The 70552-nt window shown below is 38.5% G+C and overlaps 7 protein-coding genes, 4 long non-coding RNA genes and 1 pseudogene across 13 annotated transcripts; 5 read left to right on the plus strand and 7 right to left on the minus strand.

The window, feature by feature from the left end:
• Positions 1-457: 457 nt before the first annotated feature.
• On the minus strand, positions 458-4839 carry LOC149041195 (uncharacterized). Its single transcript, XM_089214577.1, has 2 exons — positions 3008-4839; positions 458-1526 (listed from the first exon to the last, which is right to left on the minus strand). Exons 1-2 carry the CDS (start codon positions 3058-3060, stop codon positions 899-901), a joined length of 681 nt encoding a protein of 226 aa, XP_089070703.1. The 5' UTR covers positions 3061-4839; the 3' UTR covers positions 458-898.
• A 7695-nt stretch (positions 4840-12534) lies between these two features.
• Positions 12535-16045, plus strand: LOC149041196 (uncharacterized). Its single transcript, XR_016179478.1, has 3 exons — positions 12535-12946; positions 13360-13437; positions 13664-16045. It is a non-coding gene; the product is annotated as an uncharacterized LOC149041196 (long non-coding RNA).
• A 1448-nt stretch (positions 16046-17493) lies between these two features.
• LOC149041197 (uncharacterized) lies at positions 17494-18341 on the plus strand (annotated as a pseudogene).
• Positions 18342-23136: 4795 nt separating this feature from the next.
• On the minus strand, positions 23137-30937 carry LOC113680207 (histidine N-acetyltransferase). The gene is made up of 2 exons (XM_089181269.1): positions 28259-30937; positions 23137-24186 (listed from the first exon to the last, which is right to left on the minus strand). Exons 1-2 carry the CDS (start codon positions 28939-28941, stop codon positions 23814-23816), a joined length of 1056 nt encoding a protein of 351 aa, XP_089037395.1. The 5' UTR covers positions 28942-30937; the 3' UTR covers positions 23137-23813.
• Positions 30938-32117: 1180 nt separating this feature from the next.
• On the plus strand, positions 32118-42278 carry LOC149041198 (uncharacterized). Its single transcript, XR_016179375.1, has 3 exons — positions 32118-32318; positions 34229-34244; positions 37944-42278. It is a non-coding gene; the product is annotated as an uncharacterized LOC149041198 (long non-coding RNA).
• LOC149041199 (uncharacterized) lies at positions 32525-40600 on the minus strand. Its single transcript, XM_089181020.1, has 4 exons — positions 40460-40600; positions 37954-38011; positions 33713-34020; positions 32525-33439 (listed from the first exon to the last, which is right to left on the minus strand). Exons 1-4 carry the CDS (start codon positions 40502-40504, stop codon positions 33416-33418), a joined length of 435 nt encoding a protein of 144 aa, XP_089037146.1. The 5' UTR covers positions 40505-40600; the 3' UTR covers positions 32525-33415.
• On the minus strand, positions 34236-37539 carry LOC149041200 (uncharacterized). Its single transcript, XM_089181019.1, has 2 exons — positions 36682-37539; positions 34236-36007 (listed from the first exon to the last, which is right to left on the minus strand). Exons 1-2 carry the CDS (start codon positions 37495-37497, stop codon positions 34406-34408), a joined length of 2418 nt encoding a protein of 805 aa, XP_089037145.1. The 5' UTR covers positions 37498-37539; the 3' UTR covers positions 34236-34405.
• LOC149041201 (uncharacterized) lies at positions 41196-44960 on the minus strand. Of its 3 annotated transcripts, XR_016179373.1 has the most exons (4): positions 44327-44960; positions 42755-42894; positions 41463-41588; positions 41196-41315 (listed from the first exon to the last, which is right to left on the minus strand). It is a non-coding gene; the product is annotated as an uncharacterized LOC149041201 (long non-coding RNA). The 3 variants fall into 3 exon arrangements; XR_016179372.1 differs by lacking the exons at positions 42755-42894; positions 44327-44960 and having other exon boundaries at positions 41463-41594; XR_016179374.1 differs by lacking the exons at positions 41196-41315; positions 42755-42894 and having other exon boundaries at positions 41440-41588.
• Positions 44961-45369: 409 nt separating this feature from the next.
• LOC149041202 (histidine N-acetyltransferase-like) lies at positions 45370-48583 on the minus strand. Its single transcript, XM_089214585.1, has one exon. It carries the CDS (start codon positions 47099-47101, stop codon positions 46046-46048), a length of 1056 nt encoding a protein of 351 aa, XP_089070711.1. The 5' UTR covers positions 47102-48583; the 3' UTR covers positions 45370-46045.
• A 10600-nt stretch (positions 48584-59183) lies between these two features.
• Positions 59184-66932, minus strand: LOC113680208 (histidine N-acetyltransferase-like). The gene is made up of 2 exons (XM_027197225.2): positions 66831-66932; positions 59184-63789 (listed from the first exon to the last, which is right to left on the minus strand). The coding sequence occupies exon 2, from the start codon at positions 60912-60914 to the stop codon at positions 59868-59870; it is 1047 nt and encodes a 348-aa protein (XP_027053026.2). The 5' UTR covers positions 60915-63789; positions 66831-66932; the 3' UTR covers positions 59184-59867.
• Positions 63363-65600, plus strand: LOC149041203 (uncharacterized). Its single transcript, XR_016179376.1, has 3 exons — positions 63363-64192; positions 64373-64606; positions 65331-65600. It is a non-coding gene; the product is annotated as an uncharacterized LOC149041203 (long non-coding RNA).
• LOC113680206 (octopamine receptor 1) lies at positions 65885-69505 on the plus strand. The gene has a single exon (XM_027197221.2). The coding sequence runs from the start codon at positions 67322-67324 to the stop codon at positions 69317-69319; it is 1998 nt and encodes a 665-aa protein (XP_027053022.2). The 5' UTR covers positions 65885-67321; the 3' UTR covers positions 69320-69505.
• Positions 69506-70552: the final 1047 nt, after the last annotated feature.

Genomic DNA, 70552 nt, shown 5'->3' on the forward strand with positions numbered 1-70552 from the left:
CGAGATTTGTCTAATCTGAAATAGCAAACTTTTTCCTATCTGAATTGTCCTCACGTCACACATGCAAGCTTAGAGAGATTGGACGGTATCTTTCTAAAGTTTTCGCTTTATTTGAAGAAATAAGTAACGCCGTTTTCTAATGCTGTGCGATCATGGTTGACCGATGAGGTCCTCGTGCCTAAATCGGATGCTATACTGAGAAATTTTTCAAGCAACAACAAGTTGGTTGGGTCGGAAAAGCTGAGATGACTAAACTTCTGATCGTAGCAGAGGTAGAATAAAATCAAAATTTAGTTTTTTGCAACCATTTCCTTGAGGTGCTAACAGAAATTACAGGTTAAAGAGAAGAAGCATGTTTCCATTGAGAGGCAATTACCACAACAGAATATCGGAACAAAAGGATTTTGTCTTTCAATGTGATCTAAGGGGTGATCAAAATGTTTTGTTCTCCTAACTTGTTAAAGTAATTTATTTTTCATCAACGTTTACTTAAAAACACGCTGTTAAACACTGAAAACACCCGAATGTCCAATATTAGGAATTTTTGTTCAGACCTTTGCAGATGCGCGAGAACTAATCGAACCGCTTCTGAACTGACTACTGTAGGTTAAGTATTCCTTCCACTCGGTAAATATTCTATTCCACTGCTTTTACCTTGTAATTATCCTAATTGGATCTTGATGATAATATTATCATATGGGAATCATCATGGTGTTCAGGGTTAAATGAGATGATGGAAAACTTCTGAAATCTCAGCATATGTAACCAGCTTACCATGGCCATGTGCACCTGCTTATCGAAACTTTTTTCGTGCATAGCCTTATGGAAAACATGTCATACATTCTGAATGAGCAACTTTTTTGCATTTTTTAGATTCCGCAAAGAAATCACTTTCACTTCACATTGTGAAATGCCGCTTCCTCGTAAAAGAAGGCGACCTTTCAGAGCTTTTTGTCAAAGGAACCAGACAGGATATAAGTTTTTGGAATCTCGGATCCTTTCCAATTTTTGCGTCTCTTTCTTTATTTTTTCTGCGATAAATTTTGGGTAATATTCCACGACGTTCCTTAATTGGATCTACAGTTTCTGTGCTGGTTTCAACTTTGACATCGCAGCTAAATCTCTTGAGCGGTGGCAGTATGGTTCGTTGGCCTGTAGGTTTGCAAATAATGCCGGGCGAGCCGTATGCTGCCTTTTCCGAATCCCTCAACTTTGCGCTGCATTGTACTTTCCTTAGTCTGTCCTCTCTGGCCATATTGTCTTTTCTAAACTTTAAATACGATCGAAGAGTATCATGTTGTGGCGAGTCGAATAGCTGTGGCCGGCGTGCTAGCAATGCCTTCGTAAAGTCCTCTGTAGTATTCTGTGTATCTGACCCTTCTTTGCGGTCATCGATGGTCTGTTTTTGATCAAGATCACCAAACCCTGCCGCAGTTTGTGAGGCTTGCTTATCTCCGGTGTTGTTTTCTTCTTTACCTCTGTTTACGTTTAACAACTGCTGACTACTCTGTCTCTTTTTCAGATGCCTAGGAAGAAAGATATCGTCGTGGTCATCGGAGTCTTTATGTTGAGTGAAGTCAACAGCGTGAGAATCAAACACTTCAACTTTCTTTTGCTGTTGCCATTCGAAAGCAAATTTAGCTGCAAGTTGGTGCGACTCTGGCTCGCTTATTTTCCGGGATAGATTTCTTCCTGCATTGGAAAGTTTGTGCTTTCTTTCCAATATTTCCTGATTTTTCTGCTTGTGTTTTTCATCAATGGTTGGCTGGGGAACATGTTTTTCAGTGGTTGTACTGCATTTGGGGCATTTCACATGTTTATCGCTGTCGCAATTTGAGTCTGCCACTCCAACAGAACCTTCCATGGCGCAAACTAAGTCTTTTTAAAAAAGCAATTGGTTCCTAAGCAATAGTAAATGTTAAGTGGTCTTTTCAATGAAACATTATCTAGGTCGGCTCACATAAGCTCAGAAATCTTCATAATAATTGGTTGGGCATTCTGGAAAACGCCGCCTTTTTGGAAATCGGTATTGCAATTTACGTTTCATTTAACATAACAAAAGGTACGGCTTCCTTTGTTTGTGTGTACAAATTAGTGCTTTTGCCGCCAAGCAACTCAGACTACCACATGAAAACAAAGCTAAGAGTGTTTGGCTTGTTTACGATTACTTCATTTCATTTCTTATTTGCTTATGACCCGTTGAAAGTAAATATTCCGTGCACATCGTTGGTCGTTAGACGCCTCTCGAACACGACCCACGAGAAGGGTCCATTGTTTAAATCAAAACTCAAGTCTCGGTAATTCTTTTTTGCGAATGCACACTGCTCTTGGGGTAAATGATAAAAGTCAAATAATATTCAGCCAAGTGCTCACAGTTAACGCTTAAATCTTGTTCATCGACAGAGTTCTTTGCCGGGTGGATCAAATTTTCACGCTCTCGTTTTTTCGATGTAATTTAATGGCCTTTTCATGCGCAAACGGATTATGGATTTTTCAACTGATTTCCTGTAATACATTCCTCCAACAAAAAAATTTTTATTAGCCAATAAAAACTTACGCTTGCCATGAAATTATTTCTTTTAACTTTGATTGATATGTGAAGTTCTGTTATCAAATTACCCCCTAGTTCTGTGGCATGAATATCAAATAGGATATTTGGATTTTTTTCTTCACGATTCATGTTTTAAAATTCCTGTGTCGCGTCGTTCAAAGTACGATTATCAAACCGGAGGTTAGCCCTAGCAACAATTTTTAATTAGTTTTGTAGCTTCGTAGACATTTTAATTGTTTTATTTTTTTTCCTCCAGTTTCCTTGACGCTTAGATAAAACCTCTCAAAACGTAACCCCAATAAACGCTTTATTTCAAGAGAAATCATGAACAACTTAAACTTTTAATCCAGGATTATTGCTAACCGCCTTTCAAACAACCGAGCCCTCCAAACAAAAATCGAAAAACCCTGACCTAGACCTCAATCAATAAGATAATCTTTTTGTCTGTAAACTGACCTCAATCCGAGCCAACAAGAAATGTTGGTTTCCATTGGATAATGTCGCTGCATTAGTTAAAATATTCTTCACTGCTTGGTGCTCCAGTTTCATTTAGTTCGCTGTCATTAGTTGAGTTCTGTGCTGCAATGGTCACACACAAATAACTAAGAGCAAACTCTTGAATTTCATAGCCTAGTTGAAGCTTGTCTTGATAATTCGACCCTCTTTAGTATTTTTTGTCACTGAACTTGGTCAAAATCTTTTGCTTCGGCTAAAATATTTCACAGTGTTTTACTCATGCATACAGCACTCTTTTTCCTCAGTAAACGGTTGTGGTGATCTTTTTAATTGTTATTCTGGTACAAAATCATGGGTTCTACATTTGCATCCAATAATCAACTCAGCTTTTCAAGGATTCGATGGCTCTTGATTGGCTGACCTAGCCCGAGTGATTACAAGCTGCGCCTGCGTAAGCGAGTACTCTCGCGAGGAAAAATGACAGGCGACCGCTCTCCTCCTGCGTCGTCGTGACGAGGAGCGGCATTGCAAGTTGTTCCTTAGTTCTCTGTTACGGGCCAGTCTCTCGAAAAGGTTGTTATAGAAATTTTAAACATAAATATGGAAACTAAGATACTATAGGGATACATTTTCGCAGAGTCAAGAATTTCGATTACAGACATGATTTTTCATAATAGCATTTTTAATATTGCTAACAGAAAAATTATATTTCATCGACGTAGCCTGCTTAGGCTTTGGGGGTAAACATAAGCTAATTCAACAAAAGTTCCTGCCCCATTAAGAATTAACAGTTGGATAATGTTTAGTCACACTCGGACCCCTTACATGTATTCCTCGAGCTCAGTAGACGTAAAAAAATTAGTTAAATTTCGCGAGTTCTTTTCCCTTATGTCATGGACGCCATAGCCAAGACACAAAGATTTCGCACCTCGGGCGATAAATCACGTATGTACCTAACATTTGGAGTTGGAGGAGGAGCAATACCAACATCATACACCTTTTTATTTTTCTGGCGAGTAGTTGTCTTTTTCTGTGGAGTAATTTTGATCACATCTGGAAGAATAAATGATGGCGAACGAGTATATATCGGTTCGTTAAATTCCACTAAAGACTGAGCTTTCTTGAATCGTTGAAAAGGAGTAAAACTTGTTGCATTTTTATATGTCTGTTGATATTCTCTGTTTTTCCACGGACTGCTGGTCGTTAATTGCTCACGCACGTCTTCTTTATGGTCTTCATCGCCTGTAATGGCTGGAAAAGCTCTTCTTTTGAGCTTTATTCTGTTAAAAGAAATTGTCTTCTCGTGACGGCCATCCAGCGCCTTGTTGCAGGAGTAGCAAAGAGATGGTAATTTGTCCTGTGAAGACAATTTAGCTCTAAGTAGATCATGGGAGACGCAATTCCTGAAATAAGGCGACAGCTTACTCAGCAGATGATCATTGTGTTGCTTTCTGTAGGGTGATACTAACGCAGCTTTTCTGTGTTCCTTTTGATCGAAGGCTGTCTGCAATTCAGTACCTTTAAAATTACACGGGATCAAAATTCTTAGGAGATTTTTTGATTTTGTCTCCAAGATATTGTGTGGATTTTGTTCGAACCTTAAATTTACTTGAGCGATGGACGACCTTTTCGCTTTCAACATCTGTGCGCGAAGAGACGTAAGTCTGTCGTTAAGCAAGGTACTAGGTTCTTCAGATAACTTTCATTAGCAATTTACCCTTATGACACGATTTCACGTATGCAGAATAGGAAATTTCAATAATTTTTTAAAACCTCTGTTTACATAAAGCCTTTAGCCAATCGCATACTTCACAGAAACCTACTGGGACTAATTTAAAATAGACTTGAACCGCTCTAGTTAATTATTTTGTTTATCAATGATTTTAGTGACAAAGCGCAAACAAGAGAATTTGTGGGCAGCTGTCCCTTTGCAATCAATGTATTAAATTCCGGCCATTGATGATATCTTTGGGTTCAAGTCTAGTAGCGTTCATACGCGTGATTTTTATGTTTCAGTTGTGGGTCAGGCAGTTGTCTTATCAAATGTTCTCGCTTTTGCACAGACCTTTCCATATCGGCGCATTTAAAAAGATACATGCTGATGTATGCGTGGTCTTCTGAGCGGACAGCAATGTCACCCACACGATTATGTAAAGGAAAAATGGCTCCTTTTTTCTACTAACCTGACAAGTGAACGAGCAAAATCTTAAGATTGATTTTCAATTGAAGTGTTATGACAAATCTATACATGTAACTATGAGAATCGATGGTCAAAGAAAATGACCATTTTCTGCAGCCACGAAGGGGGTAAGTTTTCAAAAAAACTGTGGAGCTGCGTCAGTAGAGGGTATCACAGGATAATTTGTTCATATCAACTGAGTTGATAAAGTAAATTGCCACCAAAAGATTTTTCAAAGCCGACGTTTCGAGCTTTAGCCCTTCGTTAGAGCGAATGTCAAAGCTTTATGGTGGCCAATTTACTTTATCAGCAGGTAGTATGCAGTTGATAAGGTTTAACAGACCGTAACTGACTGAACTTCTTGATATTTTTCCCAGATGAGGACGAGGCCACCTACAACGACCTGACCAGTTTTCTATAGATTCTTTCACATTATCACATTGACTACCTGTATAATACAAAAGCGTAATATCGCGTATTGTTATATTTTATATGGTGCAAAAGTGAACGTGCAAGACTGATGTGATCCATGACCATTAAAATAGGAATCGGTATAGGCGTGTTCACCTGTCTGTGAAAGTGAAACAGCCCGATAAAGAGCTAAGCCGTTAACCGAGTATAATTATCTTGTTGCTAATAACTGCTCAAGGTCAAATTCTGAAAGCGTATCTTTTGATTATGATGGAGTTCATATAAATATATCTCATAAGAGGTTTTGGTGTGAAGTATCGCTGAATATTTGTGTGAGTTGTGCCGTATTTTGATGAGCCCGTAGGGCTCATCAAAATACAAACAACGAGTAAAAAACACCAAGCGATACCCCACAACAAAACGTCTACTAAATTATTTATTATCCAATTGCTTTATTGTACGAGCATTTTTTTATAAGGAGGGAAAAACGAAGCAGACGGAGTAGTGTAGCACGTGCAGCTGACTGGTGACACAGGTTTTTATACAGAACAAAATAACCAACTGTCTATATATCGCGTGATACTCGAATTGACAGGAAGGAAGGAATGCCTTAAATTATCGCTGCGAACATTGAAGATTTTACGAGGTAAATCCAAGAAGATGTGATTAGGATCAAAACTTGCATTGTGTAGTGTTAATTTATTAAGGTATTACTTATTTATTTATTTATTTCCATTTAGCATTTAGTTAAGATTTGTATTCCAAGTCCGAGGTTTTTTGGGTTTTATCTATCGCTTTGAGTTCTCCGTTTGAGACAATTTAGTCGAGTTTCCAATACTGAATGTGCTTAATTTGTCTTGTGAACATATTAGCGGAGCTCCAGCGTAGCCCCATAACTAAACGAAATGGTAGTAACCCATCAAGCCGGAAAAATTTTTAACCCATCAAGCCGAAAAAAATTGGTTGTACGACCGTACGACCGTGCGACCGTACGACCGTGCGACCGTACGACCGTGCGACCGTACGACCGTGCGACCGTACGACCGTACGACCGTCTGTGGCCACTATCTTAGCCATTACGTAATGGAAGGGCGAGGGAGAAGGTAATGCGCAGGCACGATTGCGTGCGTAACTTGGATACCCCATTAGTGTGCGCCAAGAGACATAGCCAGATGACGATAAAGTGCGCATACTCGAACGTCGAGCTACAGTGTAGTGTAATGCGGGCACACGGTTAGGCATTGCACGAGGGCTTCACGTGAGCTAGTAGATGAAATTTGCCACCTGCTTTTAGAGCGGGAAATCAAACCGGTCAGGATATAGTTGAACAGTAATTCTTAGTACTGTGCAATTTCTAAACAACTCGTAAGACAACGATACCGGCAGAGTTTAAGCTTTGTCAACCGGAGGAAATTGTTATCATTCAAGTTCGTGGAGAGAGGGTTTTAGTTGAAAATAGGCTGGATATAAAGAGACAGAGCGACCAAAGAAAGGAACAACTAAACGGCGTAAAGCGAGTCCAGAAAATCGCGCAAGAAAGTTAGAAAGGATGCCAAAATAGGCAGAATACGGCGAGAGGAACGCGAAAGAGAACAATGAAGGGCATAAGTAAAAAGGCGAGTTTCTAGCGAAGAGCAAAGCGAGAAGGAAATACAAAGTCGCTCCTGAAAACAGATTGAAAAGAGGTCATCAACAAAGAGAAGCGAACTACAAAGGATCCGCGAAAGAAGAGGAGGTAAGTCGTGTCCTATCTGGGTTTTCTCTTACGCTAAAACCCAGAAAAAGTTCAACCTTTTTTTTTTTTACCAATCGTCGTTTGATACTAGCTTCAGTTTTTAATTCAACTGATCACGTTACGGTTAAACATTGACTCTGGCATTCATCGCCTAAAAACTCTTACGCCAGTTCATCGCTCGAATAATATTGCATAGTGTTCGTATTCTTCAAGTTATTTCTTGTCCTTTCGTTTGAAAGTTTAATACAGTCGTAGTGTTATGGGAAAAGAAGTTATCTTACGTATTTTGTTTTGCTTAGAAAGTTTTCAAATGATGTCGAACGGCGAGCGCAAGTTTCTACTTTTTTTTCTCTTCAGTTAATTATCGCAGGATTTACTCTATTCATTCGAAATAGATGTGAAGATGTGCTGTTTTACCCTAAGAACGAAGTAATGGCCTTTCCCAAAATTAAAATAAAATGGGATTGAGTCAGCGATGTTTATGTTTACATCTGAGAATCAAATTACGGACCGCAACTGTGTGTGGTGCAAACAAACTCACGGGTAAAACGGAGATGGTTCTACAGCGGAATGAGTAAATTTAACCTTTTGGTTGTCGTAGTTTTCAGCGCTATGTTTTCATGCTTTCTACTCGATTCTTTCGTGTTACAATATGCACGTGATTACATGCACCATCAATGTTTAACTAGACTGAGATCGAGTTACATCTGGATTGTCTTACAACGCTGTATGCTACGGAATGGTTGATTAAACGGATCTTGAAACATGGTGGCAGCGAAATAGGATAACGAATCTTCTGCCTACCACTTACGGAGTCGAAATCATCTTGGTGTAGTGATGTCCGACTCAGAAACAGCGCCAGACAGTAGCACACCTGGGAGTTGTGCAACACCCGCCTTTTGGCGCGATGGCCGGGATAATGCCTCCTGGAAAACTAGTTCTGACTAGGTATGTGGCGGACAACTGGAAAGTATGAAAACGAATGTGGGGCAACCACATGGTCATTGCTCAACTCGAGCTGAAACCGCCGGCGTACAAAGTCCCATTGTTTCTCCACTGTATCGGTGTTGATGCGTTAAAGATTTTTAACAGCTTCCAATATTCGACAATCCAGACGATAGACATGACCTAGCAAAGATAATACAAAAGTTCGACGAATTCACCATCGGCGAACTGAACGAAATCTTTGAAAGGTACACTTTCAACTCCAGAAATCAACAGGAAAACGAAAGCATTGATGCTTATGTCACCACCCTTCGCACACTAGCGAAAACATGTAATTTTTGTGACTGCATGCGTGATTCGATCATTCGCGACAGGGTCGTCCTGGGCATTTAAGATCACCGCACTCGCAAACGGCTTCTACAAGAACGGAGTCTCACCCTGGCGAAGTGTATCGATCTTTGCAAGAGTCCTGAGGCAACAAATTTGCAATTGAAAACGATCTCGGGCGCCCAGAACGAAAATGTTCACGCTGTGCAAGATAAACACCTGCTTCAAGCCGCCGTGATGACAAGTCTAAGAAAAGCCGCACGGGGAAGACGAAGACCTGTAAAATTTGTAGCAAAGCACATCCTTTCGAAAAAGGAAAGTGTCCAGCGTGGGGCGCGAAATGTACGAAGTGCGGTGGCAGAAATCACTTCGCAACAACCTGCGCCACTCCGACCAGAAAAGTGTACAACTTGAGAGATGAATCCTCCAATGACAGCGACATGGAGTACATTACAAGCATTGTTGGACGACCAGAAATGATTCACGCCGTCACGCAAGAACATGATTACTCAAGAGTAATCTACACTGAGATGCTTGTGGGCAAGGCTGTAGTAAAATTTCAAGTAGACAGCGGCGCCTCGGTGAATGTCATTTCCGCCGATCTTGTGGCTGATAAGATGCTTGAGCCCACCACAAAGACACTACAAATGTGGAACGACACAACACTAAAGCCACTGGGTTCCTGTCGATTAATTCTTCATAATCCAAAGAATAAGAAGAAGTTCTCGGTGGAATTCCTCGTCGTTGACAGACAACTGACCCCACTCATTGGAGCAAAGGCAGCTCAACCTAATTACTGTCAACACTCAAAACTTCACGATCGCAAAACCACCTAAACGATCAAGGGCAAAGCAACTCCCGTCCGTCGTCGCACCTCCACGCCGTGTCCCAACGTCACTCAAAGAGAAACTGAGGAAAGAACTGGATCGACTACAGCAGTTGGAGGTCATAGCTCCAATCGATGAGCCCACTCCATAGGTTAGCAGTCTTGCCGTGGCTGTGAAGAAATCTGGAGCGCTGAGAATCTGTATCGGCCCCAGGCCACTTAACACCGCCCTGAAGAGAGAAAGTTATCAACTTCCTGTACTTGAGGACATACTCCCGGAGCTCTCAAAGGCAAAAGTATTCTCGGCAGTTGACCTCAAGTCGGGATACTGGCACTGTGTCCTTGTCCCTGAGTCCAGCGTACTCACGACCTTCGCCACCTTCGCGACACCCCTACGGAAGGTACAGACGGATTCGTTTGCCCTTCGGTCTCTCCGCCTCGTCCGGGATTTTCCAGAAGCACTTAACTCACGCACTGGAAAACTTACCTGGTATTCTGTGCATCACAGACGACATCCTCATTTATGACACTGGAGATACCGACGAAGAAGCCTCTGCAAACTACCACAGGAATCTACGAGATCTCCTTCAAAGGTGCAAGGACCGCAGCATTGTCCTTATCCCAGACAAGATGAAGCTGAGGATGAGCGAGGTAAATTTCATGGGGCATCTCCTGACGAACAAGGGCCTGAAGCCTGATCCTGCCAAAGTAGAGGCGATCACAAAATTGCCAAAGCCACAAGATGTGGAGGGCGTTCAGCGCCTCAACGGATTTGTCAATTATCTAGCCAAGTTTCTTCCGAAACTGTCTGAAGTCATGGAATCGATTCGTCGCCTGACTCGGAAGGACGCTCCATGGAACTGGTCCTCGGAACAAGACCAGGCGTTTGCAAACGTGCAGCGGCTAGTAACAGAAGCGCCTGTTCTACGTTACTACGACCTTTCCCTAGACCTCACCATACAGTGTGATGCGAGCCAGAGTGGCCTTGGTGCAGCATTACTTCAGAACGGCAAGCCTATAGAGTACGCAAGTCGCTCCCTTACCGACACAGAAACCCGGTATGCTCAAATCGAGAAAGAGATGCCGGCGATTGTCTTCTCTCTTGAGCGTTTCAACCAATACACATTTGGTCGACATGTACACACCGAAAGTGACCACAAGCCACTGGAGCCAGATGATTCTACAGAAACCACTTGCTCGAGCGCCTCGACACCTCCAGTTAATGATGATGAGGTTACAGAAATACGATTTTACCGTGCACTATGAGCGTGGCGAAAACGTGCATTTGGCCGACGTGCTGTCAAGGGCTTACCTGTCCTACAACGGTAAAAAAGTAGATGACTTCGAATCAGTCAACATGGTCCGTTATCTGCCCATATCTGACCAACCTTTAGACGAAATAAGAGCAGAGACCCGGAAGGACCAGTGTCTGCGTGAGTTTTCAGGTACTATTCTCGTAGGATAGCCTGAGAATAAGGAGTATGCTCCAGCACTGACACACCCTTACTTCAGCGTGCGCGACGAACTGACCATACAAGATGGGCTGGTTTTCAAAGGGAATTCCTTCGTGATACCAAAGAGCCTTCACGCAGATATAAAGCTGAAGATTCACTCGTCCCACCTTGGAATAGAGGCGTGTCTGAGGCGTGCCTGAGGCGTGCCTGTGAATATATCACTGGCGAGGCATGTCTGCGGAAATGAAGCACCATATCTCCGCCTGTGAAATATGTAGAGAATTCGACAGCACCACATACCCAAAGGAGACACTAATGTCCCACGAGGTCCCATTCCGTCTTTGGGAGAAGATCGCCAGAGACATCTTTACTCTTGATGGCAAGGACTACCTGGTCACCATAGACTACAATAGCAATTTCTGGGAGGTGGACAGGTTGCCGAACACTAAAGCCAGCACCACCATTCTGAAGCTAAAGAGTCACTTTGCTCGCTACGGTATACTTGATCAAGTGATCAGTGACAATGGGCCACAGTTTACAGCTGACGAATTCGCTGAATTCTCCAGAAAATGGGATTTTGAGCACCTTACCAGTAGCCCTGGAAATAGCAAAGCCAATGGCAAGGCCGAGTATGGGGTGAAGACAGTCGAGCGTATTCTGAAGAAATCAATCAGGGCTGGAACCGACCCATACCTCGCCGTACTCGACTATTGAAACACGCCGACACAACGTCTGATGAGCCGAAGGACCAAAACACTCCTTCTTACCACTCAGAGCCTACTACTACCCAGGACCATAAACCTGGAAGTGGAAAAGAAAGAGCTGCGACAGCGCCAGCAGGCCCAAGCCAAGTACTACAACCGGTCCGCAAAGGATCTACCCAGTTTGTCTGAAGGCGATGTTGTTAGAATGAAGCCATTCAAACTTGACGACAAGTCTTGGCGCAAGGCCAAAGTCACTGCAAGACTCGATGAGCGATCATACACCGTTGAGACGGACAACGGAGCAGTCTACCGCAGAAACCGACAGCACCTGCGGAAAACGTCTGAACCACCAGTTGAACCCACCATCACAGCGCCAGAACCGGATATGGCCAGCGCAGATGAACAGGCGACCACAACCGCAGCGTCTACCCTGACCAGAGCAATGCTCCTCATGAGCCACACCCTGAAGAGGTGACTGTCCCGGAACAATGCCGGAGTTCAGAGCGAGTCAGAAGGAGCCTAGCATACCTCAAGGACTATATCCGTGACCAGACTCGTGACTTTAAATCCTTCGTTGCGGTTATCATGGGGTTCAGTGTTCTCGTTTACCGATCCTCTCATGTCGAACTCACCAACTGATAGATTTTTTCCTATGGCATTGATTCTGAACTGAACTGACTTTGACACTTTTATTAGTTAATTTTTTCTTTCTTTCTTTCTTTTTCTCTTTTTTCAAGATTTTATTTCACAAAAAAAAGGAGGATGTTACAATATGCACGTGATTACATGCACCATCAATGTTTAACTAGACTGAGATCGAGTTACATCTGTTGGACAAAAGACACTTTGAGTCACGCGTCACGCAATTGTACGCGTAGGTTTTGGAGTGATCAGATTTCACTTTTTTGATTGACAGTTACTCTTATTTTGTAATTCGCACGCGGTCAGGTTTTCGAGGTAGTTGTCGGAGTCGTCGCTAGAGTCGAGATGAAAATGTAAAACTAAAGAAACCGTGAAATTAAACCGTGAGTTTTCTAAACCGAAATACCGTTTGTTGTCTTCACAACATCTGTATTGTCTTACAACGCTGTATGCTACGGAATGGTTGATTAAACGGATCTTGAAACAGTTCAAACTTCAGGAAATGGTTTGTGTCACAAAACATAGAGCCACTTTCTCTTCGCTCAACATTTCGAGGCGTTATGATGAACATGCTTACGATACGATATTTTTTTACTTATGCTGGAAACTGAAGAATTTATCTCTAAAATTGGTGGCATCACATTTTGCAAGAAGTGTCCGAGCTGTGATCGTGCAATTAAACGGGGTTCTGGCAATTTGACATCACAAGCGCGCTGGTAAGCACATGGTTCGCGTAAATAATTGTTGTTTACAGTTTTCGAATTCAAGAGCAGTTTTTGAGAGTCTGTTTCTGTAACCTTCCAGGATATTTTCTGTTAAATTCATTGAGGTTTAGTCTCGGAATTTCATAAGCGATTATGAATGATAGATTCGTATCGGCACCATAATTTTGTCCACATATTAACAGTTTACAATTCGCGAACCGTTTCTGTAACCTGCTTGGATATTCTCTCTTGGAGTAATTGAGTCACACCCTCGGAATTTCATTAGTAATTAAGAACGACAAATCCGTATATATAGCACAAGTGAAGCATATTTTAAACTTTCATACGATTGTAGGAAACTATACTTAATAATCTCTCGATAAATTGGTCTGACATAACTCGCTGATTATTTTATTATTTTGTAGCCCCAAAAGCCCGGCTTGTGACTCTGGAGGAACTGAACTTGATATATTTGATACACAAGGCACCCTTCAAGTAGGAAGGTTGGAATGAAATTGCTTTTATGACCATATATTGCACTCGGTTAACATATGTAGATAATTACTTAAAAAATACCTATTATAGCTGTATTCAGAAGCATAGACATGTATACAATATGCTTCTGCTTTATTTTATTGTAAGGGGTTTCTTTTTATGTAACATGTATCCATCCTTTAATTTCCTGCTTAACCTGCCCGCAAATAATTAAATTTTATGTTTGAATTCAAGATAAAACAGAAGTCTTGAAGAGTTCTCATTCCAGATGGAATTCAGGTGAGAGCATCAGTAAACAAGTTAAATTCATATGCTTCTCCTGAGTCTTTAATTTTATTGCCCTGGTTTTTTTCAGAAACCCTGTTTTTCAGAAACCCTTTTTTATAGAAACCCTGTTTTATATCTCTGTGTGACAGCGAATGATTAAAACCTCAGTGAAGAGATATGCTATATTTTAGTAGTTTTTTAAATTCCACCTTTTTTTTTGGCATTTATTATTTCAAAATTCATAAATGGCATTCCCTTTTCATCCTTGTAAAGAGATATTGCGCATTTCTTTAACTAAAACATGAAGTCAACTTAATTTCAACTAGACCCTGTGAGAAGGGTAACTGGGATACCTGGATGGTACTGGATCCTTGGAATCAAGTGTAGTGATACTACGAGTGTCAGACTAGTATACTGAAATAGTAAGCTCAAGTCTGGCCAAGGGCATGCACCAAACTTCAAAACATAAGCACGCTATGCATGCAAGAGTTATTTTTTGTAGGGTGGGTGGATTACTTGAAACATTGTAAGTGGTCTACATTCTTACAAAAGGAAAGAAGAGTATTAACGCGGAAAAGAACGAAAATGTCGAATTACCTCACACGCAGGTATTTTGTGGTAGATTATGTGTGTTGTGCAAATAAATGTAACCAAAAATAAACTATTGATGCCACGGACACCTGTTAGTACAAAATGCAGACAGCAGACCGCAGACCGGATACAAAATATAGACTGCAGACTTCAGAGTGGATACAAAATGCAGACCGAGAATCTGAAGAGTTTCTACGTCTGGTATATAATAACACGTCATCTTACAGCTTACCGAGCGTCACGCAATCGCTTTCCCGCGATCAGCGTTCACGATTATTTGCACTATTGTGGAAGATTCCTGGCCCATTTCTTGATGAAAATCGATCTTAATATAATTTCAAGCCTTCAATATAGTCTTCTTACTATGGACGCAAGTTGCTTGGTGTGATGTCTGTACAGATTTTACCAACGTTATAAGAAATCGCCAGAAACTACAACGGATACACAGGGTATGAGTAAGTTATTGATTGTACGAGAAAAATGTTCATATTTCGAAATATTTATCGTTGTAAATCGACCATATTTCGTTCCCTATGCTATTCCTTATAACGTGTTCAAATTTTCAACGGTTCCTCTCGTCACACGTGACGCGTTCATGAATTAATCGTTGGTTTTTTCTCGAGGCGAGAGCTTGGGCCGCCTGTGACAAGACAATAGCGTAAATAATACTTAGCATAATAACATTATACACAAAAAACACAGGATTTTGGATCATGCATTTATTAAAAAGGAATATCCATACAACTACAATGAAAAAAAACATAAGATTCACCTTTCTGATCGTGAAATTAATACCATTCGCACTGTTATCGTAGCTACGTTCCCTGGCATCAAGTGAATCCAACATGGCGTCTTTCTTCACCAGCAGTTTGCACCCATTAGAGTTTTGTTCTTCAGTCTCACGGTAGTAGTGTTGTTCAGTAGATTACATAGAGAATATGCAGTTTGGTTCCAGATTTCAGATTTTGCTTTTTACAACAAATGTAGGTTTTTCAACTAAGACATTAGCATACTTGGCATACAAGGCATACAAGGCTTTCATGGCTTTCAAGCGTTCGCAAATCAATCCGTTCCAAAATTACCGCTCAATAACATCTTTTAGTGTGGAACAATGCGACTTGCGTATGCGTCTGTAAGTATTTTGAGCATTTGCGCCATAACGCTCCAGTTGACCGTAATCCAAACACGGAGAAATTCTGTCTAGGTTAACAGTGGGACTTAACCCTTTAACTCCCAAGATCTCATCAGTAATTCTCCTTACTATCTCCTATACAGTTCTTGTGATGTTAGTATGGAGGATTTAGTATTGGATCATCTTAAAATCCCCTAACTGATATTTTTCTTTATTCTCATAGCTTGTCTGCTTGATATTGTTTTGATATTGTAAGGAGAAATTCTTTCTTGGTCACTTATGCGGGCATTTCAGCAGAGTTTCAGCCCCGATATCTCTCCTGGAATGCCAGGACGACGTATCAAGTCATTTAAAGTACTACCACCTATCCAGCAAATTCTTAGAGTACGAGTTGATTTTAATTCGTTCCGGTCATTTTGGCCTCGAAATGGGAAAATTAAAACAGATGTTTGTTTGTTCTAAACATCGGAACGCTTTGGGAAAACATTGGAAATGTGGTAAAAGTACTTGCCAGCATCCAGAGCACAAAGGAAAATGTGAGGCAGTGAAAGGAGACCGAGTGTTCAAAGCCAGATTGGCTAGAGATGTTTTCGAAGTTTACGGAATTATAGTTGCAGTCGGATCACGTGAGTAATATTATTCAATTTCTCGATTGTGAGAAGGCTAGTATCTTTCTAATAATTTATTCGTAAGGTCCTATCTGCCCTTGCAGACTGAAATAGAATCGTCTCCATAAAATCATAGGACACCTTTTTGCGATGAAAAATGTCTCTGTTTTTGCATCGGCTTAAAAATTTAAAAGCTGTCAAATTTCGTCAACGCTTGATCTGCTCATATGACTGGCCGGCATAATTTGCCAATGGATTGAACTTGAATTGCCAGGATTCATCTTAAGTCTTTTCAAAGTTTTAAAAATCCACGAGTTTCGCAAGAAAAGACTACTACTGTCTACTCTGGTGGTACTTTTTGTAACAAATTATCGACAAGTTTAACACGGCTTTGTTTACATAGTCGCTTTAGTCCAGTTTTCACCCGTGGGAAATTTTGTCGGCGGTGTACTTGGAGATTTTCCTGCTTCAGCCAATATTTGTCAAGTCGCGAAGGTGTTTTTGAAAATAGAAAATGTTTCGAGATAAACAACTTTTTTGTTGATGTGGATCCGGATAGGCCCTAAAAATTTCAAAGGTTAAATTTTGGGCTGAAATTTGAAGCCGTTTTTCAAGGAAAATATAATTAAGTCTTGCAATTCAAATAACACTACTAACCTTTAAAACCAAGAGATAAAATGTTCCGTTATTTGCTCTTGTTATAAGTAATTAGAGAGGAAAACTGAAGCGAGAACAAAACCAGGGAAAGGATGTCCAAATGAAAATTGTAATGAATAAAAAGGAATTTATAGAAAAAAAGAGAGAAGGAGTAAAAGCCAATTCCTGAATATTACTTCCAATCACCACGAGAACTAATAAAAAAAATTGCCGCAGTTTCGTTTTGGCGTTTTAATGACATAACAATATACAATTTAAACAAACAAGGCAGCCGTTTTAAAAAAGATTAAACAACGATGATAGCTGCACCGATAAAGTTCGCATCCAGAGAATATAACAGTTTATAATCTCTTGAATGGCAATGACCATGACGATACTTTTTTAACGCAATAGGTCAAATTAAGTAAATTTATAAGAATAACTTTTCTGTGCACATTTTAGCCATCTGTAGCAGCTGCAGAAAGTTACATAACAGCCGGTTAAAGAATGAGTGGCTCTGGCTAAGAACATCGGGGGAGGAAAAACGGCTTTTAGCCGAAGAAAAGGATTCTTGTGGCATATCATACTTGTCGAGGTACGTATACTGATAACTTTAAATCATGTGTCTAACATGCAAATGATTTGTAAGGCTTAGCGCAATTAGTCCGCATTTGTTTCACTAAGAACAGAATGGGAACTCTCCATTAGTTTACCGACGTTGATAAATGTAATCAATTACCAACTGCCTTGCCTGATTTTGACTTTTCAGGGAAGCCAAAGAGGAGGCAAAATCGGCGATGTTTTTTTCTCCAGCTGTAGGCGTCTAAATACACAATCGGGATTCCACTTGGACTCCTGAGCAGTGGCATGAAATGGCTGAGGTTTCGTCAAACGATGACTCATCAGATGAAAAAGAAGTTGATGTGCACGTGTTAAAGGCCTACAATGAGGCTATGACAAGGATTGCTTCACTCACAGAACAAAAAGTTAAACGTGTTTCCGTTGGGCTTTCAAAGGAACGGGAAGAAGCAACGGCAAATGAAAAAGCCCTATGTTTCGACCACGTGGAAGAGGCATGTCGCGCTGTTTGCAATGTAATCGCTCCACGAGACAGCGAAGAGTTATTGCAAGCCTTTAAGACCCCGGCAGTAAATGAAGTTTACTCGGATGACTTGACCACAAACAGGCACCTTCGAAGAACCTGAAAACCCAGATCTTGAGCATATATGCACCGCGCTATTCAGCGAGATTCTTAAAAAAAATTCACGAGCCCTTTGAAAAACTGAGCGATCGACAAATTAAGAAGGCAAGGGCTCATGCCAAAAATGTCGGAGCTGGCTTTAACTTCAACAAAATGCCACACCACAGAGTCCGAATAGACTTGGTAAAACTTGACTCTGGGGATCATCTCGTCATGCCAAATGTCATCAGAATTGTTGGACGATCAACGATGATTGAACAGTATCTTAAACACTTCTCAGATGTCAGCTGGTAAAAGATAGATACTTAAAATAGCCGTTCATAGGAAAAATCACACATCACATGGGGCATGATTGACTCGTGATATTTAGAATGACAAAGGCAGGAAAATACTTTGAGCATTTTCTTATTCACTAGTAAGTTAATTAGATTTTGGATTCTACATTAAGACTGGGTGAGATTAAATTTATTCATATCATGCTTTGTTATGGTTTGTTTACCTGGAAAGGTAATTGTTATAGCTTCACAGATGTTTTTGTTGCAATCACAACATTCATAACAAAATTTCATTTCACGTGGAATGTTTCAAGAACTCTCTTCCTTTCTCTTCAATACCATTTACTATTCCTGGAGCACAATTAAAGGTAGCAGGTAATTGAAAAAAATTATAACTTTGAGTAACATTTGATGATTTCACATGTTACAGGATGATCAAGCTGAAGATAGCCTAAAAAAGGATTGAACTCCACTGTAAGAATTAGGTAACTAATTTGGAAACTTGAGCACTTGGTAAATACACCATGGCTTGCAATTCTGATGATTACAGTTTGCTGAGGTAATTGAAATGTTAGTCCCCATGCAGGAACCTTCTACTTGACCTGTACAGTCATGTGCTATGAGATAACTTTAGAAAAATGCATTTGTGTTGGCAGAACTATTGTAAATACAGTACAACCTAGAGACAAAAATGAATGATTTCCTATAAGCATGAAGAAGATGTGGTAAATGACCCTTCTTTTGCTAGGATGCATAGGGTCTGATGATTGTCATGTATATCTTTTAGCTTTCGAACTTTCAACTTTGTATTAATTGTAGCTGTTTACCATGTCTATTCTCTGTACCATAAGCCCTCAAAAGTTGAAGCAGGCAAGTCAATAACCTTTATTCGAAATTGTGTGATTATATAATTTTGCTGTGTAAGTTACCATACTGTAACATTTAATATTATTATTTAGATTGCATTAAATACACTAGCTCAAGCTTTCATTAATGCATGGTGTTTCTTACCAATGGTCCTACCCAAACTGAACATTGAAATAAGGAATTGGTCACAAGATATGTAAGTTTAAAAGAGTGGGAATCTGGAAAAACAAGGATCCTTCTTTAATTAGGACTGAAATGAATGGGGGCCCTTTTATTTTAATTCATGTTTTTAGTTTGACCTGCCTCCTTCCCTGCAACGTTTAGGGCACATAGGTGAAGAGAACATTTTTTTGTATTTTGATGCATAAAAGTTAAATTACCAGTAATTGGCATCCACATAATCACAAAGCAAGAATGTAAAGCTTTAGCTTAATTGGTTAAAAAATTAAAGTAAGAGAGTTTTGCAGACCGTGTCTGGATATTTATTTAAGTAACAAAGACACTATCAGTCTCATTCACTCTCACTTTCCACTGAGCTTGTGGAAAGATGATAACATCATTATTTCTTTAAATGAAGAAAGGAAACCCTGCCCTCTTACCACGGATAGTTCTGTTGGGCATCATCAGTTCAAGAAGATTGTTCCAAGTAAGCTAACCATAAAAATTAGTTGTGAAAATTTCTTGAACCTGTCATTGTACATCTTGAATGTTTGACTCAATTTTACCTCACTAACCTTAACTGAATAAATAGAAAAATGAAATTTATTTGTTCTCCTTTTGAGCTGTGCATCAAAATTTCAAAGTCATCACAGGCTTAAACTATAGGTTTACAGGAAATCTGCATATGCATGCGTTTTCAATATATGAAACTGGGATTATGACTACTTCAAAAGACTTTACTACATGCCGTATAGGTACAGGCAGGTGTTGTAAAAAAAATTTGCTAAGCTTTTTCATTAGTACACATTCCTTTTTCTAAGAATTCTGTTTATCCAGCCTGTGCTGAATTCTAATTTTTCAACCAAATTTTATTATTTTTTCAATATTATTAGATCTCCTAGTATCAGTTAATATTCTTGTAATTAAAATAATTACATTGAATCTTGCAGATGTAAGGCACATTATTTTTTCTCTGATCCTCCTAACATTTTACTATGTGAAGGGACTGGTATTGGCCATAAAAGTATAGTCAAATTAAAGTTTTTGCACAACCTATGCATCAAGTTTTTGTTATGAAATATTGTATCCTTCTTAAAACTAGTTTATCAGAATAAGAAGTGAGTTACTAGGCACAAGTATGGCTTTCAATATCAGATAGTTTCCAGGTTTGAAAAAAAGTCACTGCCTACTAAAATCCTCAGTTCCTTTGCCCTGACAACCCAACCTCATCAAAATATTGCCAACAGGAGTGATTAGCAAATTATTGATACAGACAAGAGAGCCTATTCCTACATACATCCTCCTCAATCCTGTTAGCTTACTATGGACATGGCATTTCAAACATGGTGTATATGCCACAAGTTTTCCATTTCCCTGACTAATTATTTTGTAATAGTGTTTTTATGTTGAGGAAAATGGTTGGGTTGAAATATAATACAAATACTTTCCAGTAGATATTCAGATGAAAATTTTTTACATATCAATAAATTGTATTGATGTGTTTCATGTTGACAGTAACTTCAATTATTTGCAAACGTAAGAAAATACCATCTAAAACTTTTCAACCTATTTAATATAGCCAATAACAACATCAACTAAGCTTCTAAACTGAAGAGAAAACTTGATTGATGTTTGGAATTGATTTCTGTGATGTAAAAATGAAATCCAGGTATCAGCTCAAGTTTTCTAAAAGACATCCATATTACATGCAGTTACGGCAGAGGTTATCAAATTAAATAACAGAAAAAATTTCAAAAAGACGTCATTTATTTCCAGCCAGAGAACAATCATGAAACATGAAATATGAAACAAGAGTTGCCAAAAGCGAAAAAGTTTTCAAAAATTATACAGGTTCAAACACGAGTTGAAAATTACTTTTTTTTTCAATTTTCTACGCTAAACAGAGGTTGAAACGTTGGGGAAAAACGGTGGGGTAAGCAGTCATACCTGGCAACTTCAAGAGAAGATATAAGAGAAGCTCATACGACTCTGGCGTATTGTTTTAACTGACTTACCGTGCTCACTGCACGTGTGCACCTCAATCCACCTATAATGTCTTAACGCAAAGTGGTTTACTGTCGTTTCTTTCAATTTTGGCTTATTTTTCCAAACCGAAATTATAAGTCACGCTCAATAGGATATAATTTCAACTGATGCCGACAGCATGCACTTCATCTGAAGAAAAAAACACTCCCTATCTTCGAGAATTTGGTCACAACATCAAGAACAACGATGAAGGTCGTACGCTGTCTGAAGATACCGCTGACTAGTATGTGTGTAGTTGTGAGAACACCGTCCCCAAGTCCAGACTTTCATCAATTCTTCCCCAACTACCCACCCCCTGAACTGGTCTTTCAATCCATTGAAGAAACTCTTTTACAGCCAGTGCTGAAGAGTTTTATTACAGTTTTTATTCAGTGTAACGTAGGGCTGGAAAATAAACTAACAAGAGCTCCGCTTTTAGGCTTGGCTAAATCTATATATTATGGACCCGCCATAAGTTCTTGTTTTATCTTTGGCAGTCGAGGATTGATTTTCAGTTGATCATTAAGTACATTGCTGTTCATGTGCGACATTTCTGCGAAGGTGTTCGAATTGTTGTTCTGACAGCCCATGTTTAATTTCAGGAAAACAGATTCAATAATACTAAAAAAGCTCAGGTCGTAAGTCCTTGATGCCTTTCGATAGGCGTAGTACGCTTTACCGCTTTAACTCAAAATTTCCATTTGTTTCGATGCATGGAACTAAACACAAAAATTTGGTGGTGGAAACTTGAAGAGGAATGTAATCTTTGTGATTTCTGTTTCCTTTCTTTGGCTTTGTAATATTCATCGGCACTGCAAAAGCCACCTTTTGATATTTAGCCCGCAACCCGACATTCTCTTGCATAAAATAATTCTCTAAAACGAATGTTAGAGGAAGGGAAGGCTCTTCTCTTTTACGTTCAAGATGAGCTTTTTATGATTGACTGAGGAAATGTAAGTCTCCAATACCATTTTGCACGATGTGACGATAGGTTTCGCTCGCTAACTGGAAAACTGAATCTTCGCGGACGGCACAATAACAACTGGGGGAAATAACTCTGTAGAGACGACTCGGCAGCGAGAACGGAAACTCGTCACGATTTCCTGGTACACGGAGATCTGCTTCGAGCGAGCTTATACGGACGTCAAGGATAAGACAATCTTTGGTTCCACAGTACTTTTATTCTAGGTCAGGCCAACAAGCAACATGACCTCTAGCATACTCTAGTTTGTAATCATCAAAGCTGTACAAGGTACTTGCTTGAAGTAACTGGTGTGAAGTGCTATTGTTACACAAATCGCAATATTTGAATAAGGACACAAAGGAGCGGAAAAAAGTCTCTTTGAAGTTAAACGAAAACTACTTAAATATTCCATCTGTTTCTACGACGGAAAGAATCTCAAAATTAAAAAGACGGATGCAATAAACTCTAGGCCATTAACGTAGAAAAATTAGGTGCGAATTTACAGCTCTGATATAGAAACAATACCTATCTTAATTGCAGTAGCGCAGCTCAGGAAATAAAAACGGAAAAGCAATTAAAAGTTTCTGCTTATCTATGCAAGATTGGTTTGGAAACCATCGCATGAAAAGAAATTAAATTTACGCGTATAAACTCAGCTGCTATCTACCATGAAAACCAATGTTTCCAGAAAGACCATTAACACTTATATTTACCTAAAAAAACCATGTAATAAATAACAAAAGGGCCGGCAACCAGGTACATGTGATCAAAGCGATTAACAACAAAAATCTATTCAAAAGCTACTGTGGTTTTTATGCATTTTTGATTTATAAAAATTAAAGGACTTGAAATGGTTAAATGTGAAAGTTTACGAATAAATATGTTCCGAATAACACACACGGGAAAAATCAGTAAATTTTCCCGTAACAACGAAACCAACAATAAAGACCCGAGGTTATCGACAAGAACAAGAACAACAACCTCAACAACAACAACACTTTATTCGGACCAAGTAAACCAGAATTATACAGAGCGATCTTCATCCAGGCTCTAGCGTTAAAATCAATATCCGAGAATAAAAATACCAATAACTGATTGAAAAATGACAAAAAAGAAGATGTTGTGCTACATTTAGTGAATGATAGATCTGAAATCTACCAAATTAGATTTAGAAAACAAATACTTGAGATGAAAAATGCTAATAAGTCTGTAAGTAGTACGTCATTTATATGGAACGATGATTACTCCAGTTATGTACAAATCTGTGTGAGAGTATTATAAGGCATAAACATTGAAATAGTTGAATGGTCTCTTTTAAAACTGCATACGAGAGGTATCAATTAACATGTTCAAGGACATAAAAATGATTGTAGAAACATGGTAAAATCAGGAGTATAAACAGGTAGGTAAATAAATTAAGGATAATCTAAACCTAGCTGTGTATAAATTTGTGATAAACAAAACATTTAACCAAACTTGTTCAAGGAAACATAACAATATAAAAAGCAGTAAAAGGGATATTAGAGATACGCCAGCAGAAAATCAGAGGTCTTCGAGATTGAGAAAGGGTATTTATACATGAGAGGTATTTCCTAACCTCCATACGTAAAATAGCATGGAACTAGCTACTGCTACAATCGATTCATCGATTATATTATCTTAATCTTGCAATTCACCCTCAAAGATAAACATCTTTTGCGTAGTCTCTTCTTCCTTCATCTTTGTAACCCCCGGAATGTCCGTCAGAGCTTCTTCACAATGCCTTGTAAGTGATGGATCTTGAAAGGTGCTGAATAGAAAACTTCCTTTTGCAGTTTGATGGGCACTCATCAATTGATGGATCACGTGGGACTGACACAGCTTTGCGTCCCTAGCGTAGATGGTCGATGTCCACACCATGCCACGAACAAGCTGTACAAATCTTCCCAAACTAAAAGATGTCAAAGTTCTCGCAAGACCGTTTGACGAATCGACGAAATATCGATCCTGGTCTTGTACGATGGATTTGAAGTTGGCTGGGATACATATCAAACTTACGTTTAACATCTGCCTCTGTAGATTTTCGTGACATGTCACGCAGTCTGAGGTCAGTCAAAAACACGCTACTTTTCGAACATTTTCCTCTTTTTCGTGTATTTCATTTGAATTGCTATCTTTCTTATCTTCAGTTTCTAAAACTAACGTACATAAGCTTTCTATACCACTGTATTTGAAGGAAATCATTAAAATATTTCGTTCGGGTTTTTGAGACTTATGGTTAGCGATTCAGATATGTCGAAGAGGGGTTCACGCCACATGCAAGCAGTGGCCATGGAGTCTGGGACTATAACTCTAAAGCGCATGCCTAAAACTGGTCATTACCGCGAAATACGAAAAAAACAATAAATTTGGCGCAATTTGATGTATAATACATGAGGTTTGGATATTGTTTGGGTTCGGGAAATGGGACTCGAAGTTTATGCACTGGTGATTTTTTCTTCGCTGGCTCTTCTCGCGGTGGCGGTAGATGCACAAAACGATTTCGGCGAAGAAACAAATGGTCCAAAAGGGTAAAAACTGCCTTGGTTTACTTACGAAATAAACAAGTAAGTAAAAATTGCGTTTATCGAAGTGTATTCCAACCTGTTTCTTTTTTCTTTTTAATTTTTTTCAATTTTTTTTCACCGAACTGATTTTTTTTTTATCAGCTATCTCATATATTCCCTGTCGAAGAAGTCTGATCAAGAGCCGAACGACGAAAGTGCTGATTCTGTGATTGTGGGAATCGTGGAAAAAATATTGAGGGAATCTGAGATTCGCGGAGTTGTTATAAATTCCAGAATTCTCAACGTCTTCAGGAAAAAGATTTCTCTCCTCCATTCAGCGTTCAAGAAAGCGTCAAAAAGTGGGGGGAAAAGTATAAAGAAGCTTATTGATGCGTGGAAGGCAAAAAACCACTCCTTCAAAATTTTCTATCATGAGCTTGAAAACAACTCATTGATTGAGGAAAACCAACAGCTTCGTGGGCAGAAAAGGAAAGCTGAACTGGATTTAGCCGCAGAGCAGGCAAAGAGATTAAAAATTGAGCAGGAGTTTGAAGATGTTATTAGGGATTCGGAAAACAGAAAAGAACAATACAAACAAAAATTCAAAAGATTAGCGAAAAAAGCAGCAAGAATGCAAAAAAAGGGACAAAGAGGTCCAAACAAAAGCAAACGTTTCACTGATTATACCAAACAACATCAGGCAAGATTAAGGCGAGGATTTAAAGAAGACTGCCACTCAGCACTGTCATTTTTAGGCCTCTACAATTTTATTGCCACCAAGGTTGAGGTATTTAATAATGACACTCAACAATATGAAACTATTTCATTGGTAGAAGAGGGAGAGTTACAACTATTAGAAACAGAGCCAAGAGAACTGACTGACAATGATATTGATGACATCAATATGTGGGTTTACTTGAAGGAAAAATTGAATATATCTAATGAAGCTTGGCATGAGTTGGCCATGAAGTGTAAAGACATGCCCACAAAATATAAAATATGCAAACACCTAGATAAACTAAATGCCAATTGGAATCTGAGAAGTACACCAGGGGAGGCAGAGGGAGTACAGATTTCTTTCAGGGGGAGTCTTAAGGAACAGATAAAAAGGCTGCAGAAAAATGGAGTATTGGACAAGGTTACTACTATTAAAGAAAAGCTCAGTGGTGATGGTACCAACATTGGGAAAAGGCTTAAACTTGAAAATGTCACATACACAATTTTGAATGAAAAGGATGCAGCAATGAATGAAAAAGGGAACTATGTTCTAGCAATAATTAAGACAACAGAGAACTATGACAATCTTAAAGAAAGCCTTGCTGATCTAAATAATGAAATGTCAAATTTAAAAGAAATTACTGTAAATAGTCATAAGTATAGCATTGAGTATTTTTTGGGAGGAGACTGGAAGTTTCTAGCCTGTGTTTGTGGTTCAGGGGCTGCTAATCAAAATTTCTCTTGTATTTGGTGTAAGTGCCCAGGAAATGAAAGGTTTGACATCAGTAAAAAGTGGTCTATAACTGACAAATCTCTTGGGGCAAGAGATTTACAAGAAATAGGTAAGTATGCAAAATCTAAGCAATATAATTGTAAAACCAATCCATTATTTGATTTTATTCCTATTGACCATGTAATAATTGATACACTACATTTATTTTTGAGAATATCTGATAATTTAATTGAACTTCTGATCAGAGAACTTCGCAGGAAAGATGCCATTGACAAGGTATCTACTTTTTCAAATGGGTTTTGTCGAAATAAGTATAGACATATGGCTGGGTATGAGAAATTTGTAAAAGAACTTGGAATTAATTTTGAATGGAAAATTAATAGGGACAGCAAGAAGTTGGAGTACAGAGACCTTACTAGACCTAAAAAACTCTTGCTTTTCCAACATATTAATTTTCACTTACTATTACCAGAGTTTCATAATGTGGACAAGCTGCAAGCCCTTTGGGGTAATTTCATAGATATTATGGGTGATCTTAAACTTAATTACACTACAGATGATGTTATCTCTAGCCTCAAGGACAAAATCAAAAAATGGTTTCAAAAATTCTTAGACCTTTACCAAGCAAAAGATGTAACACCATATATGCATTCTTTGTATGTTCATGTACCTGAATTTTTAAAGCTATACCAAAATTTAGCTTATTACACTCAGCAAGGTATGGAGAAGTACAACAACACTGTATCAAAGGACTACTTTCGATCATCTAATCATAGAGGGGTTTCTGCTCTAAAGCAACTTTTCTTGAAAAAACACAGAATACAGCTTTTGGAAGCTGCTGGTTTGGAAAGGGTGAAGGAAAGCTACAACTGTGGAAACTGTTCAACTTCTGACCATACCATCAAAACATGTACTGCAAAATGCAGCAAATGCGATGCTCCCACTTTCTGTGCACATCTTGTTAAAATAGATGGTAAATGGAAGCCAAGATGTGATTTAATCAATCAGTAATGATGTAATATATCAATGTATTAAAGGAGTGTATTACCCAAAAACTGTTAGTAGAAGTTCTGTAGAATAATTTGCTATGCCTGTGAAATGTTTCTTGTATACAGTATTCAAGGAGTCTTTTTCAAAAATGTTACTGCATTGATTACAACAGAATCACAGACTGAAATATATGGGTCATTTATAACCACATGTTTACATTTTATGAAGGTAATTCACATGCAAGTAAAATAATTCTTTGACATCAACTATCAAAATCAATAAACATGTGCTAAATCAAATATATTAATGATGGACCATATTTTTGTATCCACATCTGTTGCCATCTCCACGGACAAATGTAAAAACGACTCGATGCCCGTCTTCGATTTCAGATCTCGCGTATTTATCGCCAATTAATTTAAATTCCACCATGGGGTTTCTTTTTGTCAACCAAAATCTCACAGTCCCTGGTACAACATAAGCAAAATCGCCGTTTTCATTCATGATCCGCTCATTCCACTTTGTGCCGATATAACAATCCAGAGTTTCATTTGAAAGAATTTCATATATTAGTTTATTCCTCTGATATTTTTTGGATGAAATCCTCCCAAGACTTTTATAGAAAACATCGTCATCGACTTGAATTTCAATACGAACTTCTGAATCCTCTCTGCGCCCGGAGTACAACTTTCGCTTGATCTCCCTGTAAACGCGTTCATAAAAAGTTTGCTGGCGATCGCTGAAGGAATCATCGATTGGTTTTGACATCGGTTCCAATCGCATTACGGGCAAATTATGTTCATCGCAAGGCCTCCATTCGTCAAATTTCTCGCAGTACCCTTTGAAATGAATTTTGCCATGTTTTCTCGCTTTGTCGACCTATATTATCTCTACAGGATAAATATTCTTATCCGTAGTTTTTATTTTCTTGCATTGCTTGGTCTTAGCTTCTGCGAATTCGTCAATAAATCTCTTCGGGGTCTTATGCTCCCGCTTCACTCTGTTAGCCGCCATTTTTAACATTGGCGCTCTTTGCATATTTAATTGCTCTGCGCATGTCAGGTGAGTAATACGGTGGCTTGGGACCAATTTAAGCAAATGTTCAGTTTTCTATGGGATAAGTTTGATATGCTTTAAACGGTTGCCAGTCAAGGACGAGCATGTTATTAGGAAAGAGAGAGCTGGTACTGGCGTCTTCCAGAATGCGTTTTTTAAACTCTTCCTTTGGGCAAGGTTGAAGTTTCGGACAGTTTTCTAACTTGTATTTCAAACTGACATGTTCTGGCTCAACTTTGTAGGTTAAAAGATTATAGTGGTACAGTTCTTTATCGCAGACGTTATGCTTTTGGATCGTTTTTCTTATTGCTTGATAATCCCCAGACCACACCGTGTACCTGGTACGCACAACTTTTGGGAATTTTTCCCGGATAAGCACAAGTGTAAAAGCCCTTAGTAAACCGATTATACCATGACCTCTGTGATTAGGATCAACTCTTCCAGCTTCCATAAGCACTGATTTTTCCCCGTCGACGATGGAGAATTCTGCGAAACCAACTACCTCTGTCCCTTTTTCGGCAACCAAAGAGATTCTGTTGGGCTCCAGAAGCCATTTATGAAATCTGTAGGGGACATAGTCAAACGCGTCTTTAAGTTTCTTAGACAGTTTAAGTACCTCGTCAAAGTCACTTGCTTTTGCAAGTCGCACAACCACTTGCCCTTCTTGCAGACAGGAAATTAGACGTTTGTTTGGCCAGAAAAAACAATCTTTTCGACTAAACAGGGCTGCTGAAGAACCAAGACGGTGGAACAGTCTTGAACCCATGTTTGAATTTGTAAAAAACAGCACGTCAGTAACCGCCCTAATCGATTCCTTGATACGAACGTTCCTGATCGTTGGTTTTCTTCTAAGCTACTCAGAAACTTACTTCTTTTTATATTGGATACTTGCACAAGCAGAGTTTTGCTTCTTAGGTCAACAGCTGTAACAGGGAACGTCAATTCCTATTATGAGAGGTTAAGTTGTAAATACACCTAATTCCAAAATGGCAGCTGCCTCAGATGATCTGGGTCGAGTTGCATGAAAACGAGGGGACCACATTTAGTATCTAGGCAACCGAGCTCGATTCATCTTCACCGTACTCGAATAGCAATTATAATGAAGTTCGGATATAACGCGCGCTGTCATTGGTTGATAGAGCGTGCTCTATGAGAGTATAGAGCATAGAGCTGAGCTAAAGCTGTCACGCCATCTGCCAATTGTACTGTGTTCGAGCTTTTCCGGGACTTCTTTTTAGCTTTTTTCCGATAATTGAAAGTGAAATTTCGGAACTGAAGCGAGCCGGCAAGTAGCAACAGAAGAATCAAACAAAGGTTTGTAAACATACCAGGCGCCGTGATTTACGTTATTAAAACGTGAGCAGATACGAAAATCCTCAAAGGAAAAACAAAATAAACATTCCGAGTTTTAAAGATTTTCACGCTCAGTTAGATTGCAAGCTTGCGTACGGTAATAAAAATCAAACACAGCTAACACTCGTATAGTATATAAAGTTCAGTGATCAAAAACAAAACAGAACAAAACAGAAATGATGAAAAATATAACCAAACTGGCATAATTGTTAAAATTCATACTAATCATGACGGTGTCTGAGCGAATATGATCATGCTGAATTTCATCGCGGCTTGCTCATCATGGCGATCTCCTGTCATCACAGTAAAGCAAGCCTCAGAAACTACATCGGCCGCCCTTCGAGTGAAAAAATAAGAGCTTGCTCTGATATCCTTTCCAATACGTTGAGTGGCAATTCACATCAGTCACTACAGCCGAGTTTTGCGGCGCTATCATCCCGAGCGATCTTCATGTTCCGGTGAATTCGGCTGTCGTTCATTCAAAAAACATTCGCCTTGAACAGTTTGTCTTCTACCTTCTCGTGTGAAAAAACTCGCGTGTTTTTATGAGCCGTAATTCGGCTGAAGTTCACTGAACATTTCACTTCAAGATTCTGTCTTAGAGACTTAAAAGCTTCAGGCAAAAGTGTTAAGTTCGACTTGCCGAACTATTTTAGTTTGTAAACTATCGTGGAATGTGAACTTTGATGGTTTGAAACTTTTGACAGCTTTAGTCTTGAACAGCCAATCAGATTATTTTAACCATTCTAACAAGGATTCTGATTGGCTTATTGTAGCGTGCTTTATGAGAGTATAGAGCATGCTGACGACACTGTTGTTCGCTTTGGAAATAAAGTTTGTTTTGAAACACAGCTAACACTCGTATAGTATATAAATTTCAGTGTTCAAAAACAAAACAGAACAAAACAGAAATGATGAAAAATATAACCAAACTGGCATAATTGTTAAAATTCATACTAATCATGACGGTGTCTGAGCGAATATGATCATGCTGAAGTTCATCGCGGCTCGCTCATCATGGCGATCTCCAGTCATCACAATAAAGCAAGCCTCAGAAACTACATCGGCCGCCCTTCGAGTGAAAAAATAAGAGCTTGCTCTGATATCCTTTCCGATACGTTGAGTGGAAAGTCACATCAGTCACCGCAGCCGAGTTTTGCAGCGCTGTCATCCCGCGCGATCTTCATGTTCTGGTGAATTCGGCTGTCGTTCATTCAACAAGCACTCGCCTTGAACAGTTTGTTTTCTACCTTGTCATGTGAAAAAACTCACGTGTTTTTGTGAGCCATAATTCGTCTGAAGTTCACTGAACATTTCACTTCAAGATTCTGTATTAGAGACTTAAAAACTTCAAGCAAAAGAGAGTGTTAAATTCGACTTGCCGAACTATTTTAGTTTGTAAACTATCGTAGAATGTGAACTTTGATGGTTTGACACTTTTGACAGCTTTAGTCTTGTACAGCCAATCAGATTATTTAACCCATTCTAACAGGGATTCTGATTGGCTTATTGCAGCGTGCTTTATGAGAGTATAAAGCATGCTGACGACACTGTTGTTCGCTTTGGAAATAAAGTTTGTTTTGAAAATCGAATATAATGCTTGGGTAATTTAACGGATTCTTTATTATAAAACAAATAGAGAAGCCTTGACTGTGCTCTGTTCGGAAAGAAACACTCGACTACGTCTCGTGTTTCTCCCTACACTTCTTTCGTGCTCTAGCCGCTTCCTGCGTGCTTTATAACAGAACAGAGCACAGTCAAGGCTTCTCTATTTGTTAATTCGAGTGCCATTTCAAACCAACCTCGGTTCAACGAGCTCGAAATGCGGTCAATTCTATTCGAGCTCGATTCAACTATATCGTGCTCGATTAAAAAGACGAGCTCGACTCAATCTGCTCTTATCATAGGCGGCCCAAGCTCACGTCTCGAGAAAAAGCCAACGATGAATTCATGAACGCGTCACGCGTTGTGTGACTCGGTGTTAAGTTACGGGAGGAACCGTTGAAAATTTATAACGATAAATATTTCGAAATCTGAATATTTTACACGTAAAATCAATAAAAACTTACTCATGCCCTGTGTATCCGTCGAAGTTTCTAGCGATTTCTGCTGTTTTAAGCTTGCTTTACCATCACTGTTAACCATGTCAAAAGACATGGATAACAGTGATGGTAAAGCAAGCTTAAAACAGCAGAAATCGCTAGAAACTACGACGGATACACAGGGCATGAGTAAGTTTTTATTGATTTTACGTGTAAAATATTCAGATTTCGAAATATTTATCGTTGTAAATCGACCATATGTCGTTCCCCATACTATGCTTTATAACGTGTTCAAATTTTCAACGGTTCCTCCCGTAACTTAACACCGAGTCACACAACGCGTGACGCGTTCATGAATTCATCGTTGGCTTTTTCTCGAGACGTGAGCTTGGGCCGCCTGTGCTCTTATCGACCTCAGTTTTTTTTTTATCGAGCTGGGTTTGCCTCGTATTCTATCGAGCACGGTTTGCCTCGCTTTCTACAGGTTTCATATTGAGTTCGGTTTGGTATCGAGCTCAATTTAATTTTCATTCGGCAAATGAGAGGTAATCTGGTACCAAGACTTGGGAGGGAGCATGGGACGAGCGAGAGTGGCCATGTTTCTGGCAAATTTGTCGAGTTTAGTTCGTGAATTCGGGACTTTTTAGGAGTATGTTTTCGGTCGAATTCGAAAAAAAAGAAGAAGAGTGACAGAAGAAGAGCAAAGAATGATTTATACTGCTAAGGAGAAGAAGGAAATGACACTAAGGTGAGTATTGGCTCTTTTACAGGAGGGTGTTCCGACTTGCTGGTTCATAGTTTCTAGTAACGTTTTGTTCAGTTTCAAACTTAAGCTCAATCCTGGAGTGTACGTTTCTCGGTTATTTTAAATCTCAGTAGTGTAATAAGAAAGTGTCTCCCTCCATTTTACCAACCCCAAGTTTACCCCACAAAAAAGAATACATGACAACATGCAACAATACACACATTCTATTTTTATTATATAAGCTCAATACACTTTCGTGTTTCTATTTTAATTGGTCTTTTGTAACGAGGAAAAGGAACAGAACTCTAATGAAATATGAAAATCTTTTGGAGAATATGACAAAAAAGTCTGAAAAGTAATGTAAGTTCATCCCTTGCAATCAAATATTAAGAATAATAATATTAACTATACTGAACATATGCATTATCAGAGACCATGGTTGATTGACGACATTTCACGAAATTGAGTAAGTGTGGCGGGCTACTGTAATTGTTAAAAGAAGCTAAATTTTTAAATATAAAATAAACATACAGTTCAAGCTGTGTTTGTTTCACTCATTCTATTCAGATATTGCATAACACAATCACAGTGCGATATTATTGATACCAGTGAGAGAAATGTATTTTTGAATACAGATTGATTAAATGTTAGCTAGATGAAAACAGATTTGCCAATTTTGTGAAAAGTGAGTTATTTTCAGGAATTGGTTTGATAGTTGAGAGCAAAGAGGTTTCCACTATTAACAGGTCTTCAAATGTTCAATCCAGTTATTAATGTGTTAATAGATCCACCAAAAAGTCATTAAACAACTGCGACAGTTCACTTTTAACAAAATAATCAATGTTTGTTAATCTAACCCTGGTTTTTAAACAGCCTGACCTAGCCCTCGTCATAGACTGCAAAAGCCATATCTTTAATTGGCAGTCATGACAAAAAAACACAAGGAAGACATTTTGGGCTGTACAATTAGACATTATAAAAATGCTAGTTCACTTTTTTTTAACTGAATTGAACATTTTATGACCTGTTCATGAAATTAATACAAGTTGAGGAGGTGAATAATAAATTAACTAATATGAAGTCTGCCATTTTCGTCGTTCTCAATTCCAGGTGCCGTCACAATCCTTCAAAAACAAAATCAATGTATTACAAATCATAACATTGTTCTGCTAATTATAATTGTAAATCTCTTGTCAGCATGTTTGATTACAGGAACAAAAGCCAACTGTTACTAGCCTATGTACATAATCCATTTTTGATATTCTTGTTTTTCCTAGACAGACTTTTGATTGAAAGCTTTTCACTGTTGCATGCATTACATAAAGAGTTTAAATGTGTTAAATGCTGCAGCATTTATCTGTATCACACTTTTACACTCTGCGTACTCATAATCTTACCAAATTTCTATATGTTGAAGGGTCCTTTTTTGCCTTCTTTCTTTTGGCTGTTGTCCTCCTGTCCCTCCTTCTTTTCTTTGTACCTTGTTCTTTTTCTTTAATTTCTCTCTCTCCTTTCATTTCCTCATGTTCTTTTTCTACTACTCCAGCTGGTATTCCTCCATTCCCTCCTTTATCTCCATTTTCCAATGTTTCTTCTTCATTACTTACTCCTTTTTCCTCTTCCTTTTCTTTTTCCTGCTTTTCTTCTTGATCTTCTTCCTTAGTCTCTTCTTCTTTCTCTGCATCCCCCACAGCTTGGCTTTCATCTATGATCACACAGAAAATGTTGAGTAACTTGGTTCTATGTGTTTCTTGTTCACAATTTTTATGTTAAGCTGAAACCCTGAGTTTGTTATTATTCAAACAAAATAATCTTTTGTGGGCCACTGTCATACTATGTATGTATCACCAGGGGGTGGTAATCTTTCTACAAGCATTTTCATTGGAGGACTAAGAATGCTATTTCTTTTACAGGTTAATGAAAATCAAGGTCAGGGTTCGTACCCTTTTTTGGACTAAAAATTCAAGGACTTTTCAAGGACTTTTCAAGGACATATTTTTTATTTTTCAAGGACTCCACCAACTGCAAAATAAAAGAATGTTCACCTTATCATAGTAGCGATTGTGCCGAGCTTAAGTCGAGCTAAAAGTCTATGCCTTTTTTAGTTCATCCACAACATTCGCAATTTTGCACTCAAGGTCTTTGCGAGCTATCTCCTTTTCTTTTGCAGTTCTCCTCAAACTATTTGACTTTGTAATCCACACAAGTTTCCCAGTGTCCTCTGCTTTCTGTGCAAACTCGTCTGCCGATTTAACAAGATTGTCAACATCACTGTCTAAACGCCTTCTTTTCTTTTTAAGTTCGTCAAGTTCATCGACTAGCTCCTTTCGCTTCAGTTCTACACCCTCAGAGGTTTTCTTCCTCTTTTGTTCATCAAGATATGATAAATACTTCTGCCTAGCTCCTGCAGCTGACAAAAGAAGTGGTTTGTTGATTGAAACAGCAAGGACACCTCCCACAGATTGTACATGGTCTTGTACCAGCCTTTGAGCAATGAAGGAGCGCTCTTGGAGGTTCTCGACTTCCAGTTGCTTATTGACTGAGAATCCTCTTTCGACACTGGCCTGGCCATGTGATAATATCAGTAGCTCTGAGACTACTTTCCACAATGATTGGTAGGATCGCTTCTGTCCCATGTGAAGATACAGAAAGGAATCAAGTCTATCATTGTTAGGATCATAGTCTTTGAACTCCGACGGAGAAGAAGAGGGGACTTCCATAATGAATTGTCTAAATAGTTCCAAAAGGGAATCACATTCACCTTGCGGGACTTTCTTGGCATTTTCAAGGGTAGTCAAAACTCTCTTGAATTTTGTGATGGAAACATCATGGTCACTCATCATGTTTCTTGGATCTAAGCAATTTATATTCCTTACAAGGGAATACTGAATTGGTGCTTTGGCAATCAGTTTGCAAACTACTTTCATAAGGAACTCCTTGCATTCCATCTGAAACTGAAGCACTCTTTTCTCTGAAACTGTGGACTTTGCAATCGACTCCTTGATCTTCTTGTCAGCTGTAAACCCCAGGTCAATCTTGGAATGAGAGGCATGAATGCTGGAGTCAGCAGGGTCAAGTTTTGTAAGCTTCAATGGGGTTTTGGCTTCACTGATAACAGTGGTCTTAATAAATCTTCTCATTAATCCCCCAAGCATGCTGTACAGGTCTGTAGCCAGGAAAGGAAGCATAGGCTTGTCGGTTTGATAGAGTGTCAAAAACGGTGTCACTTGCTTGGCTACTGATAGGAAGAAAGCGACTTTTGCAGTCGTAAAGGGATCTGCAACAAACTCTTGTACAGTTTCAAAGGATTTATTCTGTGGCTGTGGAACTTTTCCTGCCCTTGCACTCTGAACATACTTGACAACACTGTCCCACATACTCTGTGTACGTTCTGCAACCAAGACATTCTCCAACCACCTATGTTTGAAGAACTTCAAAGCAAACAGTGAGTTTCCTGTTACTTTGGTGTAGTCCTCTCTCCTTGCCGGACTGTCCTGAAAAAGCCAGTGAAGGCTGGAGAACAACCTGTCTAACTGCCATCCTGATGCCACAGCACCATCCTTGAATGCTCCATGAAGAATGTGTAAACCACAGCTGCCAATGTTCAGCATGTGACTATTATGCTCCCTTTTTGCCTCATCAGTCAGCATACTGTAAAATTTCCAATTAACGCTGGGTCCATCCATTGACAACTAGTATGAGAGAAAACATTCCTTGTAATATTGAAAGGGAAACAGATTATTTAATTTAGTACTTGCATTACGTCCCAGAGTTCGTGTCATTGTCCACCTAGACACGAAGTGAACTAGTCATGGATGCATTGGAATTGTGAAGATTTGCAATGAAAGAGTGTTGATTTATTTAGACCTTAAAGGGCAGAAAACCAAGTAAGGTGTTTCATTTCTATTTAATACAATTTTATCGCTTTTTGGAACATTGGCTAGATTGTGAACGCACAATTTATATTACATGCAATAAATTAGATTAAGTAATCTTGCATCTTTCGCCCTTCTACAGCAAAATAATAACAGACATTGAAAGATTTTCATGTTAAAAAAAATTTAACGCAACTTCTTGTAATTATCGTTCGCCGGCGAACGATGAAATTAAATGCCAGTCATGAAAACAATATAATTGATTCCAATTTGATCACACCTTTTTAATAATGGCAAGACATAGGTCTTTCAAAAGAGTGGCAATATGACAAAGAATAATTGAAATTAGGTAATTGTGTGAAGACTAAGTTTGTGCTATTGCCTATTTCGAAATGTCGATAATTGAGGGTAAGAAATAATACAACTTCAAAGAAGCATATCTTGCAAACAATTTCATGGATTACCCAAACATAACGAGAGTTGCATCCTACCTGATAAACTTTTTTGAGAGGAATTCCTTCTATGCCTGAACGAAAATGAGAAAGCATGTCCTCTGCTGTTCCATGCCCCATAAACACTGAGGTATAATAGCGACTTTCAACTTCGTGTTTGTCATGATTCCATGAACGAATGTGAATATCCATTTGCTTTGACTGGCACACGCTATTCAGGCTCTCGTCAAACATAAGTACATAAGCTTCTTCTTTTTTCACAACGTCCTTCAAAAGTTGTTTGAAGTGTGGAGCGAGCCCAAAACAGATCAAGTATGCACATTTCTTTTCTCCGCATGTAAACTGACTCGCGATCCGACTGTCAGGAAACATCGCTTGAAACAATTTGCTCGTACCTTCGCATGATTTATAGGAGTAATGAGACATTATCACCTTCAATGCCCACAAAATTTCTGCTTTCAAAGTCTCATCACGAGTGACAATTCTTTCCATCACCGATGAACCAGATGAACTCGTAGTACTAGACTTTGTGGGGTTGAGCGTGTTGTGTTCGCCACTTTCAGACGAAGCGGATTTTGAAACTTCTTTGGCATCGTCACTTGTAGTTGCTGGTTGTTGAGAAGAAACGCCAAAAAAATCTGGAACGCTTGCTAATGACCTTTTCTGGGATGTCAGTGTTTGATGTTTTTTTCCTTTCAAGTGACTTGTGAGCGCTGACTCTCCCATGCTCGAAATGTCAACATCCTTCATACACACGATGCATCGTGCCTTGTGCTTGTCACCCTTGACTTCTCGAAGCCAATCTTTATACAGTGATTTCTGAAGCCACAAGTTGCTGAAAACACACTTGCCCATTGTTTTAAATCTCTCACTCGTAAAACAAAACGCAAACAATCAACACTAACCCAGACAAGGAAAGCACTAAAAGCACATGGCTTTTCTCAGAAAGAGGGAATAGTACAAAACATTTGATTGGCCCTTGACATTCGAGACATTCAACCAATCAGAGTGATTAATAGAACCAAGAACAGGACAAATGGATATGGGCGATTGATCGACATGCGGAGTGGCGTTACGATCGTTTGTTATTTGTATCTTACTATTATGTGTTGCTACGTTTGTGCCAGTTGCATATATTTTCAGATAAGGCACTCTAGAATCTAAGTTGGATTAAATTAGCTACAAATTTCAAGGACTTTCCAGCACTGACTACAATTATCAAGGACTTTCAAGGCCTTGAATTTTTATTTTGAGATTCAAGGACTTTCAAGGACTTTCAAGGCGCGTGCGAACCCTGCAAGGTTTTCTTACCTACTACAGTTGCAGAAAGGTGGTTGTTGTTGGCAGGAAAATTCCCAAAGAAGGACACCTGCAAGTAAAACAAGGGAAGGGAGTGTGCGGCTCAAAGGAGTCCTGCATAACTATCATAATTAAAATACACATTGTTCCTTTGAGCATCACACCATCCTTCATTGATTAAATTTACAAATTTTAAAACACTTCATACACTTTATACAGTAAAACTGACTGCTACTATCCATGGAATTGCTTAAACAATAGAACAAGTGACATTGTTTGTGTCAATGCTTGTGAAGAGGGAGGCATGTCTGTCTACCCCAAGTGTCAATGCTCACGAAGACCCTTGTCCCAAGGAGCTTTTCTGTCTACTTCAAGTGTCGTGGCTAACAAAGAGCCTCATCTCAAGGAGCTTTCCTTTCTACCCCAAGTGTTGTGGCTAACAAAGTGCCTCATCCCAGTGAGCTTTTCTGTCTACCCCAAGTGTCGAGGCTAACAAAGAGCCTTGTCCTAAGGAGCTTTTCTGTCTACCCCAAGTGTCGCAGCTAACAAAGAGCCTCATCTCAAGGAGCTTTCCTTTCTACCCCAAGTGTTGTGGCTAACAAAGTGCCTCGTCCCAGTGAGCTTTTCTGTCTACCCCAAGTGTTGAGGCTAACAAAGAGCCTCATCCCAAGGAGCTTTTCTGTCTACCCCAAGTGTCAAGGCTAACAAAGAGCCTTGTCCCAAGGAGCTTTTCTGTTTACCCCAAGTGTCGTGGCTAACAAAGAGCCTCGTCCCAAGGAGCTTTCTGTCTACCCCAAGTGTTATGGCTAACAAAGAGCCTTGTCCCATGGAGCTTTTCTGTCTACCCCAAGTGTCGCGGCTAACAAAGAGCCTCGTCCCAAGGAGCTTTTCTGTCTACCCCAAGAGTCACGGCTAACAAAGAGCCTCGTCCCATGGAGCTTTTCTGTCTACCCCAAGTGTCAATACTCATGAAGAGCCTCATTCTGAGGAGCTTTTCTGTCTACCCCAAGTGTCAATGCTCACAAAGAGGCTCCTTCCAAGGGGCACTTTTGTCTATCCCAAGTGTGGATGCTTATGAAGAGCCTCCTCCCTAGGGGTGTGGTTGACCGTTTACCCCCAAGGGTTGTGTCTGTCCACTTCAATTGTTAATGTTCACAAGGAGACTGGGAATAAGTGGATTTGTCTTTACACACCAAGTATTGGTGAGGGGAATTTATAATGTTATTCTCATAGTCAGGGAACAAGGGATGTCAATCTATCCCTATTGCATTAAGTAACATGTCCTCATAATTGTGTACACTTTACATGTTCCCAAATGGTGTTCCTCAATAATTGAAATGAAAACAAGACCATTACTTAACTTGATTATTTTATGGTTCTGAGACTCATTGTTAGTAGAATTGCTTCTCTAAACTTACATGTTCCCAAATAATACTCCTCAATAATTTATATTAAAGCATGACCAAACTTATCGAAATGTAAAACATGAACCTTTTTTTAAGCTAACATGTCATTATATTTAAACATTACATGAATACATGACGTATACCAATGAGGGACCTGTTAGCATGCCTATCTTCCAAGTGTTGTATAAAGGGTAGCATGACCTCATATATTAATTAACAACCTATTTCTTACTTATTTTGCTAGGACTTAAATCACACAATATGCTGGTGGGTAAGATTATAGACTTTTCGCAGGCATGCATGCCATAATCAGCAAGGTAATGTGTAATTCAGTACAAATCACTTTTTAAGTTTATAGTCAACAAGCTGGCATCATTCTGCTCTTGCTTCAAAATCCCAAAAAACCTGGAGCCAGGATGTGCAGAAAATGGTGTATGCACCATAGTTTGTATACAATGCCTGCTACCTTCTAAGAAATCAGTTAGCTGGGCTCTGTCTTGTAGCAAAACATTGTATTGGCTGTGGTGTTTATTGCAAATATCCATTTGGAGAATTCCTCAACAGCAGTAAGGAAAAGAGAAAATTGCAATCACTATTATTTAGTGAAAATGGAAAATTCAAAAGCCATTGAGCACTTCAAGGCCACAGATTCACACCTTGAAGGAAAGAATGGTTTGGACTTTCAAGCAGTCCTATGAGAAGAAGCTCAAAGAGGAAGGAAAGAGAAGAAATGCTTAAGCTCAAGTTCTTGCTATCCCATGAGACACATGACGTTGTCCACCAAACTGCCTTGAACAAGACAGCAAATTAATTTCCCTTCTTGAAAGTATAAGAAGTAGATAAAGAGTAATAAATTATTCTGTCATAGAAGGAACTGGTCTGGCCTTTGTCAATAGAAATCTGTATGACCAACTTGGCAGAATTCTAGCCCATAGTACCCTGGGTAAAGATAAGTTATTGGCATTTCACTTTTCAAACTGAGCTGTAACTACCTAAGATAGCCACCAGTGCCTTGAGGAATGTACAAGGAGAACAAGCTCACTTTCCTTACCTACATCAACAGCTGACTTAACCTCTTCATGGCTAACTGACAAGAGGAATATAATTCTTACCTCTACTATCTCACGGTTGGGACATTTTTTGCCATTGCAGTTCATATATCAAAGGAAAGCCACAGCCAGCCAGCCAAGTGGCTTCAAACCAGTTTGCAATTTCACAGAATCCAAGACAACAATCAAATGAAGCAGGAATGCCTATGATGATAGATAATTATAGTGATCAAAAACAAAAGGAGCAAAGACTGCAATCAATGCAAAAAGCCTTGCTTGTCAGGGATGTATCTAGTGGCCAAAAAACCTGACAACTAGGTTTCGTCCAAGTTGGCATCACTGAATATTGAGGATGTGTCAGATCCTCCAAACAACACACATTTCCTCCAGCCTCTCAACCTTACTGCCAATGGAGAGGCAAACACTTCATGAAGGGCCAGTTTAGGAAATGGTATTCAGCAGAAATCCAACAGTAAATGGAATCATGAATGAGTACTGATGCCATTAAAGTCTATAAAAGACTGTCCTGAAGCCCTTGACTGCTTTGTTGCAGAGGAACTTGTTGAACTGTTTTCAATTTCATTTTTTTAGATAGTTTTGTTCAGTGTCATTGGAAACTTTTGCTATGACAAATTTAGTTCATTTGTGTCAATTCTGAGACTGTTTCTTTAATAAAGATCAGAATTTGACAATTTTTAGCGAAATTTAGTTCCTTTAAACATATTTTTTTTAAAATAAGCAACAAAAAGGTACACTAGATTACAACACTGCACTTAGAAAAGTTAAATTAGGTAAATCATGCCCCTTGTTTAGGCTATTCTCTAATTAAACTAATTTTACTATTTAGAGACTGTACAAGTTACATGAACCTTACATTCCCTACCTGTGATGGCAGTGATGAAGTTATCTCCTCTTCTTCCTGTGATAAATTTCAAGAGAAAAAAAGAGTGTACTTTTTAGTTGAAGAATGAGTGAGGAGGTAGCTGCTGTCTTGACAAGAAAGTATTGGCAAACTGATGTGAAAGTAAATGTTGTTCATTTGCTCCTAATTTAAGGAAGTACTTACTCCTTCTCCTACATCCAGGTACTCATGACCCTGTAATTGCTCACTGTGGCGCACCACTTGCTGCCTTCTCCGTATTATGAAGTGTAGTGGCAGGCCATCAAGAGATCCTGCCCAGTAATAGACTTCCTGCATAATTACAAAGACAAAATATTTGTATCATTTACATGCTGAGTAACATTATTTAAAAAAAAAAAATTATAACTCTGAGTAACATTTGATGATTTCGCATGTAACAGGATGATCAAGCTGAAGATAACATAAAAAAGGATTGAACTCCACTGTAAGAATTAGGTAACTAATTTGGAAACTTGAGCACTTGGTAAATACACCATGGCTTGCAATTCTGATGATTACAGTTGCTGAGGTAATTGAAATGTTAGTTCCCATGCAGGAACCTTCCACTTGACCTGTACAGTCATGTGCTATGAGATAACTTTAGAAAAATGCATTTGTGTTGGCAGAACTATTGTAAATACAGTACAACCTCAAGACAAAAATGAATGATTTCCTGTAAGCATGAACATTTGGGAGAAGATGTGGTAAATGACCCTTCTTTTGCTAGGATGCATATATAGGGTCTGATGATTGTCATGTATATCTTTTAGCTTTCAAACTTTCAACTTTGTATTAATTGTAGCTGTTTACCATGTCTATTCTCTGTACCATAAGCCCTCAAAAGTTGAAGTAGGCAAGTCAATAACCTGACTTCCTTTATTTGGAATTGTGTGATTATATAATTTTGTTGTGTAAGTTACCATACTGTAACATTTAATATTATTATTTAGATTGCATTAAATACACTAGCTCAAGCTTTCATTAATGCATGGTGTTTCTTACCAATGGTCCTACCCAAAGTGAACATTGAAATAAGGAATTGGTCACAAGATATGTGAGTTTAAAAGAGTGGGAATCTGGAAAAACAAGGATCCTCCTTTAATTAGGACTGAAATTAATGGGGGCCCTTTTATTTTAATTCATGTTTTGAATTTGACCTGCCTCCTTCCATGTAATGTTTAGGGCACATAGATGAAGAGAACATATTTTTGTATTTTGATGCATAAAAGTTAAATTACCAGTAATTGGCATCCACATAATCACAAAGCAAGAATGTAAAGCTTTAGCTTAATTGGTTAAAAAATTAAAGTAAGAGAGTTTTGCAGACCGTGTCTGGATATTTATTTATGTAACAAAGACACTATCAGTCTCATTCACTCTCACTTTCCACTGAGCTTGTGGAAAGATGATAACATCATTATTTCTTTAAATGAAGAAAGGAAACCCTGCCCTCTTACCATGGATAGTTCTGTTGGGCATCATCAGTTCAAGATGATTGTTCCAGGTAGGCTAACCATAAAAATTAGTTGTGAAAATTTCTTGAACCTGTCATTGTACATCTTGAATGTTTGACTCAATTTTACCTCACTAACCTAAACTGAATAAATAGAAAAATAAAATTTATTTGTTCTCCTTTTGAGCTGTGCATCAAAATTTCAAAGTCATCACAGGCTTAAACTATGGGTTTACAGGAAATCTGCATGTGCATGTGTTTTCAATCTATGAAACTGGGATTATGACTACTTCAAAAGACTTTACTGCATGCCGTATAGGTACAGGCAGGTGTTGTAAAAAAAATTTGCTAAGCTTTTTCATTAGTACACATTCCTTTTTCTAAGAATTCTGTTTATCCAGCCTGTGCTAAATTCTAATTTTTCAACCAAACTTTATTATTTTTTCAATATTATTAGATCTCCTAGTATCAGTTAATATTCTTGTAATTAAAATAATTACATCGAATCTTGCAGATGTATGGCACATTATTTTTTCTCTGATCCTCCTAATATTTTACCACATGAAGGGACTGGTATTGGCTATAAAAGTATAGTCAAATTAAAGTTTTTGCACAACCTATGCATCAAGTTTTTGTTATGAAATATTGTATCCTTCTTAAAACTAGTTTATCAGAATAAGAAGTGAGTTACTTGGCACAAGTATGGCTTTCAAGATCAGATAGTTTCCAGGTTTGAAAAAAAGTCACTGCCTACTAAAATCCTCAGTTCCTTTGCCCTGACAACCCAACCTCATCAAAATATTGCAAACAGGAGTGATTAGCAAATTATTGATACAGACAAGAGAGCCTATTCCTACATACATCCTCCTCAATCCTGTTAGCTTACTATGGACATGGCATTTCAAACATGGTGTATATGCCACAAGTTATCCATTTCCCTGACTAATTATTTTGTAATAGTGTTTATATGTTGAGGAAAATGGTTGGGTTGAAATATAATACAAAGACTTTCCAGTAGATATTCAGGTGAAAACTTTTTACATATCAATAAAATGTATTGATGTGTTTCATGTTGACGGTAACTTCAATTATTTGCAAACATAAGAAAATACCATCTAAAACTTTTCAACCTATTTAATATAGCCAATAACAACATCAACTAAACTTCTAAACTGAAGAGAAAACTTGATTGATGTTTGGAATTGATTTCTGTGATGTAAAAATGAAATCCAGGTATCAGCTCAAGTTTTCTAAAAGACATCCACATTACATGCAGTTACGGCAGAGGTTATCAAATTAAATAACAGAAAAAATCTCAAAAAGACGTCATTTATTTCCAGCCAGAGGACAATCATGAAACATGAAACAAGAGTTGCCAAAAGCGAAAAAGTTTTCAAAAATTACACAGGTTCAAACACGAGTTGAAAATTACTTTTTTTTTCAATTTTCTACGCTAAACAGAGGAGGTTGAAACGTTGGGGAAAAAACGGTGGGGTAAGCAGTCATACCTGGCAACTTCAAGAGAAGATATAAGAGAAGCTCATACGATTCTGGCGTATTGTTTTTACTGACTTACCGTGCTCACTGCACGTGTACACCTCAATCCACCTATAATGTCTTAACGCAAAGTGGTTTACTGTCGTTTCTTTCAATTTTGGCTTATTTTTCCAAACCGAAATTATAAGTCACACTCAATAGGATACAATTTCAACTGATGCCGACAGCATGCACTTCATCTGAAGAAAAAAGCACTCCCTATCTTCGAGAATTTGGTCACAACATCAAGAACAACGATGAAGGTCGTACGCTGTCTGAAGATACCGCTGACTAGTATGTGTGTAGTTGTAAAAACACCGTCCCCAGATCCAGACTTTGATATCTTCCCCACCTACCCACCCCCTGAACTGGTCTTTCAATCCATTGAAGAAACTCTTTTACAGCCAGTGCTGAAGAGTTTTATTACAGTTTTTATTCAGTGTAACGTAGGGCTGGAAAATAAACTAACAAGAGCTCCGCTTTTAGGTTTGGCTAAATCTATATATTATGGACCCGCACATAAGTTCTTGTTTTATCTTTGGCAGTCGAGGATTGATTTTCAGTTGATCATTAAGTACATTGCTGTTCATGTGCGACATTTCTGCGATGGTGTTCGAATTGTTGTTCTGACAGCCCATGTTTAATTTCAGGAAAACAGATTCAATAATACTAAAAAAGCTCAGTTCGAAAGTCCTTGATGCTTTTCGATAGGCGTAGTACGCTTTACCGCTTCAACTCAAAATTTCTATTTGTTTCGATGCATGGAACTAAACACGAAAATTTGGTGGTGGAAACTTGAAGAGGAATGTAATCTTTGTGATTTCTGTTTCCTTTCTTTGGCTTTGTAATATTCATCGGCATTGCAAAAACCACCTTTTGATATTTAGCCCGCAACCCGACATTCTCTGGCATAAAATAATTCTCTAAAACGAATGTTAGAGGACGGGAAGAGATAAGCTCTTCTCTTTTACGTTCAAGATGAGCTTTTTATGATTGACTGAGGGAATGTAAGTCTCCAATACCATTTTGCACGAATCCAACAATAAAGACCCGAGGTCATCGACAAGAACAAGAACAACAACCTCAACAACAACAACACTTTATTCGGACCAAGTAAACCAGAATTATACAGAGCGATCTTCATCCAGGCTCTAGCGTTAAAATCAATATCCGAGAATAAAAATACCAATAACTGATTGAAAAATGACAAAAAAGAAGATGTTGTGCTACATTTAGTGAATGATAGATCTGAAATCTACCAAATTAGATTTAGAAAACAAATACTTGAAATGAAAAATGCTAATAAGTCTGTAAGTGTACGTCATTTAGATGGAACGATGATTACTCCAGTTATGTACAAATCTGTGTGAGAGTATTATAAGGCATAAACATTGAAATAGTTGAATAGTCTCTAATAAAAAATTCATACGAGAGGTATCAATTAACATGTTCAAGGACATAAAAATGATTGTAGAAACATGGTAAAATCAGGAGTATAAACAGGTAGGTAAATAAATTAAGGATAATCTAAACCTAGCTGTGTATAAATTTGTGATAAACAACACATTTAACCAAACTTGTTCAAGGAAACATAACAATATAAAAGCAGTAAAAGGGATATTAGAGATACGCCAGCAGAAAATCAGAGGTCTTCGAGATTGAGAAAGGGTATTTATACATGAGAGGTATTTCCTAACCTCCATACGTAAAATAGCATGGAACTAGCTACTGCTACAATCGATTCATCGATTATATTATTTTAATCTTGCAATTCACCCTCAAAGATAAACATCTTTTGCGTAGACTCTTCTTCCTTCATCTTTGTAACCCCCAGAATGTCCGTCAGGGCTTCTTCACAATGCCTTGTAAGTGATGGATCTTGAAAGGTGCTGAATAGAAAACTTCCTTTTGCAGTTTGATGGGCACTCATCAATTGATGGATCACGTGGGACTGACATAGCTTTGCGTCCCTAGCGTAGATGGTCGATGTCCACACCATGCCACAAACAAGCTGTACAAATCTTCCCAAACTAAAAGATGTCAAAGTTCTCGCAAGACCGTTTGACGAATCGACGAAATATCGATCCTGGTCTTGTACGATGGATTTGAAGTTAGCTGGGATAGCTTTAAACGGTTGCCAATCAATGACGAGCATGTTATTAGGAAAGAGAGAGCTGGTACTGGCGTTTTCCAGAATGCGTTTTTTAAACTCTTCCTTTGGGCAAGGTTGAAGTTTCGAACAGTTTTCTAAATTGTATTTCAAACTGACATGTTCTGGCTCAACTTTGTAGGTTAAAAAATCATAGTGGTACAGTTCTTTATCGCAGATGTTATGCTTTTGGTTCGTTTTTCTCACTCCTTGATAAGCCCCAGACCACACCGTGTACCTGGTACGCACAACTTTTGGGAATTTTTCCCGGATAAGCACAAGTGTAAGAGCCCTTAGTAAACCGAGTATACCATGACCTCTGTGATTAGGATCAATTCTTCCAGCTTCCATAAGCACTGATTTTTCCCCGTCGACGATGGAATATTCTGCGAAACCAACTACCTCTGTCCCTTTTTCGGCAACCAAAGAGATTCTGTTGGGCTCCAGAAGCCATTTATGAAATCTGTAGGGGACATAGTCAAACGCGTCTTTAAGTTTCTTAGACAGTTTAAGTACCTCGTCAAAGTCACTTGCTTTTGCAAGTCGCACAACCACTTGCCCTTCTTGCAGACAGGAAATTAGACGTTTGTTTGTCCAGAAAAAACAATCTTTTCGACTAAACAGGGCTGCTGAAGAACCAAGACGGTGGAACAGTCTTGAACCCATGTTTGAATTTGTAAAAAAAAACAGCACGTCAGTAACCGCCCTAATCGATTCCTTGATACGAACGTTCTTGATCGTTGGTTGTCTTCTAAGCTACTTAGAAACTTACTTCTTTTTATATTGGATACTTGCACACGCAGAGTTTTGCTTCTTACGTCAATATCTGTAACAGGGAACGTCAATTCCTATTATGAGAGGTTAAGTTGTAAATACACCTACTTCCAAAATGGCAGCTGCCTCTGATGATCTGGGTCGAGTTGCATGAGAACGAGGGGACCACATTTAGTATCTAGTCAACCGAGCTCGATTCATCTTTACCGTACTCGAATAGCAATTATAATAAAGTTCGGATATAACGCGCGCTGTCATTGGTTGATAGAGCGTGCTCTATGAGAGTATAGAGCATAGAGCTGAGCTAAAGCTGTCACGCCATCTGCCAATTGTACTGTGTTCGAGCATTTCCGGGACTTCTTTTTAGCTTTTTTCCGATAATTGAAAGTGAAATTTCGGAAATGAAGCGAGCCGGCAAGTAGCAACAGAAGAATCAAACAAAGGTTTGTAAACATACCAGGCGCCGTAATTTACGTTATTAAAACGTGAGCAGATACGAAAATCCTCAAAGGAAAAACAAAATAAACATTCCGAGTTTTAAAGATTTTCACGCTCAGTTAGATTGCAAGCTTACGTACGGTAATAAAAATCAAACACAGCTAACACTCGTATAGTATATAAAGTTCAGTGTTCAAAAACAAAACAGAACAAAACAGAAATGATGAAAAATATAACCAAACTGGCATAATTGTTAAAATTCATACTAATCATGACGGTGTCTGAGCGAATATGGTCATGCTGAATTTCATCGCGGCTTGCTCATCGTGGCGATCTCCTGTCATCACAGTAAAGCAAGCCTCAGAAACTACATCGGCCGCCCTTCGAGTGAAAAAATAAGAGCTTGCTCTGATATCCTTTCCGATACGTTGAGTGGCAATTCACATCAGTCACTACAGCCGAGTTTTGCGGCGCTATCATCCCGAGCGATCTTCATGTTCCGGTGAATTCGGCTGTCGTTCATTCAAAAAACATTCGCCTTGAACAGTTTGTTTTCTACCTTCTCATGTGAAAAAACTCGCGTGTTTTTATGAGCCATAATTCGGCTGAAGTTAATTGAACATTTCACTTCAAGATTCTGTCTTAGAGACTTAAAAACTTCAGGCAAAAGTGTTAAATTCGACTTGCCGAACTATTTAAGTTTGTAAACTATGGTGGAATGTGAACTTTGATGGTTTGACACTTTTGACAGCTTTAGTCTTGAACAGCCAATCAGATTATTTTAACCATTCTAACAAGGATTCTGATTGGCTTATTGTAGCGTGCTTTATGAGAGTATAGAGCATGCTGACGACACTGTTGTTCGCTTTGGAAATAAAGTTTGTTTTGAAAATTAAAAGTAATGCTTGGGTAATTTAACGGATTCGTTATTATAAAACAACTACGTCTCGTGTTTCTCCCTACACTTCTTTCGTGCTCTAGCCGCTTCCTGCGTGCTTTATAACAGAACAGAGCACAGTCAAGGCTTCTCTATTTGTTAATTCGAGTACCATTTCAAACCAACCTCGGTTCAACGAGCTCGAAATGTGGCTAATTCTATTCGAGCTCGATTCAACTATATCGTGCTCGATTAAAAAGACGAGCTCGACTCAATCTGCTCTTATCGACCTCAGTTTTTTTTTTTATCGAGCTCGGTTTGCCTCGTATTCTATCAAGCACGGTTTGCCTCGCTTTCTTTAGGTTTCATATTGAGCTCGGTTTGGTATCGAGCTCAATTTAATTTTCATTCAGCAAATGAGAGGTAATCTGGTACCAAGACTTGGGAGGGAGCATGGGACGAGCGAGAGTGGCCATGTTTCTGGCAAATTTGTCGAGTTTAGTTCGTGAATTCGGGACTTTTTAGGAGTATGTTTTCGGTCGAATTCGAAAAAAAAGAAGAAGAGTGACAGAAGAAGAGCAAAGAATGATTTATACTGCTAAGGAGAAGAAGGAAATAACACTAAGGTGAGTATTGGCTCTTTTACGGGAGGGTGTTCCGACTTGCTGGTTCATAGTTTCTAGTAACGTTTTGTTCAGTTTCAAACTTAAGCTCAATCCTGGAGTGTACGTTTCTCGGTTATTTTAAATCTCAGTAGTGTAATAAGAAAGTGTCTCCCTCCATTTTACCAACCCCAAGTTTACCCCACAAAAAAGAATACATGACAACATGCAACAATACACACATTCTATTTTTATTATATAAGCTCAATACACTTTCGTGTTTCTATTTTAATTGGTCTTTTGTAACGAGGAAAAGGAACAGAACTCTAATGAAATATGAAAATCTTTTGGAGAATATGACAAAAAAGTCTGAAAAGTAATGTATGTTCATCCCTTGCAATCAAATATTAAGAAGAATAATATTAACTATACTGAACATATGCATTATCAGAGACCATGGTTGATTGACGACATTTCACGAAATTGAGTAAGTGTGGCGGGCTACTGTAATTGTTAAAAGAAGCTAAATTTTTAAATATAAAATAAACATATAGTTCAAGCTGTGTTTGTTTCACTCATTCTATTCAGATATTGCATAACATAATCACAGTGCGATATTATTGATACCAGTGAAAGAAATGTATTTTTTAATCCAGATTGATTAAATGTTAGCTAGATGAAGACAGATTTGCCAATTTTGTGAAAAGTGAGTAATTTGCAGGAATTGGTTTGATAGTTGAGAGCAAAGAGGTTTCCACTTTTAACAGGTCTTAAAATGTTCAATCCAGTTATTAATGTGTTAATAGATCCACCAAAAAGCACAATTTTTATGTTTAGCTGAAACCCTGAGTTTGTTATTATTCAAACAAAATAATATTTTGTGGGCCACTGTCATACTTTGTATGTATCACCAAGGGGTGGTAATCTTTCTACAAGCATTTTCATTGGAGGACTAAGAATGCTATTTCTTTTACAGGTTAATGAAAATCAAGGTTTTCTTACCTACTACAGTTGCTGAAAGGTTGTTGTTGTTGGCAGGAAAATTCCCAAAGAAGGACACCTGCAAGTAAAACAAGGGAAGGGAAGTGTGCTGCTCAAAGGAGTCCTGCGTAACTATCATAATTAAAATACACATTGTTCCTTTGAATTACGGTCAACTCGCCGACGGACCAACTCGCCTACGCCAACTCGCCGACGTATAAAATCGAGTAGAGACGTCGGCGAGTTGGTCGTCAATCCAATACAACTTATTAGAAGTTAAACATACAGAAAATTAAACGATATTTAGTAAAAAAAACAGAGGTGAACATTGGTGAACATCTAACAGAAGCTTAAACATTGGTGAACATTGGTGAACATCACCAATGACTATAACATCATCAAGCATTTCTTTTTATTTGCAACAAAGTTTATAAGGATCTCAAGGTTAATAAAGCGAAGTAAACATCACCAATGACTCACACAACTCATTGGCGTCTACAGCCAATTTTGTTCATTGGCGATGTTAACGTCGCTTTATTCGCCTTGAGATCCTTATAAACTTTGTTGCAAATAAAAAGAATTGCTTTTTACTAAAGATCTTGTCTAGAAAGCCAAGTTTTCGTTAAAAAATCTGAGCGATTAACATGATGAGTCTTTACGGTGTTGTTGTCACACAATCACTCGTTCGCGTCTGAAGCGGATGTAGTCATTGGCGATGTTTACTTTACTTTATTCGCCTTAAGATCCTTATAAACTTTGTTACAAATAAAAAGAATTGCTTTTTACTAAAGATCTTGTCTAGAAAGCCAAGTTTTCGTTAAAAAATCTGAGCGATTGACATGATGAGTCTTTACGGTGTTGTTGTCACACAATCACTCGTTCGCGTCTGAAGCGGATGTAGTCATTGGCGATGTTTACTTTACTTTATTCGCCTTGAGATCCTTATAAACTTTGTTACAAATAAAAAGAATTGCTTTTTACTAAAGATCTTATCTAGAAAGCCAAGTTTTCTGAAAAAATCTGACCGATTGTCATGATGAGTCTTTACAGTGTTGTTGTCACACAGTAACTCGTTCGCGTTTGAAGCTGTTAGAGTCATTGTGATGTTTACTTTACTTTATTCGCCTTGAGATCCTTATAAACTTTGTTGCAAATAAAAAAGAATTGCTTTTTACTAAAGATCTTATCTAGAAAGCCAAGTTTTCTTAAAAAATCTGACCGATTGTCATGATGAGTCTTTACAGTGTTGTTGTCACACAATAACTCGTTCGCGTTTGAAGCTGTTTGAGTCATTGGTGATGTTTACTTCCCTTTATTCGCCTTGAGATCCTTATAAACTTTGTTGCAAATAAAAAGAAATGCTTTTTACTAAAGATCTTATCTAGAAAGCCAAGTTTTCGTTAAAAAATCTGAGCGATTGACATGATGAGTCTTTACGGTGTTGTTGTCGCTCAATAACTCGTTCTCGTCTTAAGCCGTTATAGTCATAAGTGATGTTCATCAATGTTCATCAATGTTTAAGCTTCTGTTAGATGTTCACCAAAGTTCACCTGTGTTTTTTTACTAAATATCGTTTAATTTTCTGTATGTTTAACTTCTAATGAGTTGTATTGGATTGACGACCAACTCGCCGACGTCTCTACTCGATTTTATACGTCGGCGAGTTGGCGTCGGCGAGTTGGTCCGTCGGCGAGTTGACTGGTTACCGTTCCTTTGAGCATCACACCATCCTCCATTGATTAAATTTACAAATTTTAAAACACTTCATACACTTTATACAGTAAAACTGACTGCTACTATCCATAGAATTGCTTAAACAATAGAACAAGTGACATTGTTTGTGTCAATGCTTGTGAAGAGGGAGGCATGTCTGTCTACCCCAAGTGTCAATGCTCACGAAGACCCTTGTCCCAAGGAGCTTTTCTGTCTACCCCAAGTGTCGCGGCTAACAAAGAGCCTCATCTCAAGGAGCTTTCCTTTCTACCCCAAGTGTTGTGGCTAACAAAGTGCCTCATCCCAGTGAGCTTTTCTGTCTACCCCAAGTGTCGAGGCTAACAAAGAGCCTCGTCCCAAGGAGCTTTTCTGTCTACCCCAAGTGTCGCAGCTAACAAAGAGCCTCATCTCAAGGAGCTTTCCTTTCTACTCCAAGTGTTGTGGCTAACAAAGTGCCTCGTCCCAGTGAGCTTTTCTGTCTACCCCAAGTGTCGAGGCTAACAAAGAACCTCGTCCCAAGGAGCTTTTCTGTCCACCTCAAGTGTTGAGGCTAACAAAGAGCCTCGTCCCAAGGGGCTTTCCTGTTTACCCCAAGTGTCACGGCTAACAAAGAGCCTCATCCCAAGGAGATTTCTGTCTACCCCAAGTGTCGCGGCTAACAAAGAGCCTTGTCCCAAGGAGCTTTTCTGTCTACCCCAAGTGTCGCGGCTAACAAAGAGCCTCGTCCCAAGGAGCTTTTCTGTCTACCCCAAGTGTTGCGGCTAACAAAGAGCCTCGTCCCAAGGAGCTTTTCTGTCTACCCCAAGTGTCACGGCTAACAAAGAGCCTCGTCCTAAGGAGCTTTTCTGTCTACCCCAAGTGTCAATACTCATGAAGAGCCACATCCTGAGGAGCTTTTCTGTCTACCCCAAGTGTCAATGCTCACAAAGAGGCTCCTTCCACGGGGCACTTTTGTCTACCCCAAGTGTGGATGCTTATGAAGAGCCTCCTCCCTAGGGGTGTGGTTGACCGTTTAGCCCCAAGGGTTGTGTCTGTCCACTTCAACTGTTAATGTTCACAAGGAGACTGGGAATAAGTGGATTTGTCTTTCCACCCCAAGTATTAGTGAGGGGAATTTATAATGTTATTCTCATAGTCAGGGAACAAGGGATGTCAATCTATCCCTTTTGCATTAAGTAACATGTCCTCATAATTGTGTACACTTTACATGTTCCCAAATGGTGTTCCTCAATAATTGAAATGAAAACAAGACCATTAGTTAACTTGATTATTTTATGGTTGAGACTCATTGTTAGTAGAATTCCTTCTCTAAACCTACATGTTCCCAAGTAATACTCCTCAATAATTTATATTAAAGCATGACCAAACTTATCGAAATGTAAAACATGAACTTTTTTTTAAGCTAACATGTCATTATATTTAAACATTACATGAATACATGACGTATACCAATGAGGGACCTGTTAGCATGCCTATCCTCCAAGTGTTGTATAAAGGGTAGCATGACCTCATATATTAATTAACAACCTATTTCTTACTTATTTTGCTAGGACTTAAATCACACAATATGCTGGTGGGTAAGATTATAGACTTTTCGCAGGCGTGCATGCCATAATCAGCAAGGTAATGTGTAATTCAGTGCAAATCACTTTTTAAGTTTATAGTTGACAAGCTGGCATCATTCTGCTCTTGCTTCAAAATCCCAAAAAACCTGGAGCCAGGATGTGCAGAAAATGGTGTATGCACCATAGTTTGTATACAATGCCTGCTACCTTCTAAGAAATCAGTTAGCTGGGCTCTGTCTTGTAGCAAAACATTGTATTGGCTGTGGTGTTTATTGCAAATATCCATTTGGAGAATTCCTCAACAGCAGTAAGGAAAAGAGAAAATTGCAATCACTATTATTTAGTGAAAATGGAAAATTCAAAAGCCATTGAGCACTTCAAGGCCACAGATTCACACCTTGAAGGAAAGAATGGTTTGGACTTTCAAGCAGTCCTATGAGAAGAAGCTCAAAGAGGCAGGAAAGAGAAGAAATGCTGAAGCTCAAGTTCTTGCTATCCCATGAGACACATGACGTTGTCCACCCAACTGCCTTGAACAAGACAGCAAATTAATTTCCCTTCTTGAAAGTATAAGAAGTAGATAAAGAGTAATAAATTATTCTGTCATAGAAGGAACTGGTCTGGCCTTTGTCAACAGAAATCTGTTTGACCAACTTGGCAGAATTCTAGCCCATAGTACCCTGGGTAAAGATAAGTTATTGGCATTTCACTTTTCACATGGAGCTGGAACTACTTAAGATGGCCATCAGTGCCTTGAGGAATGTACATGGAGAACAAGCTCACTTTCCTTACCTACATCAACAGAGTAATCACTCAGCAAAACATCCCTCCTCAATTGGTGCTAAATGCTGACCAAACCTCTTGTTCATATGTTTCCATGGGAAAAATGACAATGGCTTCATGGCTCACTGACAAGAGGAATATTATTCTTACCTCCACTATCTCACTGTTGGGACATTTTTTGCCAATGCAGTTTATATATCAAGGGAAAGCCAGCCAGCCAGCCAGCCAGCCAGCCAGCCAGCCAGCCAGCCAGCCAGCCAGCCAGCCAAGTGGCTTCAAACCAGTTTGCAATTTCACAGAATCCAAGACAACAATCAAATGAAGCAGAAATGCCTATGCTGATAGATAATTATAGTGATCAAAAACAAAAGGAGCTAAGACTGCAATCAATGCAAAAAGCCTTGCTTGTCAGGGATGTATCTAGTGGCCAAAAAAACTGACAACTAGGTTTTGTCCAAGTTGGCATCACTGAATATTGAGGATGTGTCAGATTCTCCAAACAACACACATTTCCTCCAGCCTCTCAACCTTACTGCCAATGGAGAGGCAAACACTTCTGAAGGGCCAGTTTATGAAATGGTATTCAGCAGAAATCCAACAGTAAATGGAATCATGAATGAGTACTGATGACATTAAAGTCTATAAAAGACTTTCCTGAAGTCCTTGAATGCTTTGTTGCAGAGGAACTTGTCGAACTGTTTTAAGTTTCATTTATTCAGATAGTTTTGTTCAGTGTCATTGGAAACTATTGCCATGAAAAATTTAGTTCATTTGTGTCAATTCTGAGACTGTTTCTCTAACAAAGATCAGAATTTGACAATTTTTAGTGAAATTTAGTTCCTTTAAACATATTTTTTTAAAATAAGCAACAAAAAGGTACACTAGATTACAACACTGCACTTAGACAAGTTAAGTAAATCATGCCCCTTGTTTAGGCTATTCTCTAATTAAACTGATTTTACTATTTAGAGACAGTACAAGTGAAGTTATCTCCTCTTCTTCCTGTGATAAATTTCAAGAGAAAAAAAGAGTGTACTTTTTAGTTGAAGAATGAGTGAGGAGGTAGCTGCTGTCTTGACAAGAAAGTATTGGCAAGCTGATGTGAAAGTAAATGTTGTTCATTTGCTCCTAATTTAAGGAAGTACTTACTCCTTCTCCTACATCCAGGATCTCATGACCCTGTAATTGCTCACTGTGGCACACCACTTGCTGCCTTCTCCATATTATGAAGTGTAGTGGCAGGCCATCAAGAGATCCTGCCCAGTAATAGACTTCCTGCATAATTACGAAGACAAAATATTTGTATCATTTACATGCTGAGTAACATTTTTTTAAAAAAAATTATAACTTTAAGTAACATTTGATGATTTCGCATGTAACAGGATGATCAAGCTGAAGATAGCCTAAAAAAGGATTGAACTCCACTGTAAGAATTAGGTAACTAATTTGGAAACTTGAGCACTTGGTAAATACACCATGGCTTGCAATTCTGATGATTACAGTTTGCTGAGGTAATTGAAATGTTAGTCCCCATGCAGGAACTTTCCACTTGACCTGTACAGTCATGTGCTATGAGATAACTTTAAAAAAATGCATTTGTGTTGGCAGAACTATTGTAAATACAGTACAACCTAGAGACAAAAATGAATGATTTCCTGTAAGCATGAACATTTGGGAGATGTGGTAAATGACCCTTCTTTTACTAGGATGCATAGGGTCTGATGATTGTCATGTATATCTTTTAGCTTTCAAACTTTCAACTTTGTATTAATTGTAGCTGGTTACCATGTCTATTCTCTGTACCATAAGCCCTCAAAAGTTGAAGTAGGCAAGTCAATAACCTGACCTCCTTTATTATATAATTTTGTTGTATAAGTTACCATACTGTAACATTTAATATTATTATTTAGATTGCATTAAATACACTAGTTCAAGCTTTCATTAATGCATGGTGTTTCTTACCAATGGTCCTACCCAAACTGAACATTGAAATAAGGAATTGGTCACAAGATATGTGAGTTTAAAAGAGTGGGAATCTGGAAAAACAAGTATCCTCCTTTAATTAGGACTGAAATTAATGGGGGCCCTTTTATTTTAATTCATGTTTTTAATTTGACCTGCCTCCTCCCCTGTAATGTTTAGGGCACATTTTAGAGAACATTTTTTTGTATTTTGATGCATAAAAGTTAAATTAACAGTAATTGGCATCCACATAATCACAAAGCAAGAATGTAAAGCTTTAGCTTAATTGGTTAAAAAATTAAAGTAAAAGAGTTTTGCAGACCGTGTCTGGATATTTATTTAAGTAACAAAGACACTATCAGTCTCATTCACTCCCACTTTCCACTGAGCTCGTGGAAAGATGATAACATCATTATTTCTTTAAATGAAGAAAGGAAACCCTGCCCTCTTACCATGGATAGTTCTGTTGGGCATCATCAGTTCAAGATGATTGTTCCAGGTAGGCTAACCATAAAAATTAGTTGTGAAAATTTCTTGAACCTGTCATTGTACATCTTGAATGTTTGACTCAATTTTACCTCACTAACCTTAACTGAATAAATAGAAAAATGAAATTTATTTGTTCTCCTTTTGAGCTGTGCATCAAAATTTCAAAGTCATCACAGGCTTAAACTATAGGTTTACAGGAAATCTGCATATGCATGTGTTTTCAATCTATGAAACTGGGATTATGACTACTTCAAAAGACTTTACTGCATGCCGTATAGGTACAGGCAGGTGTTGTAAAAAAAATTTGCTAAGCTTTTTCATTAGTACACATTCCTTTTTCTAAGAATTCTGTTTATCCAGCCTGTGCTGAATTCTAATTTTTCAACCGAATTTTATTATTTTTTCAATATTATTAGATCTCCTAGTATCAGTTAATATTCTTGTAATTAAAATAATTACATCGAATCTTGCAGATGTATGGCACATTATTTTTTCTCTGATCCTCCTAACATTTTACCATGTGAAGGGACTGGTATTGGCTATAAAAGTATAGTCAAATTAAAGTTTTTGCACAACCTATGCATCAAGTTTTTGTTATGAAATATTGTATCCTTCTTAAAACTAGTTTATCAGAATAAGAAGTGAGTTACTTGGCACAAGTATGGCTTTCAAGATCAGATAGTTTCCAGGTTTGAAAAAAAGTCACTGCCTACTAAAATCCTCAGTTCCTTTGCCCTGACAACCCAACCTCATCAAAATATTGCCAACAGGAGTGATTAGCAAATTATTGATACAGACAAGAGAGCCTATTCCTACATACATCCTCCTCAATCCTGTTAGCTTATTATGGACATGGTATTTCAAACATGGTGTATATGCCACAAGTTTTCCATTTCCCTGACTAATTATTTTGTAATAGTGTTTTTATGTTGAGGAAAATGGTTGGGTTGAAATATAATACAAAGACTTGCCAGTAGATATTCAGATGAAAACTTTTTACATATCAATAAAATGTATTGTTGCCTTTCATGTTGACAGTAACTTCAATTATTTGCAAACGTAAGAAAATACCATCTAAAACTTTTCAACCTATTTAATATAGCCAATAACAACATCAACTAAACTTCTAAACTGAAGAGAAAACTTGATTGATGTTTGGAATTGATTTCTGTGATGTAAAAATGAAATCCAGGTATCAGCTCAAGTTTTCTAAAAGACATCCACATTACATGCAGTTACGGCAGAGGTTATCAAATTAAATAACAGAAAAAATCTCAAAAAGACGTCATTTATTTCCAGCCAGAAGACAATCATGAAACATGAAACAAGAGTTGCCAAAAGCGAAAAAGTTTTCAAAAATTACACAGGTTCAAACACGAGTTGAAAATTACTTTTTTTTTTCAATTTTCTACGCTAAACAGAGGAGGTTGAAACGTTGGGGAAAAAACGGTGGGGTAAGCAGTCATACCTAGCAACTTCAAGAAAAGATATATGAGAAGCTCATACGATTCTGGCGTATTGTTTTTACTGACTTACCGTGCTCACTGCACGTGTACACCTCAATCCACCTATAATGTCTTAACGCAAAGTGGCTTACTGTCGTTTCTTTCAATTTTGGCTCATTTTTCCAAACCGAAATTATAAGTCACGCTCAATAGGATATAATTTCAAGTGATGCCGACAGCATGCACTTCATCTGAAGAAAAAAGCATTCCCTATCTTCGAAAATTTGGTCACAACATCAAGAACAACGATGAAGGTCGTACGCTGTCTGAAGATACCGCTGACTAGTATGTGTGTAGTTGTGAGAACACCGTCCCCAGGTCCAGACTTCGTCAATTCTTCCCCACCTACCCACCCCCTGAACTGGTCTTTCAATCCATCGAAGAAACTCTCTTAACAGCCAGTGCTGAAGAGTTTTATTACAGTTTTTATTCAGTGTAACGTAGGGCTGGAAAATAAACTAATAAGAGCCCCGCTTTTAAGCTTGGACTCGCACATAAGTTCTTGTTTTATCTTTGGCAGTCGAGGATTGATTTTCAGTTGATCATTAAGTACATTGCTGTTCATGTGCGACATTTCTGCGAAGGTGTTCGAATTGTTGCTCTGACAGCCCATGTTTAATTTCAGGAAAACAGATTCAATAATACTGAAAAAGCTCAGGTCGTAAGTCCTTGATGCCTTTCGATAGGCGTAGTACGCTTTACCGCTTTAACTCAAAATTTCCATTTGTTTCGATGCATGGAAATAAACACGAAAATTTGGTGGTGGAAACTTGAAGAGGAATGTAATCTTTGTGATTTCTGTTTCCTTTCTTTGGCTTTGTAATATTCATCGGCATTGCAAAAGCCACCTTTTGATATTTAGCCCGCAACCCGACATTCTCTGACATAAAATAATTCTCTAAAACGAATGTTAGAGGAAGGGAAGAGATTAGCTCTTCTCTTTTACGTTCAAGATGAACTTTTTATGATTGACTGAGGGAATGTAAGTCTCCAATACCATTTTGCACGAAACCAACAATAAAGACTCGAGGTTATCGACAAGAACAAAAACAACAACCTCAACAACAACAACACCGTCGGACCAAGTAAACCAGAATTATACAGAGCGATCTTCATCCAGGCTCTAGCGTTAAAATCAATATCCGAGAATAAAAATACCAATAACTGATTGAAAAATGAGAAAAGGAAGATGTTGTGCTACATTTAGTGAATGATAGATCTGAAATCTACCAAATTAGATTTAAAAAGACAAATACCTAAAGTGAAAAATGCTAATAAGTCTGTAAGTGGTACGTCATTTACATGGAACGATGATTACTCCGATTATGTACAAATCTGCGTGAGAGTATTATAAGGCATAAAAATTGAAATAGTTGAACAGTCTCTTTTAAAAACTGCATGCCAGAGGTATTAATTAACATCATCAAGGACATAAAAATGATAGTAGAAACATGATAAAATCAGGAGTATAAACAGGTAGGTAAATAAATTAAGGATAATCTAAACCTTGCTGTGTATAAATTTGTGATCTGACAACACATTTAACCAAACTTGTTCAAGGAAACATAACAATATAAAAAGCAGTAAAAGGGATATTAGAGATACGCCAGCAGAAAATCAGAGGTCTTCGAGATTGAAAAAGGGTATTTATACATGAGAGGTATTTCCTAACCTCCATACGTAAAATAGCATGGAACTAGCTACTGCTACAATCGATTCATTGATTGTATTATCTTAATCTTGCTATTCACCCTCAACGATAAACATCTTTTGGGTAGACTCTTCTTCCTTCATCTTTGCAACCCCCGGAATGTCCGTTAGGGCTTCTTCACAATGCCTTGTAAGTGATGGATCTTGAAAGGTGCTGAATAGAAAACTTCCTTTTGCAGTTTGACAGGCACTCATCAATTGATGGATCACGTGGGACTGACATAGCTTTGAGTCCCTAGCGTAGATGGTCGATGTCCACATCATGCCACGAACAAGCTGTACAAATCTTCCCAAACTAAAAGATGTCAAAGTTCTCGCAAGACCGTTTGACGAATCGACGAAATATCGATCCTGGTCTTGTACGATGGATTTGAAGTTGGCTGGGATAGCTTTAAACGGTTGCCAATCAATGACGAGCATGTTATTAGGAAAGAGAGAGCTGGTACTGGCGTTTTCCAGAATGCGTTTTTTAAACTCTTCCTTTGGGCAAGGTTGAAGTTTCGAACAGTTTTCTAAATTGTATTTCAAACTGACATGTTCTGGCTCAACTTTGTAGGTTAAAAAATCATAGTGGTACAGTTCTTTATCGCAGATGTTATGCTTTTGGATCGTTTTTCTCACTCCTTGATAAGCCCCAGACCACACCGTGTACCTGGTACGCACAACTTTTGGGAATTTTTCCCGGATAAGCACAGGTGTAAGAGCCCTTAGTAAACCGAGTATACCATGACGTCTGTGATTAGGATCAACTCTTCCAGCTTCCACAAGCACTGATTTTTCCCCGTCGACGATGGAGCATTCTTCGAAACCAACTACCTCTGTCCCTTTTTCGGCAACCAAAGAAATTCTGTTGGGCTCCAGAAGCCATTTATGCAATCTGTAGGGGACATAGTCAAACGTGTCTTTAAGTTTCTTAGACAGTTTAACTACCTCGTCAAAGTCACTTGCTTTTGCAAGTCGCACAACCACTTGCCCCTCTTGCAGACAGGAAATTAGACGTTTGTTTGTCCAGAAAAAACAATCTTTTCGACTAAACAGGGCTGCTGAAGAACCAAGACGGTGGAAAAGTCTTGAACCCATGTTTGAATTTGTAAAAAACAGCGCGTCAGTAACCGCCCTAATCGATTCCTTGATAACAACGTTCTTGATCGTTGGTTGTCTTCTAAGCTACGTAGAAACTTACTTCTTTTTATATTGGATACTTGCACACGCAGAGTTTTGCTTCTTACGTCAATATCTGTAACAGAGAACGTCATTTCCTGTTATGAGAGGTTAAGTTGTGAATATCTATGTGGGATTGGCTTATTTCCCTCGATTCATGTCTTTCCGAGTGACGACGCCTTAAACACAGTGATCTCTTCCCTAAGTGTATAGTAGTCACGTCTAGCCATGATAGATTGACTGAAGGCACAATTGCGATAGCTTGTATCATGTTACAAAAGATAGCAAGAACATAAAGGTAGCCATGAAAAAAGTTCCTTTCATTTTTTATAAGTGTTTTTCTTGCAAGAATGATTATTCGTGAAAAAAGATAGCAAGAACATAAAGGTAACTATGAAAAAAGTTCCTTTCATTTTTTGTAAGAGTTTTTCTTGCAAGAATGATTATTCGTAATTTGTGGTCTTGGAGTGATCTCAAAAACCCAGAATCTTGAGAAGCTGGCCTTGCCAGAAATTCTCGGAAAAACGCACCTGTCAGCCGCCCGCGGAAAGGCTTTTGTGCCAAGTGCATCGATGTATGTCTTACATGTTGGATGGAATTGAGACATGACACGATTAACCACGTAAGAACTTCAAAGGTGCTGGTTAGAATCTCAGCGTAAAGTCAACGAAGTCTGATATCGGTAGCCTAGTTTCCTTCTCTTCGTTATTAACAGACAAACTAAATTCTTAAATTTTGATGTTGAGGACGTTAGATAGGCCAAGCGACTTTGTTATCGTTTTCGACAACGCGCAACGTGCTTGACTCATCCGGTTACACTTTACTTTAATCAGTATAAACATTTCTTTATACAAAATCAAAAATTAAACTAGAGCTGATATGATCATGTTCTAAGAAAGGATTTAACCATCGACTGTTGTGGGTATAAAACATCGATCATGATGCCATGTACCTAACTTTTTGAAGGCGATGTGACCTCACTCACTTTACTGGAGAACGTCGTGACGCTGAAAATTGGCAAAAATTTTGTATCAGTCTCTTTTTTCCGGTTTCTTGCGAAAAAAAACAAAGGTTAACTCACGTAGCCAGTTCAATGTCCGGCCACAGATCACTTTATTTCAATCGATATATGACGGGCTGACTTTGAATGATGAAAAATGGTAACAATAACTCTTGGCATGATATGAGAATCCATATACTTTTACATACGTCAATCAAAAATACACGTTTCGTAGTAAAATGTGAGTTGAATTTAATTTGGCTAATTCAGTCGTAGCATTTTTCATTAAGAGAAAAATCATCTAAAGTCTATGATAGTTACCCAATAATTTTTCAAGACAAGTACTGACATTTCTCTTTTGGAAAATTCTGGCAGGATTCTTCCCTGTTCATGTAAATGTAAATCTCACTTTTTTTTCATGTAAGAAACTCAAAAGAGAATACTCTACTACTGGTGTACATTCTAAAAAAAATGACTGTTCCCATATGTGAGGGGAAAAAATCACCAAAAGAGTTGAAGTAATTTACTCTTGTTTTTGTGAGCTGGCATGAATCGAAATGTACAGGAAGCAATAAAGAATGATGGCTGAAAGTCAGGAGGATTATGTTTGTTGTTGGTAACGACATCAAGTAACAAACGACTCTTTACTTTTCACACAAAAAGCGCAGACTGATTACTCAGATCGGTGGATTTCTAAACAAACGGTTTTCTTTTTCTCTCCTTTTTTTGTAACGTTGTCACATCGTAATATGTAAAGTAAGCATTACTTAATTAACTTCTCTATAACACTTAAGTCGTGCGTGTAATAACCAGCAACATCCCTAAAAAAACGTATGGAAACAAAGTATATTATTATTGCTACTTCTATTTCATCGATTGTGATGCCTCAACCGCAACTTCAAAGATAACATTTTTTGGATAGACCCACCATTGCTTATACTCTTAACGCATGGAAAGTCCGTCACAGCTTCTTTGCAATACTCATTAAGACAGGGATCTTGATAGGTGCTGAATAGAAACCTTTTTTGTGCATTTTGACAGGCACTCATCAACTGATAGATCACATAAGGACTGACAGGCAAAGCTTCGAGTCCTTAACTTTGATCATTGAGGTCAAGCTGACATGAAAACCGCTTGATTTAATATCGATCCTGATCCGATAAGATGTGATCGATACTGGATGGGATAGCTTCAAAATATGTCGGTCAAAAACAAGAATATTATTAGAAAATAGCGAGGAATGCACCCTTTGTTTACAGCACAGGTTTGGAGCCGTTTTGTAACTTGTATCCAAAGTTGACATTCTCTGACTCAACTTTGTAGACTAGAAATCGCAACACTGCAGTTCTTTATCTTCCATCTGAAGTCCTATGGCTGAATGTTTGACTGCTTTGTAAATACCAGACCAAAGTGAATACCTTAAACGCACCAAAATAGGAATTTCTTCCCGGGTAAGGCCAATCAAAAAACTAATAAGAGAACTGTAAATGCCTTAATGTCTGTGACTAGGATCAACTCTTGCAGCTTTAATAACCATTGATTCATTCCCGTCAACGACACTGCATCTCATGAATCCCACCACTTTAGATCCTTTCTCAGCAACCATAGTTATTCTATTGGGTTCCGCGAGCCATTTCTTGAACTTGTATGGGGACGAAGTCGAATCGATCCGTTTTCCATCCTCTTAGACAGCTTTGATATCTCGTCGAAATCACCAGCATTTGCAAGTCGAAGAGCCATTTTTCTCTCTTAATTTCCCAAGGTCGATTGGCCAGTATGCCAACTCATGCCTACCTATAAACAGAAAGAGAGAGGAGAGAAAGTCGACCCACGTTACTCCGAATGAATAAGAGTCAATTAGAGTCGATCAATCAATACAAGTTAGAGAGGTTAAAGAAAAGAGGGAGTTGAATTTGCTATAGGTAGAATTGTATCAGAGAACAAAGATAGAAGATTACATATGGACAGATCGAGAGTTTTGGGCGCCTTTCGCTGAGTGTGCTACGCTCTGCAGCCAGCTACAGCCAGCCACCAACCTATTCGGTGTGGCCCCAACTCTTCCCTTCAAGACATTCTTCTCCTGGTTGTCAGGCTTCTATTACCACAAGCTCCATGATCTCCAAGCTTCAGGAGGACAGGTTTCAGGCAAAACAGAAAGATGACAATTCTTTTGGATGGTCGCCCTTGAGTTTCTTAGGTATTTGCATTTTGCTGATATCAATCTGGAAGTATATATATGATAGTAGTTTTTATGATTTTAAAATGATTTATTTTGTTGTTTGTTTGATTATTGAGCTCAAACTCTAAGGTCAGAATCTCTCAGTATTAAAACTGTTGTGGCTAGCAAACAAAAGAAATTTTTTTCATTTTTCTTTAGCGCACGAACGCAGACGTACGGCTGTCGCTTCTCTCTGCTTGAAGGATGACGTTTGCGAGCTCAAGTGACATAACAGTTCCTGTGACGTAATACTTTTACCTTGGCATGTAAACAATCAGAATGCGATTACGCAACAAAATTAAGGGTCAATCTCCTCACGTGCGACCTTGCTATGTTTGACTTCATGGAAGCTGTCATTAAATAACACGCATCAATCGATCCAAATTTCTGCACGTAAGTTGATTCAGTCTTTGTCATACCACTGACAACAAGTAATTGTACCCGCAGGGTTATGTGTGGTTTTAAGATGAAAGTTTGTGAGAACACAATTGGGATGGCGTAATGCCCGCAAAACAATAAGTTGTTTCGATCCTTTGCTCTCTTTTGGAAAAGTCCACGAAAGTAGCAAAAATATGTTATCTACTTTCTCATAACCTTGTTTGCCCACTTAGCGTTCCGGCATTACGATTCAATAATTTGACATTTATAGGGATTCACTCGGTAAAATTGTTGGAGAATTAAGACTCGGTTCAATGGAGCATTGGAGATGGAGTTCCAAATGAAAATACTTTACTCGTCCTCAACCTTTCCCTAAATACCGAAGAAATAAACTCAGACTGAGGCATCTTGATCGGCAAAGAGCCATATTTACCACGACCACCAGCAATTAAGACAGCAGTAATCATTCTAAAAGGGTGTCAACAGATGAAACCGTTAACTTTCATATGGTAAAAATCGAAATCTTGATGCTTGAGAATTGAAAGTGCTAAGGTCAACCGAGAAACGACAAAGCCAAATGTCTTAAATTTTCAGATCAATAGTGTAACCCTTTAGAAACACAAATATTAGATTTCAGATCAGTTTTGATTCACTCAGTTAAGAATAAATTATTTCAAATTAAAATTAGATTCGTCGCATCATTGAGTTGATTTGAATGTATCTGTTTTGTTGGTCCAAGGATATCTGGATGGATTTTAGACATGGCATGACTGGCCACGCAAGAACTTCAAAGATGCTGGATAGAATTTAAACATAAAGTCAACGAAGTGTAATAATAGAAGCGTAGTTTCCTCCTCACCGTGATCAACACATAATCCAAATAACTGAAGTTTGATGTTGGGAGCGTAAAGGCAACCCAAATTTGACTTTTCTTTACTCTTAAAGTCACCCTTTACCTCAGTAGTGGAAGCCTTCTTTTATACACGATTAAAAATTAAATCAGAGCTGATGTGGTCGTGTTATAAGAAATATTTTATCCTTGATGCATCTGGATGTAAAACATTGATCATGATATTATGTATCCAACTCTCTATTATTGGGAGATGTGACTTCAAATTTTGTGTCAATTTCTTACTTCCGGTTTTTTTAACAAGCCCTTATAGTATCCGGCCGCATATCACTCTATGTCAGTCAATGTATGACGGCTGACTTTGTACGGTTGAGAATAATAACAAGTACTCGTGGCATGAAATGAGAGCCCATATACAGCATAGTAAAGTACGGTAGTTCTTATTAATTCTCCAAGCATTATTTTATACACGATTAGTAAATTAAATCAGTGATGATGCGGTCGTGTCACGAGGAAATATTTTATACTTTATACTTAAGTACTAAAAATACTTATATTTTATATTAAATTCTGAGTCCCCATGAGGAATCGAACCTCAGACCTTCGGATTCCGCGCTTCGATGCAATACCGCCGAGCCACAGAGACTCGTTGGTGAGCGAGGCGTATTACGAAGTTCCTAGTGACACGCGTCCTACATACTGCTAGGATCAGCGATGTCGATAGCTTCATGTTTGTAAATAGAATAAGAAAGATGGTATGGTACTGACTTTTTTATCACTAAAAAGGTAGACACGGGAAAGACTTAAGTGCTTCAGTCCTTGTGTGTTGATTTAATTGTTTTATATTAGCATTTGAAAAAAAATCGCCATTTATGGCCCCTATTGACTGCCGCATATTTCCTAGCTGTTTGCGAAATTTCATAACAATCATTATCACAATTTTAACACAAAGAAAAAGTTTCGGGGGCTCAGGAATTAAAACTAACTAAAGAACAATCTATGAGAAAACCAACGTAGATAGTGTACCAAGACTACTTTTAGACAAGGCCATAAAATCCAATATTCGAGTCACTTACGTATGCTTAAGATTAACAGATATTACTAGATTAACTAAGCGGAAGAAATTGGCTTTTTAATTCTCTGGAACGCTCAAAACATGCAAAAAAATGGACGTAAATCACGAAAATCGTTGAAGTGCTGAGTATTGTTTCAAGTGATAATTTCAAGTTATGCTTTTGTGAACTGGCATGAAAAGAAATTTACGGGAAGCAATGAAGAATGTTGGCTCTCAATGGAATATGTTGATTAACCACTTCTTTAGACAATTAAAGTCTCAAGGCTTTAGCACTAAAAGTATAGACTGAAAGTGCAAAGTGAATCTCTAAATACCGTCTATCAACACTTGTGAATGTTTTAAAGTCCTCAGCGGGCACGTTCGTTCTTTGAAGTCCTATTTACTTAATCAGAACAAAAACATTTTTTCGAATTCTATTACAAACATTTTTTGAATCCATAATTAACTGATGCTTTTGTTTTTTAACTGACACGGGGGCGTTTAGTACCAACAATGTTTTTAATACCTATACTTTGCTCAGGTCTTCACAAATGACATTTTCTACCTTTTCCTTTTGGTTAAACGGTTGTATAATTAAGGAGTCCCTAATCGAGTCGTCTTCACTTATTTAGTCTCAAACTACTTCAAGCAAGGACACCGTGCTTAGCAAAATTCAATCAACGCAAAAATAGCTTGCGTCTCATGTTTATGCATTTTACTTTGCTGAATTATTTGGATGAATTTCCGTTCAAGCGTGAACAATTAGTCCGAGGTACTTAGTCGCTTGAAACACTTGAAGTATGTGTATGCCCAAGAGGGGTACAACATGGTGGACTTTTTACTGAATAAGACTCTTACAGACTCTGTTGGCGATGTCACGACGCAGGATCTTCGATCAAGAGGTGGTGTATTCCTTCAAGCTGCCTCTATGGTGGCTATAATACTTGTTGCGTTGGGGGGCAATCTACTCATTCTGGCGGCCATTTACATCGACAAAACTCTGCAAACAATTACGAACGCGTTCATAATCAATCTAGCCTGCGCCGATTTATTACTTACTATGATCGGGATGCCTTTTACACTCGCCTCATCCATCACGTATGATTGGATCTTCGGGGACAAGTGGTGTAAGGTCAACGGTATGGCCAACTCTTTGTTTTGTATCGCTTCGATTCTCACGCTCGCAGCGGTGTCAATTGACCGATACTGTGCAATTCTCTATCCTTTTAAGTACGGTACGTGGATAACGAACAAAGTTGCCGCTGGAATGATTACTTATATATGGTTCCATGCCTTACTTATGGCTTGCCTACCACTCACCGATTGGACGCAGTACACTTTTATACGATCCGAGTCTATCTGCACTGTTGAGTGGAGGTACAGTATTTCTTACACAATATTTCTATTTTCCGTGTGCTTTTTCTTGCCACTTGCCATAATGATGGTGACATATTTAAAGATTTTTCGCACAGCCAAGATGCAATCGAGGAAAGTTGTCCCAATTACGGGTTCAATTGGCGTGAAGGAGGAACCCAGCTCAAGTGAATACTCTGGTTTCCGAGACGATAGTCAAACGCATTTGAACTCCACATCAAAAGATCCGCACTCTGTTTTATCAGTCAAAGATCTGGGCAAAAGTCAGAGTTCAATAAACAGCGACATATACGACGAAAAATTCTTATCAGATCGTCAAACACCGATGATAATTTACGACGAACGAAAAGAGGTCACGACATCATCTTTTAAAATGACAAACACTAGCGATCAACCTTCTAAGGATTCTGGTTTTGAAGAGGGAGGTTCAATAAGTTATCTAAAACCAAGGAGAACTTCAAGCGAATATGGAAGCACAGATAGGGGAAGCATTTTGAATAGCAGTTGTGAAAGTGTACAAGATTCAGCTATCTTATCGAACGAACCAATCTGTGACAACATACGCGATCGACAGTGCGCATCAACTCTACTAGACAGTGCGTACGTGGACATACCGCCTCCTAAATCAAATACCAACACTATGAAAAGGAAGACTGGTGCCATTTATTTACCTCCTCTTCAAAATGTGAAAGGAAAAGAGGAAATGGAATCAATTATGCAACATTTTAATGAACCTCGTGCAGATTTAGGGAATTTAAACAATTACAAGTCAAATGTAAACGAATCAACAAAGGACAGTGACGCAAATAATACGAACGAATACCCTTCATATGCTATGAAAACGGATGATAACTTAGAAATAAGAAGGTCTTGTCGGTCAAATAGCCTTTCAGTCGGGGCGATTGTACAACCGCGACAAAATAGAGCCTATAGTGACTCAGATTTTGCCAGGCAATCGTCGCAAATTCCTGTCGTTGTTTCTCAATGTTCATCTCAAAGTTCGTTTGCTTTCTCGTCAAAAAGCGTTCGAGAGGGCAGCAAAGCCTCTCCCACAACGCGTAGAAAAAAGTTTTCAACTGTTTCTATCACCACTCTAAAGAACTTTACGGGGCCAAACGCGTTTAGAGCATTTAGCAAATCAAAACTTGCGCTTGATAAACTTCGAAAAAAGAAGGATGTACAAGCCCGAGCGAAAATGCGACGTGAAACCAAAGCTGCTAAGACTTTATTGATTGTAGTAGGCACATTCGTGTTGTGCTGGACACCTCACTTTATAGGAATATTTTGCCTCTTATTTGAAGGCTGTTCATGGCCGGATGAATTTTTTGCTATCACCACTTGGCTTGCAATGTTGAACTCTGCCTGCAATCCTGTTATTTATGGAGTAATGAGCCGGCAGTTTAGAAAGCGATTCAAGCAGATTTTACAGTGTAAAAGAGGTTTCTTTTGAATGCTTATTACGGAGCACAGACGAGAAAGGATGACAATTGCATGTAAGGTAATAAAATGAAACATTATGCTGTCCCTCAGCGCACAGATAGGGCTGCATTTATAGAAGGTTGATAAATCAACAAAAAGGACCTTTTCATTGTCATTACGAAACCATTTTAAAGTAAAACACAATACCGACAATACCATATCATTAGCATTCATTCAATACTTCATTGTATTCCTTTCACTTTTGTCTTTTGTATTTTTAACCAAATCTTTAGAAATTAGCTCATGCTTAGCGTACGTATTACGAGGTATGCATGCACACGGGAAGTTTGGAGAGCACGAGACTGAGAAGCGTAGAGTTGCCCGAGGCGAGGGCGAGACTTTTGACTCTTCCGATTCTTGAGTGCCCTAAAATTTCCCAGGTGCATTTACATCTACCTCTATATAAGCATGCTATACATGAATTAATTATCTCAGATCATAGCAGGAGAACTTGTGCACGAAAAAGGAATTTTATTGCAACTGCGTCGGGTCTACCCAGAAATCACTTATACTACCTGAAAACTATCAATAGAAGACAAATGAATATGGAGGCCATCTTCGCAGTACTGAATACCACTCGAGCAGTAGTGAATAGCGTTCATTTTTTTTTTTTTTTGCAGTGAAAAACGTATGAATTTCTTGCATGACGGGGTCTGGGTAGTATAGATTCCTCATGCTTGAATGCTTGTTTACCACAATCCACAGATAGAAAATTGCGCAGCGCAAAGTCTTTTATTCGACGATACCTTTTGGACCTATCAACATCTGATAACAATATTTACCCTTCGAAAGAAAAGAGTCCGCTGGAACCTCGCAAAGCCTCACTTGAAGTCAGAAAGCTCGGTTTTCTTTTTCCATTTATAACTCGTATCGTGTTTGACAAAAAAGAATCGTTCGCTCCAAAGCTAATTTCGTCGCTTGAATGAGTTGCATTTTCACTGTTTTTCGAATGGAGTATTATTAAGCATATTTACCGTTCATTTACAGCTCCAAAAGGTATATCTCAATCAGAATGGATAGGAAAATAATCTTGATAGTTTTGAAAAATTGCGGCTTAATTGGACGGGATTTTTGCAGCTGAAGTGAAACTACGCACTTCACGTTGTCACTCACGGCAGGGCTTTTATTTAACCAAAAGGTACCATGCTGCCTCGCATCTGTTCAGCAATAGATCACAGATGACGTCAAATTGTGGTAAAAACAA

This window comes from Pocillopora damicornis, chromosome 8 (genome assembly GCF_964200805.1).
Source record: "Pocillopora damicornis chromosome 8, jaPocDami1.2, whole genome shotgun sequence".
In the NCBI taxonomy this organism is placed as follows: domain Eukaryota; kingdom Metazoa; phylum Cnidaria; class Anthozoa; order Scleractinia; family Pocilloporidae; genus Pocillopora; species Pocillopora damicornis.

Excerpts from the sequence above, each read along its gene's own strand:
- LOC149041195 (XM_089214577.1), bottom strand. The coding sequence starts at position 3,060 with ATGCAGCGACATTATCCAATGGAAACCAACATTTCTTGTTGGCTCGGA. Across the intron at positions 1,527-3,007 it reads TCTTGTTGGCTCGGATTGAG|GCATCTGAAAAAGAGACAGA; the intron begins GTCAGTTTACAG and ends CTTTCTTCCTAG.
- LOC113680207 (XM_089181269.1), bottom strand. The coding sequence starts at position 28,941 with ATGGGTTCAAGACTGTTCCACCGTCTTGGTTCTTCAGCAGCCCTGTTT. Across the intron at positions 24,187-28,258 it reads CTCGTCCTTGACTGGCAACC|TTTGATATGTATCCCAGCCA; the intron begins GTTTAAAGCATA and ends GTTAAACGTAAG.
- LOC113680206 (XM_027197221.2), top strand. The coding sequence starts at position 67,322 with ATGGTGGACTTTTTACTGAATAAGACTCTTACAGACTCTGTTGGCGAT.
- LOC113680208 (XM_027197225.2), bottom strand. The coding sequence starts at position 60,914 with ATGGGTTCAAGACTTTTCCACCGTCTTGGTTCTTCAGCAGCCCTGTTT.
- LOC149041202 (XM_089214585.1), bottom strand. The coding sequence starts at position 47,101 with ATGGGTTCAAGACTGTTCCACCGTCTTGGTTCTTCAGCAGCCCTGTTT.
- LOC149041200 (XM_089181019.1), bottom strand. The coding sequence starts at position 37,497 with ATGGGCAAGTGTGTTTTCAGCAACTTGTGGCTTCAGAAATCACTGTAT. Across the intron at positions 36,008-36,681 it reads CTCTCAAAAAAGTTTATCAG|TTGTCAATGGATGGACCCAG; the intron begins GTAGGATGCAAC and ends CTCTCATACTAG.
- LOC149041199 (XM_089181020.1), bottom strand. The coding sequence starts at position 40,504 with ATGAACTGCAATGGCAAAAAATGTCCCAACCGTGAGATAGTAGAG. Across the intron at positions 34,021-37,953 it reads CCTTTCTGCAACTGTAGTAG|ATGAAAGCCAAGCTGTGGGG; the intron begins GTAAGAAAACCT and ends GTGTGATCATAG. Across the intron at positions 33,440-33,712 it reads CTTCAACATATAGAAATTTG|GATTGTGACGGCACCTGGAA; the intron begins GTAAGATTATGA and ends TTGTTTTTGAAG.